General features: G+C 47.0%; 2 protein-coding genes across 2 annotated transcripts; both read right to left on the bottom strand.

Annotated features, from left to right (window-relative positions):
• Positions 1 to 39,249: 39,249 nt before the first annotated feature.
• Positions 39,250 to 64,702, bottom strand: LOC136483768 (protein transport protein SEC23 E-like). Its single transcript, XM_066480934.1, has 12 exons — positions 63,752 to 64,702; positions 63,503 to 63,676; positions 63,051 to 63,212; positions 61,684 to 61,826; positions 60,371 to 60,446; positions 60,111 to 60,283; positions 59,961 to 60,042; positions 58,946 to 59,023; positions 40,643 to 40,804; positions 40,300 to 40,563; positions 39,914 to 40,018; positions 39,250 to 39,689 (listed from the first exon to the last, which is right to left on the bottom strand). The coding sequence occupies exons 1-12, from the start codon at positions 64,565 to 64,567 to the stop codon at positions 39,543 to 39,545; spliced, it is 2,382 nt and encodes a 793-aa protein (XP_066337031.1). The 5' UTR covers positions 64,568 to 64,702; the 3' UTR covers positions 39,250 to 39,542.
• Positions 64,703 to 65,831: 1,129 nt separating this feature from the next.
• On the bottom strand, positions 65,832 to 68,607 carry LOC136483769 (adenosylhomocysteinase). Its single transcript, XM_066480935.1, has 3 exons — positions 67,801 to 68,607; positions 66,474 to 67,010; positions 65,832 to 66,381 (listed from the first exon to the last, which is right to left on the bottom strand). Exons 1-3 carry the CDS (start codon positions 68,509 to 68,511, stop codon positions 66,172 to 66,174), a joined length of 1,458 nt encoding a protein of 485 aa, XP_066337032.1. The 5' UTR covers positions 68,512 to 68,607; the 3' UTR covers positions 65,832 to 66,171.
• Positions 68,608 to 72,089: the final 3,482 nt, after the last annotated feature.

Genomic DNA, 72,089 nt, shown 5'->3' with positions numbered 1-72,089 from the left:
TGCTGGTGACCACTACGTAGGCGGTTGATGTTCCCACACGACGATTTTGATAGCCTCGACATAATCGGATCATTTGCCAATGCGCCTGGTGTTAGTGTACATCCACAGCCAGGTCATGCTCCAATGCAACTGAAGTAAGGACATAATCATGGACTGATCATAAGCCAATCAGTGGTGTTAGTGTACACCATAGTCGGTCCCAGATGCCGACGGTGAAGGCAATGACCATCACTATCGATAGCTTACTGCTGAGGCTTTAATTGGACTACAGTGTGGGTTATGACATGGCTATGAAAGGTGTGAGTGTAGTAGTGACCGACTAGGGGTGTACAGTACACCGCCATATTAGCTTATCATCCATCCGTGATAAGGTCCTTACTTCCAGTTGTATTAGAGCACGACCCACCTGGTGTGGGTATGCACTATCACCACCTACATGGCTTATGATCTGTCTATGATTAGATTCATATTTCATCGCATTGGAGCACGACCCACCTGTGTCGAGGCAAACATCACCTTCGCTTCAGCGTATGAACCGTCTGGTCATAGGGCATGGTCATTGTTGGTATATTTAACGCACACAGATAAATCTATAAGCGCACGGATACCGCTATAGCTTTCACCTAGAAGTATTTCCAAGTATCATATCCACATGGAAACATGTGAGACTAACTATGATCTAACTTAACTAGGGGTAGCAACAAGGTTAAGATAAATAGGAGCGTAGAGAGGAAAACTAAGGTTCTCTAGTTCTGACTTGTGTAAGCTATGTCTTCTACTATTCAACTAGGGACATTACTAGGGAAAGATACCAGTAGAGGATGCTTTCCTTCATAACCACATCCTACTTGTGCCTACAGATAGGAAGGTGGACTACAAAGGATCAACAAAGCTATATAGTATAGACTATATGGAACTGATGTCACATACGCGATCTACCACCATCCGAAATGCAGGGTGCATCCACGATTAACCTAAGTCTAAGCACCACACTTACACTTATGATTAATAGTTTAACCTAGAGTGTCTATAGATTAAAGCACTCAAAAGAGAGTTGTGATCCTGATGAACAATATAAACAATTACTTACTTGAATTAGAAGTTGATTACCAGAGAAATCTCGAAGGCAAGCTCAAGTAAAACTTGGACCCACCAAAGTACAAGCCATAGAGAGAGCATCGACAGACCGGCACCTCCTCCAAACACTTCCCTCACTATCTATCTCACTATTATTTACAAGACTAGATCCTATGGAGGACTAATCTTCTCTTGATAGCTGGGTCTGATCCTAACTGAGAAGAATATGAATTAGGGTTTTAGGATGGCTCCTAGGGAGGGTGGTAGGGGCTAATATATATAGGCCAGAGCGTCCAACGTGAGCCCTTGGATCAAACCGACTTAAAGGACGGCGTAGATGCAACCTAGGAGGCAGTAGAGAACCGACTATTGCGATGCCGAGGCTGATAGGTGGGCCTAGGGGCCGGTGTCACACACAATTTTAAGGATAAAATGGGATGCATAATCTTATGTGCACCCAAAGATCAGTCACACATATAAGTCGACAAATTATAAATAGTATCATCACAAGTGTTTATTACATCACGAATAATAAGACATAGGTCTTCACATAAATATAGTGGAAGAATAAAGAAAAATATCTTACAGGAATCTCCATATCACAGGGACATCAACTAGTTGACCACAAGTCTAGTAATCCTCAGGAAAGTCGTCATTAGCATAGCTATCTGTTACCCATCTAGGATTTTTATCCAAATAATGAAAATAAACAAGCGTAAGTATGTGTCATACTCAACAAGTGTAACATGGGGTACGTGAGGCTCAAAGGCTTGACACAGGTTTAACAATAATCAGCTTTTAGTTGTCACAATTATAGCATAAGAGTAGCAACAAGTTGTTTCAATCCCAAAGTAAAACACATGATCAATGTAAGCATGAATAATGAATAGCATAAACAGATAATTCTTAGTGATTATCTATTCCATAAATGTTCCAAGGCCGCTCGTGACCAGTGAGCATAGCAGATTTACCAGTTTTACACTCTATAGAGGTTGTACACTTTCACTGTTAGTCATGATAACCATATGCCCGGGTTAATTACTCTCAAAATACTTCCAAGGTGAGCGGGTAGGGTTCACTATGAAACCTTTCAAAGGTTTGTCTAACAAGTTAGGGCCATTAGATTCACTCGGCAAACAGATATAGAAACCCCCTATCGAATGGCATAATTCCATCATGGCTATACACATAAGAGTAGAGGCTATCCTATACCCGATTTGGCAAGCCATTCTTATGCCAATAAAGGTAACCTCTAACAAGCTAGAAAAGTTCATCATACTAAGCTAAAGCCAGAGCCATGTAGCCCTCCTGTAAGTCCTGGATGATCACTTACAGATAAGTCCTTAAGGAGAGGAATCTGAAGCATTTAGAAAGTAGTTAAACACTCCAACCCCCTGTTTCCAAGTTGCTAAAAAGTCATGTTTTAACGTTTATTGCATATATCATTAGTCAAGTTATAAGATCATGGTTTAGTTGAGCACTAGCAAAGCTACCCAATGCATATCCCATAGGACACAAGGTATACGTTCAATTTCTAGGGAATCCCTATCAAGGTGACACATGCAACATGAATTAAATGTATTAAAGTTGATAGGAAACAAGGATAATCCCATGCTATACTTGCATTCAATAAAATGCTCCTACTGATCCTGCTCGTCAAAGTAGTACTCTTGATCACCCACGAATTGCTCACTGTCTATACTCGATAACCACAGCAACATACAAGCATCTAGAAGCAATCATACATAGCAAACAAAAGCTATAGATTAGAATAGTACACCAATCAGCATAAAATCTAGATAAAAAGTTTGTAAAACTAATCTACAGTCTCGCTAAGATCACACAGACGTGAAGATCACAAAATTCAGAGCTAAAACGAAGAAGTTATGAATTAAACAAGGTTTCCTTTAATAAAATAATAGATTAAATCTAACCTCGAATCATATGTTTTTTTAAAAAGTTGAAAACATACCTAACAGTGGTAATGAACATGTAGATTATGGAATTACGAACCTAGCGCAAGTTGAATAGATCAAATCAGATTTAAAACGAAGATTTTATGGCCAAAACAAGATTAGTGGCAAAACTGTAAATAGATGGAACTTGATTTTAGAATTTAAATTAATAAAATTGGATTTTAAACCGAAATAGGGACTGCGGGCATGAAAATGAAGAAATACATGGGCTCTTTAATGAAATTGCAGGGACGACGGGTTCTATTTAGATAAAACTGAGGGGCTCTTTAGCAAATATGATAGGCGAAGTGGTATCTTTGAATCTGGGCCGTTGGATCTTAAACGGAGGGTGGAGATCAGATCAGGAGGGGGAGAGAGAGAGCATGGTCGACAGAACAGGGCCAGGCACGGCGGACCTCCATGGATGATGGCGAAGAGCTCACTGGGGTTTGTCGATTTTCGACATTCCAAGCTTCATCGGACACAGGGATAAACACGAGAAGAAAGAGAAGATGATGGGAAACTCACCACGACAAACTATGGCAACGAAGAGCGGATGGAGGTAGCTAGCGGCGAGCAACAGCTATGATGAAGCCTCTGTGAACAATGATGATGACGCGGTGTAGGCAAACCAGAGCGAGAAAAAGAGTAAGCAGGGGCTCAACGGGTTCGCGAACTCAATGCGAAGCTCAGGGTGGTGCTTACGGTGGCGGCAGAGTGGCTAGGCAACACGACGGCGTTGAACTCCTTGGCGAGATCCGAATGGCGATGCTAGGGCACATGATGATGCTAGTGGCTGGGTTAGGACTGAGATGAGGGCGGCACGGGCATAGGGCTACTATTTAAGAGGGCATGGAACTTGCAGATCATGCCACAATGGCGAAGCATGGCACGGCAGCAAACTCCTCTAGTGGAGTCTGAAGCAGGACACGGGAGGAAGAAAGCCCTGACAGGGCGGTCCCGACCGTCAGTGAGAGAGAAGGGAAAGGAGGGGCATGTCACGGCTTTGGCTAGGCTAGGCCACCTGCTGGGCCACTGCGGAGAAGGGGAGGCCACGTGGGTGAAGCTGGGTTGGCGGAAGCTGGGCCAACAAGCCAAAAGCAAGGGAGGGAGAAAAAAATCCTTTCTCTTTTTCTTTTCTAATTTTCCAAACCAATTTTGAAATACAAATTCCAATCAATTTGAAGTTTGATTTCAAACCACACAATTCAAAAATAATATGTAGCAGCAGTGAATGCATAGACATGTATGTAGACCTATATTTGATTTTAATTTTAACAAAGTTATTATTTTTCTAGATTTCAATGCTCACAAAATGCATAATTAAATCATTTTCCCCTATTTTAAAACCATGCAAATTTCAGGGTGTTACAATTCTACCCCCTTTAAAATGAATCTCATCCTCGAGATTCGGATGATGCTTACTCAAAAAGCTACAGGGTATGTTTTTCTCAGATCCTCTTCTCTTTCCTAAGTAGCCTCATCTTTTGTATACCGATTCCACTGAACCTTACACATCTTTATAACTCGGCTCCTTGTAACCCTTTCCAGTCGTCTCCAAAATCTTTACCAGAAATTCCTCATAGGTGAGATCTTTCTTAACTATAAGCTCCTCTAATGGTATCTGCTCCTCTAGTACACGCAAACACTTCTTTAACTAAGACACATGAAATACATCATGTACACCTGACAAGCTCTCAGGCAATTCCAACTAATAAGCTACTTCTCCATGTCTCTCCAAAATCTTGAAAGGCCCAATATACCTTGGTGCTAACTTTCCTTTCATATTAAACCTTCTCACACTCCTCATTGGTGATACTTTTAGGTAAACATAATCCCCTATTTCAAAAACCAATTCTCTTCTCCTAGTGTCAGCATAACTCTTCTGTCTAGATTGTGCCACCCTCAAGTTATCTCTAATCATCCTTACTTGTTCTTCTATGTCTCTTAAAACATCTGGCCCAAACACTTGAGTTTCTCCCATTTGATTCCAAAACAACGGGGTTCTACACTTTTGTCCATACAAAGCTTCGAAAGGTGCCATATTGAGACTCTTCTGATAATTGTTGTTGTACGAGAACTCTGCAAAAGCCAAGCTCTTGTCCCAACTTGTGCCATACTATAATGCACAAGCCCTCAACATGTCCTCTAAAATCTAATTAGTTCTCTCAGTTTGTCCATCTGTCTGAGGTTGATATGTTGTACTAAAATTCAACTATGTCCCTAATGAACTATGTACTTGTTGCCAAAAATGAGACGTAAACTGAGTATCCGATCAGACACAATTTTCTTGGGAACTCCATGTAGACACACTATTCTTTCCATATATGATGTAGCCAATTGGGGTCCAGTATAGGTAGTCTTGACCGGTAAGAAATGAGCAACTTTAGTAAACCGATCCACTATCACTCAAATTGAATCATAACCTCTCTGACTACGTGGTAACCCAACAATAAAATCCATACCAACTTCTTCCCCCTTCCACTCAGGTATCTTCATTGGTTGTAATAATCCTGCAGGTCTTTGATGTTTAGCTTTGACTCTATGATAGGTATCACATATAGCAACATACTCAGCAACATCTCTCTTCAGTCCGTACCACCAATACTTCTCTTTTAGATTCAAGTACATCTTGGTACTCCTAGGATGTATAGAGTAAGCAGACTCATGTGCCTCACGTAGAATTGCATCCCATATAGCCTTAATCTCCGGGTACACAGTCTTTTCCCAAATCATAGAGTTCTATTGTCATCCATATGAAAACCTGGTGCCTTGCCAATCACTATGTTTTCTGCTATCTCTTTCAACTTCACATCCTGTAACTAGCCCTTATGTATTTCTTGCTCTAATGTAGGCTCTATCACCAACTCTACTGCATTAGTGATGAAACCCAAGTTTAGTTGCTTAAGTTCAGCACACAACTCACTTGACATAGATGCCATTTGCACCTCATTGGCATAACTCTTTCAACTAAGAGCATCGGCAACAACGTTTGCCTTTCTAGGATGATAGTGTACTTCTAGATCATAATCCTTAATCAACTCCCACCATCGATGTTGTCTCATATTCAGATCCGTCTGAGTGAAAATATACTTTAGACTCTTGTGATCAGTATAAATATCACTCTTATGTCCGATAAGATAGTGCCTCCATATCTTCAGAGCATGAACCACCGCTGCTAATTCCAAATCATGAGTAGGATAGTTTAGCTCATGATTTCTCAACTGTCAGGGTGCATAGGCCACTACACTTCGTTCTTGCATAAGAACACATCCAAGACCTTGACGAGATGCATCACAATAGATAGAAAAATTCTTGCTCAAATTTGGCAAAACCAACACTAGGGTTGTAGTCAATCTTTTCTTCAATTCCTCAAAGTTAGCCTGGCACTTTTTTTACCACACAAACTTAGCATTCTTCTCCAATAGATGTCATAGGTTTGGCAAGTTTAGAAAACCCTTCTATGAACCTTCTATAGTATCTAGCCAATCCCAAGACACTATGAATCTCTCCCGCATCGGTTGGTGGTTTCTAATTCAACACATCTCTCACCTTGATTGGATCTACTGCTATTCCACCATTAGAGACAACATGGCCTAGGAAAGAAACTTCCTTCAACCAAAACTCACACTTGCTTCGCTTAGCATACAACTTGTGTTCTCTAAGCATCTGCAAGACCAACCTTAGATGTTCAGCATGCTCTTCTTCCGCTTTGGAGAATACCAGTATATCATCGATAAATACCACCATAAACTTATCCAAAAACTCCATGAACACCTTATTCATCAAGTACATAAAATATGTAGGTGCATTGGTCAAACCAAAGGACATAACGATGTACTCATACAAACCATACCTCATAGTAAAAGTTGTCTTAGGTATGTTAGTTGCACGAATCTTCGACTGATGATAACCCAAACAAAGATCAATCTTAGAGAAAACACAAGCACCTCTCAATTGATCAAACAAGTCATTAATTCTAGGTAGAGAGTACTTGTTCTTGATAGTAACCTCATTGAGTGACCGATAATCGACACACATCCTCTGGGTACCATCCTTCTTGTCAACAAATATAAACAGGTGCTCCCCAAGGTGACGAACTAGGACTGAATGAAACCTTTCTCCTGTAACTCCTTTATTTGTTTCTTAAGTTCCTCTAGTTCATTAACCCCCATTCTATATGGATGCTTAGTTATAGGTGCAGTTCCAGGTAATAATTTAATAATAAACTCAATGTCATGGTCATGTGGCATACCTGGCAAGTCATCGGTGAACACATCTGAAAACTCATCCACTACTGGGTCCTCCTTGTTGATGCTATCATCAAGCTGGTTCACTATGGCTATTGGCTATGCTTGTACTACAACATCAACACTAATTATATCCCCATTCAGTGTGGTCACAACAACTACCTTCTCTTGACACTGAATGATTGCTCGGTTTTGCTTCATCTAGTCCATACCTAGAATCACATCAATGCCAGATGTTCTCAACACAATGGGGCTCACTTTGAACTCTACCCCCCTTAAGGATAGACTAGTCAGAAGACAACGATAAGAAGCTTGCATACTACCTCCTGGTGAGTTTACTAATATGGGATTTTGCATGGCACATAAGGGTCTGCTATGTGTTCTAACAAATGCTTGTGATATGAAAGAATGCAAAGCTCTAGAATAAAAAAGAACAGTGGCAGGAGTAGGAATTGACATCGAACGTACCGAGAATGACTTCTAGTTCCTACAAGCGCCATCTCTATAGACACTTGGTTCACCTTTCCCATGTTGGGTGCTGGCTTCTGAGGCATTCCCTTTGGATTGCTATGCTGACCCAAGGGTGTTAGTTGATTCTACTTCTGGGGACAATGGTTAGCATAATGTCCAACTTCTCCACAACGATAGCATATGTTGGGGGTAATAGGTGCACTGGTCTTCATGGGAGTGTTGTTAGGTTCTCCCTGTCATGGTGTCTATTGGCCACTCTGCTTGCTGGGGATGTTGATTGACATTCTGCTACTGATACTGGTGGACATTGCTGATTTGGGTTGCTGCTGAGGGTACTGACCACGATTCCACTAATTGGGTGGTCCCTGGTACCTCTGTTAGAAGCCTTGTAGAGGGTTGGTGCACTGAACGAGTATTGCTTCTAGAGGCCTATCCCCTAAAGCCTCCTCTTCTTGGCCTCCATCTCTTTGCACTTATTATCAATAACAATAGCGTGTTTCACTAGTGTCTAGAAATTGGGGTGTGTATTGGACAAAAGCTAGAGTTGCATACCATCATACATACCCTTTAGAAAGCGGCACTGCTTATCAGCATCATTAGCCAGCTCATTCGGAGCGTAATGGGACAACTGAGTGAATTTGTCATGATACTCAGCTACAGTTATGGATCCCTGTTTTCAGAGCTCTAAATTCCTCCTGCTTCAGCTCTATCAATCCTTCAGGTATGTGGTAGGATCTGAAATTCTCTCTAAAGTCCTACCAGGTGATAGGAAGGACCATTAGTGGGACGTCCATACTCGAATGCCTCCCAACAGTCTTGAGCTTCTCGCTGGAGTTGTCTTGACGCGTACAACACCTTCTGCTGGTCATCGCATTGCGCTATGTTGAGTTGCTTTTCCACTGCACGAAGCCAATCATCTACTTCCAGTGGATCAGTGGCATGAGAAAACACCTAGGGATGGCTCTTTAAGAATTCACCATGCTTATCACGTGATGCTCTACCAATTGGTTGATTCTGCTGAATTTTGCACCAGAGCTTGCATAAGTTGTGTCTGCACTGCTAGAAGCTTGCTCAATAGTAGGTGGCAGTGGTGGTGGTGGATGTGGGGGAACACCTCCACCACCTTCGGCCTCTTCCTCTTTCAGACATCTGATATCCAACACAAATATTCAAAATTTAGAGATTTCCAAGTTATAGACACTTATAGAGATATAGAATACATTTTAAAAATTTCTGGACGAGTTCCAACATCAGCAGCTCGGTAAAACAGTCATATCTTGAGTTCTATATATCCAAAAGAGGCATTCTTTACATGGTTCGAAACCTTAAGAAATTATCTACACCTTTTATTCAGAACACATGCCCATATTCTGTCGTTAGTTTACTCAAAAACAGGATATAACCGAACTATCTCAGATTCTAGACTGCGCAGAAACTTCAACTTGGAACAGCTATATCTTACAAACCAGATCAGGTATAGGGGTGATTCTAGAGTCATTAGAAAGATACTTAAGTCTAGTTGCTCCCATAAAATTTTCATAATTTTTGGTCGAAGTAGATCTAGATTGTCATTGAGATTGAGGGCAGACTGCTCCAAAAAACAGATCCGTGAGAACAAGATGTACCGAACCCAACTATTTATTTATTGACTCAAAACTTAATATTCTTAACTATGGAACTTGCAGGACATGCCCACAAAGTTCTAGCACTCATTACAAAAATCCAACTCACACATAAACATAATAATAATCCTAACTAGGCACACCAAAGTTGACACCGCACTACTAGACTCGACTTGACTCAACTTGACCCGTGCTACTAACTGTCTTATGACATAAAAAGGAACTCCAACACCTATGAGAGAAATTCATGGGGAAGCTCCTCATAGACCCTTGGCAGGTTGAGGCACACCATTTGCTCGTCTATCACTTGTCAGGTATCTCTTAAGGGTCGCCTCCTGTGCCTTCAACTGATCTTCCAGCCATCGATTCTTGTCTACAAATTCATAGGCATAGTGCACCATCACTTGAATAGTGGGATCCGTGCCTTCAGGGTCCATTATTGCCCATTCTAAGTCAGGGTGTTGGCGAGGGAGGAAGCGATATTGATCTTCCTTCATATCATCAAAGCGATGACCACGGAGACCCATGTAGGCTACAGCGGCTGCATCTTCTATGCTATCTTCCATGGTGGCACAGTGAGCGTGATGCGCATAGTTCGAGTCTAGCTGTATGCTTCCTTCTCTCCATCCTAGATGGAGATGCACACCCTAGGTCTTCCAATAAGTGTCCTCTAGAGGGTGCGTATGCTCATTGTAGATGTACTCCACAGCTGCGTCTCAATCCACATAGTAGGTCTGAAGAATCCCCATAAGTCAGTGATGCGAGACAGAGGGATTCACACCTCGGCTTGTACTAGATCTTTGTAGTCCATCCCATGGTAGGGGTAGGCTAATCTTCTTGAATGGTGTCCTCATCATCATCATCATCCAACAATACAATAACCTCCACTTCTTCGGATTCTTCTTCTTCAGGGCTCTTCCTAGAATGGCTCAGGCGTAGGCAGTAGGTGCAGGTGAGTCAACTTCTTGCTCCTGGGGTTCCTCCTCCTCATGTGTCTCCATGGACTCATACAAGCCATGAGGCGTGTAGTAGCCTCCGGTGCTGATGCGAGCGGTCTTATTGGCATGAGGCATCTACAGAATTAGATTTTGTTAGAATAGAAGCAAAAAATTCATAATAGAGTGAGGCAAAAGAAGCATAAAATTTAGCAAATAAGAAGGGTGAGATGGGAAGCATAAAATGAGTGAAGCAAAAGAAGCTAAAATGACCATTGCTAACTAGGCTTGTGACCTACAGTCAACATGGCCCTAATACCAATTTGTCACACCCGATTTTAAGGATTCAATGGGATGCATAATCTTATATGCACCCAGAGACCAGTCACACACATAAGTAGACAAATTATAAGTAGTATCATCACAAGTGTTTATTACATCACGAATAATAAGACATAGTCTTCACATAAATGTAGTGGAAGAATTAAGAAACTATCTCTCGCAGAAGCTCCATATCACAGGGACATCAACTGGTTGACCACAAGTCTAGTAATCCTTAGGAAAGTCGTCATTACCATAGCCATCTGTTACCCATCTAGGATTTTTATCCAAATAATGAAAATAAACAAGCGTAAGTACATGCCATACTCAACAAGTGTAACATGGGGTTCATGAGGCTCAAAGGCTTGACATAGGTTTAACAGCATTTAGCTTTTAGTTGTCACAATTATAGCATAAAAGTAGCAACAAGTTGTTTCAATCCCAAAGTAAAACACATGATCAATGTAAGCAAGAATAATGAATAGCATAAACAGATAATTCTTAGTGATGATCTATTCCGTAAATGTTCCAAGGCCGCTCGTGACCATGAGCATGGCTAATATACTAGTTTTACACTCTACAGAGGTTGTACACTTTCACTATGAGTCATGATAACCAAATGCCTCGGGTTAATTACAACCAAAACACTTCTAAGGTGAGGGGGTAGGGTTCACTTTGAAGCCTTTCAAAGGTTCATCTAACAAGTTAGGGCCATTAGATTCACTCGGCAAATAGATATAGGAACCTCCCTGTCGAATGGCGGAATTCCATGATGGCTATACACATAAGAGTAGAGGTTGTCCTATACCCAATTTAGCAAGCCATTCTTACACCAATAAAGGTAACCTCTAACAAGCTAGAAAAGGTCCTCATACTGAGCTAAAGCTAGAGCCATGTAGCTATCACAGTTGTACTGTAAGTCCCGGATGATCACTTACAGATAAGTCCATAAGAGAGGAATCTGAAGCATTTAGAAAGTAGCTAAACACTCTAGCCCCCTGTTTCCAAGTTGCTAAAAAGTCATGTTTTAACATTTATTGCATATATCATTAGTCAAGTTACAAGATCATGGTTTAGTTGAGCACTAGCAAAGCTACCCAATGCATATCCCATAGGAGACAAGGTATAAGTTCAATTTCTTGGGAATCCCTATCAAGGTGACACATGCAACATGAATTAAATGTATTAAAGTTGATAGGAAACAAATATAATCCCATGCTATACTTGCCTTGAACAAAATGCTCCTACTGATCCTGCTCATCAAAGTAGTACCCTTGATCACCCACGAATTGCTCACCGTCTATACTCGATAACCACAGCAATATACAAGCATCTAGAAGCAATCATGCATAGCAAACAAACAGCTATAGATTAGAATAGTACACCAATCAGCATAAAATCTAGATGAAAAGTTTGTAAAACTAATCTATGTCTCGCTAAGATCACACAGACGCAAAGATCACAAAATTCAGAGCTAAAACGAAGAAGTTATGAATTAAACAAGGTTTCCTTTAATAAAATAATAGATTAAAACTAACCTTGAATTTTAAAAGTTGAAAACATACCTAACAGTAGTATGAACATGTAGATTATGGAATTACAAACCTAGCGCAAGTTGAACGGATCAAATCGGAGTCAAAACGAAGATTTTATGGCCAAAACAAGATTAGTGGCAAAACTGTAAATAGATGGAACTTGATTTTAGAATTTAAATTAATAAAATCGGATTTTAAACCAAAACAGGGACTGGGGGCATCAAAACGAAGAAATACAGGGGCTCTTTAACAAAATAATAGGGACAACGGGTTCTATTTAGATAAAACTGAGGTGTTCTTTAGCAAATATGATAAGCAAAGGGGTATCTTTGAATCTAGGGCCGTTAGATCTTAAACGGAGGGTGGAGATCAGATCGGGATGGGGAGAGAGAGAACGGTCACCGAAATAGGGCCAGGCACGGCGGACCTTCATGGATGATGGTGAGGAGCTCGCCGACGTTTGTCCATTTCGACATTCCGAGCATCATCGGACATGGGATAAACACGAGAAGAAAGAGAAGATGACGGCGAACTACTGGCGGCGAAGAGCGGACAGAGGCAGCTGGTGGCGAGCAACAGCTATGGCAAAGCCTCTGTGAATGATGGCGATGCAGGTTTAGGCAAACTAGAGCGAGAAAAGAGTAAGAAGGGGCTCAACGGGTTCGTGAACTCAATGCGAAGCTCAGGGTGGTGCTTACGGTGACGGCAGGAGCGGCTAGGCAACACGACGGTGTCAAACTCCTTCTCAGCGAGATTCCGAATGGCGGTGTTAGGGCACAGGATGAACATTGTGGCTAGATTAGGGCTAGATGAGGGTGGCATGGGCGCAGGGCTGCTATTGAAGAGGGCATGGAACTTGCGGGTCATGCCACAATGGCAGAGCATGGTGCGGTAGCGGACTCCTCCGATGGAGTCCGGAGCAGACATAGGAGGAAGAAAGCCCTAACTGGGCTATCCCTAGCCATCAGCTAGAGAGAAGGGAAAGGAGGGGCGTGCATGGCTTGCGCTAGGCTAGGCCTCCTACTAGGGCTGCTACGGAGAAGGGGAGGCCACGCGGGTGAAGCTAGGCCTGGTAGAAGCTGGGCCCACAGGCCGAAAGCAAGGGAGGGAGAAAAAAATCCTTTCTCTTTTTCTTTTCTAATTTTCTAAACAAATTCCAATCAATTTGAAGTTTGATTTCAAGCCACACTAATTCAAAAATAATATGCAGCAGCATGAATGCATAGACATGTATGTAGACCTATATTTGATTTTAATTTTAAAAAAGTTATTATTTTCTAGATTTCAATGCTCACAAAATGCATAATTAAATCATTTTCTCCTATTTTAAAACCATTCAAATTTTAGGGTGTTACAAGCTAGGCAGCCTACAAGTGGGGCCACTTGGTAGCCCCTCAGGGTCAGCTTCGATGGAGAGCCTCCTGTAGTCTTCTAGAATCCTCCCACACTGTTTACGCGGCGGAACTCCGTAATTTCCTTTGATGAATAGGTCCCCCTTGATGGTTTTCTGGATAAACCTTGCTGAAAACATAAATTCACCAAGACTCATGGAATTTATTAGTTTAAACCCCTATACCTATGTTTGGTGATGAAATTATGTATAAATACTGGTTATGTTGATGGTTTATAATTGATGTTAGTGATCGTCAACATGTTCCCCCAAGCTTAATCTTTGCCAGTCCCTGAGCAAAGCTAAACCCAGCAATGGATCAGGAGTTGCTACAATGTTTTCACGCCTCAAAAGTACACAGGTGTTTAATCAAAAATTCTCCTCCAGATTAGAATAAACGGATCTAACATTCAAACTTACCCATATTACCTTCAACCATGGGCCTTCTTAACCTTCACTTGGGTCTTGAGCAATTGAAAGACAGAACGATCATGTCAAGCACTATGTCTCAAGTTCTTTGTTCCACCATTATTCTAGAGTTTTTATAAGTTTTCAAACTAAAACTCAAAGATTCCATTGTATGACACTCTCAAGTTTCTCAATCTATGTGGTATTTGTGGTTCCTCACCGAAGACAGTAAAGATGTTATGCCTTTTTTTCTCTTCCTACTACTAAGGCTATGTGGAGTTCTTAGGTAGGGAGAAAGCTAGAGCATACTTGCAGTGCATATATTGTAAAGTCAAACAATGGACCCAAAGAGAGTTGAGTCATACAATCAAATCAAGATGTGCATGTGTGTGGATATATGGTGGCTAACCTAATTCTACTATGCTTCTTGAAAACATATCTCTCCTTTGAAACTTGGAAACATTTGCTAGAGAGCAGGGGCTATCTTATTCATCTCTCTTTCTCTTCTCTTTTTTCCAGGTGGGCATCTAAGTACCCATTGTTTCCAATATCTCGGACACTTGTCCATTTTTTCATCTCTTCTTTTTTCTTCTTTTTTTATGAATAACTTTTGCATAGCCCCATGTCTCTTTTTTAAAACAAAACTTTGAGAGATAGCAACAAGAACTTGGAGCATTTATTTGGTGGATGAAAAATCTATCAAACATGTTTTTGTATTCACTTCTAGTGTAGGAGTAAAACATTTTTGGGTGAATCTAGATGGAAGGTATGTTTTGCGCCTACCCCCAGTGTAGGAGTAGTGCATATGTGGGTGGTGTGTACGTGATCTTGATTTTAGGAGCATGACAAACCTCTAATAAGGGTCAACAAAGCTTGACAAAACTCAATGGAAAAGCAAGGAACATATATGTGGAGGTTTTCCTAGCCTAAATAACATGTATGGCTCTGGTGGGAATTCAAGCTTTGTCATACAGGAACTCATCATGTAGCATTTTTATGTTTTTCAAAAGATAAATCTCCAAAACTTTAATGTCACTTGGAAGAAGATAAATAGCTGCTCAAACCTTCTCATATCATATCCATCAATTACCTAGACTTAGATCAAGCATTCGCTACCCACGAGTTTCAAGTTAGGAGTAAATCTTTATATCAAATCAGTAGTATCCAAAACTTGGGAGAATTCGAGGCTAAAAACTAGGTAATTGAAAGGAATTACAACAGAGCAACTATTCATCATTTCTATTTAAAAGATTATTCTGAGTCCTCTTTATTTTATTTAGCTCTTAAAAATAAATTAAAGCAAACTAGACACACCTTTTATTTTATTTTTAATTCACCATTTTCTTAACTATTTAAAAGAAACTAAAACTAGAATAAAGGGAAAGCATACTTACCTGGATACATGGGAGTGCTTCTCCTCCAAGCTACCTCTTTTGGTGAGGGTTTAGTGTTTTAAGTCCTACGAACTAGACTTCTCCTTGTGAAGTTCATTGATCAAGTACCTTAGTTCGCTTTGAATACGAGGATTCTTGTGGTGGTGCCTCTAATGGTGATGTCACCTTTTTCCACCAAACCTGTCTTGGTTTTGAGTTTTCATTTTGGTTTAGCAGGTTTAGAACCTTTACTTTTAGAAATTGGGGAGTCGACTATCTTCCCCCACACTTTGCTTGAAGTGTGTCATGCCCATAAGACAAGGTAGAGATCAAGTGCATGGGCTCTGTTGGTGGGAAAACACCAACAGAACTAAAATTTTATTTATTCTTCTCTAACCTTAGACACATTGAACAAGATGAAGTTAATGTTTATGTGCTTTGTTTAATTACAACATGGGTGATAAGATCAGAAGATTGAGTATGAATGTAGCATTTAAGTACATTTGGCTAAAAGGGTTGAATTGCTTTACTCATGGAAGGATCATCTATCTTTACATAATGTATCGAACTTTCTATGGTTATGACTATCATCTTCTAGAGATAGGATGTGCAATATTTTAGCTCATTTGGTTAAAACTATGAGATCAAGAAAGTGGTGCTAGGAACAAGCTTAAAGAACGAAGACATGTTGAGCTAATCAGGTTTGATCAGGTAAATTGTAACTCAAACATATTTTATTTCTTATTTATGTGTCTACCAGAATCAAGGAAAAACTTTTTAAATAATGACCATTTACCTTAGGATGTTACCTTCGTCATTGGAGCATAATGTTACCATATGATGAAGGGTAGATGACTCATGATGGTCCTTCCCTTTTGCTTGAAGTTTTCCTTGTTCGGCTAGTCTTGCAGCTTGAGCTGTTCATGAGCTTCTTGTTTCCTAGTTCACACCTTTTCTTTCTAAACCTTTTATCATGCCATCTTTCTTCTCTTTGATCTTTTGACACCATGTTGACCTTTTGCTTCACTCATTGTTGTATGCCTGTAAAGGATTAGTGGACAACACATACCCGAAGGAATATACAATTTTGAAACACGAGTTGTTTGTCTAGAATTTTGTAATTTCCCTCTATGCTAATGAAAAGATGGTTTTGGGATTACTTTAGTATAGAGATCATATTTTATACAAGCATGGCTCAAGGCAAAGGTAACTTGTAGCAAAAGACAAAGTGAATGAACTTTGGTACTTATAGTTCTTTCATCCATGTTGAATGAGGTATGTAGTTCTTACATCTATAACGAATGAGTTGTGTCTTGCTTCATCTCCAATTTGAATTTATCTTGTGACTTACCAATATTGAATTAAAAGTTTCCTGCATAGGGTTAGTCCAACAAAATGACTAGTATCTACTATAGCATATTCTTGGTTCAAAAATCAACCTAGACACCACATCTAATTTGATTCAGGAAGACATTTTAACCTCAGCACCATGCTTAATTTAAAAGCCTTTGGAAGTACGATCAGCACCCCTAAACTAAGCTCCATGCTTAATTCAAAAGATGTATGAACATATTCCAAACCTCGAATATACTATAGTAAACAAAGGTAGCATGAAAGTATTACAGAAATTTATTCAATTGGAGATGAAAGAGCATGATTGCTATTAAGAATGATTTAAAGGTAGAGACAAACAAGATGAATTAGCAACATAGCATAAGATTTTCAAAGAAGCCCATCCCCTAGGCTTGAATTTTGCAAGGAAAGTCAAGTTTGGATGGATGTGATTCAGTGTTGCATGATGATTGGTTAGACATACCTTTAGTCATCATCCTTCATTCTTTTTTTTTTGCTTCAAACCTAGAATGGTTAGTGACAAAAATACCCGAAGGAATATTTTCACAATTATGTTTCTATGCTCACTTCACAAGGGCATTATAGCAAAAAGTGAAAGCTCATGTTATCTCCTGAAAGTGCTTGCTTTATGACAAAAGCTTGTCCTTGGGAAACCTTCTAATTGTACTCAAGTTGGTGAAGTGATTTTTCCTCCAACATCAACCTTTGTGTACCTATCTCAAGATTCACACAACGAGATCTGCAATATTTATGATAAACAAATACATCTACAACCACCCTTTCAAAGTCTTTATGAACAAGGAGAATGAGGGGGTTGAAGATCTCATGTGTGGCAATGTTGGAGAGACCAATTAATTCAGGAGATTTCTCATACGAGCATGGATTTGATGAGGTGTTCGTGAAATAACTTCCATGCTCGTTGATGTTATCTTCCTTTTCAAGCTCTAAGGGTGTTTCTTCATGAATGTCTATAGGTGGAAATATTGTCTCCATCATTCCATGCCTATGGCATTCATTGGACGTTTCATTATCCAAGATTTCCCATGGATTGGTGGCTTTTGGGTTGATCTCATCTAAGGCCTCCTCCAAACTTGGATGAGTCATGTTTATTAAAGAGATTGATTTAAGCTCACCATTTGGATCTAAGCCAAGTTTCGATTCTACCCATATGGCTTCGTCCTTGTCCATCCATTCTTTAGCAACGGCATACAAGATCTTAATACATTCTGCCATTATCATTGCTCTTTTTGGTCATCCTTGTGGCCTTCATAATTCATATGCTTTGGTTGTCTTAGTGGATTTCTAGGGTCATCATGAGACTTAGGAGAGAGAGCATAAGAGGGATCATCGCGGTCAAGGATGGGTTGAAAGATGGGTTCAGATGAGACATCTAATGTGGACATAGAAGGGGAGATGACAGGAATGGCTTCTAGATGGCTCAACTCTCCTTCTATGGCATTACTTGAAATGCCATCCTTGAATTCTTCCCAATGTCCTATATGGGAATAAGGACACTTTCTAAGAGATCCCTTTTTGAGATGATTTGAATTATATTCGCTCGAAGGTCTCTTATGAAGATGAAAATTTAATGTTCTCCCAAAATCAGCACCAAATGGGTCATCCTTAATTTCAACAGGGATTTCCAAAGGTAGAATTCCTTCTTCTCTTGGGGGATTTTAGGGTATTGGTGGTTCAGGATTGATAGCTAAATCTTGGGATTGAAGTGGTTGTGATTTGGCTATCAGAACTTCCTCTTCTTGATCGGGAGATGATTTCTTGTCTTTCTCAGGGAGTTCATTATGAATGCTAGTGTAGGGAGTCTTTCCACTAATTCTATCAAGCATAGCCCTTACTTCACCAGTAGACAAATGAAGGAAAGCTCCTCTATAGGCTACATCAAGGGATTCAATGGAATCCATGCTAAGACCCATGTAAAAATATTGAAGAGGTATAGGGTCTTGAATGGCAAGGTCTAGGCTAGTGATGATGAGTTCATTAAAATGATCCCACGATGTACCAAGAGATTCTTCTTCTAGTTGTCTAAAATTTAGAACCACTTTAGAGATGGGAAAGAAACATAAACAAAATTTAGAGCATAATGTTTCCTAATTTCCTTGCATACTTCCTACAGTTTGACTATACCATTGTTTAGCTCTTCCCATCAAAGAGAATGAAAACAACTTCCATCTTAAGGTCTCGTCAGACATACCAGCGATATGCAAGCATGCACAGGTTTGTGCAAACTCCCATAGGTGTGAGTATGGGTTTTCATCGCCTTCTCCCGAGAAGGATTTATCCCGAATCAATTTAATAAAACACGAGCGCAGCTCATAGCCAGGTGTTAGGATGGGCTCTGAAGATTTTGGTGGCTCTAGGCTTGTGCTCGTGGGTTTAGCATATTAATACATAGGAGTGTAATTCATGCTAAAAGGCAAAGTAAAGAAAGAATAAAAGATAAAATGTTAAGCTAGGCTCGAAGATAATTCAGCAACCGTTTCCCTAGCAATGGTGCCAGAAAGCTTGTTAGTATATTTATTGCACATAGATAAATCCGTAAGCGCACGGATACCGCTGTAGCTTTCACCCAGAAGTATTTCAAGTATCGTATCCACAAGGAAACGTGTGAGACTAACTATGATCTAACTTAACTAGGGGTAGCAACAAGATTGAGATAAATAGGAGCGTAGAGAGAAAAACTAAGGTTCTCTAGTCTGACATGGGTAAGCTATGCCTTCTACTATTCAACTAGGGACATTACTAGGGAAAGACACCATCAGAGGATGCTTTCCTTCGCAACCACGTCCTACTTGCGCCTACAGACAGGACGTGGACTACAAAGGATCAATGAAGCTATATAGTATAGGCTATATAGAACTGATGTCACACCCACGATCTACCACCATCTGGAATGCAGGGTGCATCTATGATTAACCTAAGTCTAAGCACCATGCTTACACTTATGATTAATACTTTAACCTAGAGCATCTATAGATTAAAGCACTCAAAAGAGAGTCGTGATCCTGATGAACAATATAAGCAATTACTTACTTGAATCAGAAATTGATTACCAAAGAAATCTTGAAGGCAAGCTCAAGTAGAACTTGGATCCGCTAAAGTACAAGCCATAGAGAGAGCACCGACAAACTGGTAGCTCCTCCAAACTCTTCCCTCACTCTCTATCTCACTATTATTTACAAGTCTAGATCCTATGGAGGACTAATCTTCTCTTGATAGCTGGCTCTGATCCTGACAAGGAGAATATGAATTAGGGTTTCAGGATGGCTTCAAGGAGGGTGGTAGGGGCTAATATATATAGGCCGGAACGTCCAACATGAGCCCTTGGATCAAACCGACTTAAAGGAAGGTGTAGATGCAACCTGGAGGTGGTGGAGAACCGACATTGTGACGCGGAGGCTAACAGGTGGGCCCAGGGGCCGGGTGGCCTATAAGTGGGGCTGGCTGGCCCAACATGGCAGCCCCTCGGGGTCTGCTTCTGTAGAGAGCCTCCTAGAGTCTTCTAGAATCTTCCCATGCTATTTACGTGGCGGAATTCTATAATTTCCTTTGATGAATAGGTCCCCCTTGATGGTTTTCTGGATAAACTCTGCTGAAAACATAGATTCACCAAAACTCATGAAATTTATTAGTTTAAACCCCTATACCTATGTTTGGTGATAGAATTAAGTATAAATGTAGGTTATGTTGATAGTTTATAATTGATGTTAGTGACCGTCAATAGTCACCGTTGTGTTGAAATAAGATCCACCCGTGATGATCCTTTAGTCAGTGTCGGCTTACTAAACGATGCGGCGGTGATACACTATTGACTCTGCTGCATCAGACGGATAGCGGTGGTGATGGCCATCTGCTTCACCAATGGCGAGTGGTACGGCGGTGATGACAAAACAACCAATGGCCCTTACATCCAACTGTGATAGAATTGCATCCAGTTTTCACAATGTATTTACTAATTCAGCTGGGCCTTAATAACTTACTGAACACACACCATATAGATATAATCATTACACATCATTCATCATGTCCACAACAAAGAGTACTTGTTATAATAACAATGCTCAACACTAACATAACAATTATGTCAACTAATGAATTAACACAAGCGGTACATGGATAGCATAATAAAGGTTCTGCTCCCTACAGACTTATGTAACTAAAACAAGGTAGATGTGCTCTACTCCTTAGATTGGCACTCTTTGATCAGCTTGGCAGCCAATGCACTATGAAACCCCTCTTCTTCCTCCAATAACCATTGCAGGAAAATCATTCAAAAGCACTGACACTCCAAAACTTACATAATGCAAAGCTTTACTTCTCTGAACAAAATTGGATTATATATATAGACTCACTCAAAACAACTCCCTACCTAAACAAAGACATGTCCTAATAATAAAATACAGCATATGCACCTTTCATGCTCTGCTAATGACTCCTTGGACAAGGGAACATAAGACAGATAGTGAGGTCTGTTCAAATAAATACTCCATGTACTTCTAGGATAGCGAACGACCTAGGAGGGAGGACATGAACTTTTATGTGGCTCATGTCATATGCCATCAGTGTTTTGTCCTCCCCAATAAGGAAAATCAAATTCCACTCAAGGTGAACTGCAATCACTCTATAGTCCACATTGGCAGCCTCGGAACCGAGTCGAATATTGTTTAGTCCAAATAGCTACAGCATGTTCACCGTCTGCTTCAATGTCCATTTACTAGTACCATAGTCTTTAAAGATCCTAATTGAAAGGTCGGACCTATTGAAAATATCAGCAATACATAGACACAGCTGACCCTGATCTCTATGGATGGACATTGCAAGACCTTGTGGCCTAAGAATTTTCCACCATGTCTTTCCCTCCATATAAACAGTAACTAGGACACCTCCAGCATGTGCATAAAACCATTAAGAAACACAGTTCCTAAAAATTTGCATACTAGAATATCCTCTCTCTATTTAGATTCTTTACATATCCATGCTCCAATTTTGTATGAGTAGATGTTGACAGCTAACACCCTAGGTGACCTTACCCATAGTTCTACCACATGGAAGTGCGAGGAGATTGTGGGATCGAACCCCAAGCGGAGTGGAACCATAACAAAGATTGCTATGCAGTAGTACCACTGATTTGCTAGTCACCAGAATGTAGATAACATAGTGAAGCCTAATGCACCAGCAGAGGAAGAGGCCTCTACAGCAATCTAAGATGACTAAATCCTGAATGGGAAAGGGCAAGAAGAAAAAGGAGGGGTATTCACCGGTGAAGTTGGTAAATCAGTGTTTTCCTTTCCAGTTGCCATACATGAATCCGGTGACAAACTAGGGTAGCTCCTTACAGTACTTAGATTTAGAGATGAGGTGGTACTAGGAGCGACACACACACTTGCAGCTACACAAGGTGCGGGCAGTGAGTTGGCAGAGGATAAGGACCAACACTTCAACTGTGAGGATGTCTACTTTGTTCCTCTTATTGGTGGCCTCCTCCTCCATCTTGACTAGGATGTGGTGGAGCGGGGCCAGTGATGGAAGCGACGGCGTTGTCACCAGAATTAGAGTAGGAGTGCCTGTAGGAATGTTCTCATGAGCTCCTTAATGATTAGATGGAAGCTTGATTCATACTCAGATGAGATAAGAGGGGAATAAAAAGCCAGGAAACATGGATAAGGGAAGTGCGAGAAAGCATTACCCTTGTCTTTGGATCTTGTGACAGCGAGCTTGAGCGGTCACGGTGGTGATGAGTACTAGCCTGGTCACCGATGGATCTGTGCGGGCATGCCGGTAAGACGTACCGGTGCGGAGCACTAGCTTGTCAGCGGTGAGTGGCAGCTTGCACACCGAAGAGTAGGTGAGGAATAGCAGCACTTAAGGAGGAGACGGAAAGGGTGGCTGAGTGGGTAGCGGTCTTTGTAAGCTAACTACAAAGTAGGACTTGCGGGAACAGAAATGCCTGCCAAAATTTCTACAACGTGTGGGAGTCTCGCGCTAGCTTGCAAATTTTGACGATATCGACGGTGAAGGTTACCGGTGGTGGTGATTGGATCTTAAAGAAGATGGGACATAGCACCTAGCAGCGATGATACTTTATATCTGACGGTGATAGAATTGTACAATGTTGATACTAAATCAGCTGGGCCTCAATGGCTTACTGAACACACAACGTACATTTTACAATAACAATGGACGCTAACATGACAAAGTTTGTCAGCTAATGTTGCATAATAAAGGTACTAATCTCTACAATAACAATGGACGTGATAACAAAGTCATACCATATGGCAGTTTGCACATACAAAGCAACACTCCACCAGCATCTTAGTAAAGTAACAGCATTCAAAATCAATAAAAGACATTCTTTTTTGATTAACTCTGTTACACTTTTCACTCACCAGGCATACAATAACAAGGATCTATTAGCAACTATAGTTATGATGACAAAAACCTTGGTATTGTTCTTCAGCACTACTTCAGCAGTACTTTTTAGCGAACAAACAGTGTTTTTCTAACATAATAAATCAGCATAAGCCAAATTTTAGTGATGAGCGTAGGTTTATCCCTACACTCAGCGATGGACATCTCGTGAAGCGTAGAAGCTGGACGAAGGTGTCACTAAACCTTCACCATGCCTCTAGATCTTCACCACGAGTAGAGATGACGCCTGGAAGAACCACCACATGAAACTCCCTCTAACATTCGAGAGGATGAGGAGCCCCACGAGGAGTCTTGCTCGTGCCATCTTTTTCATCGTCAGGGAGGAATGCATGGCATGGCATCAAGAGATCCTAGGTTGAGATCTGTGGGCTCAAAAGGTTCCCCGACAATAGCAAGGCACCCTCCGTCCTCTAGGATTTCCCACAGATATTCTAACCTACAAGTCTCCCGTACGCCGACCATCAACGAGCCAAGCCGCCGTGTCACTGATGACCCGGACCACCGAAGATGGTATTGTTCCTCCCCGTCTCTTTGCAAAACTTCCTCTAACACCCAGGACAAATGGCCACCAGCAGGCCATTGTAGAACCTGATCTTAAAAGCCTTCTCCTAGCAATAGTGGAGGCGCCAAAGTATGCCATGAACCATGGTGGACGAAAGGAGTTGCCACTCTCTCACTCAGTCTAATACTAAGGGATTTGGAGGGAGGGGAGGGGAGGGATGAGAGACTCCGTGCACCTAGACCCAACTTAAATAGGCCAACCTCGAAGATGCACCTAGACTCAATACCGTTAAGATGCGTGATCTAGGGAGCACGCATCAGGGAAGATGAGGTATACGATGGTTCCCGGCATAACAAGTGGTGGGGACAGTGTTGGAAGTTGGGACATTCAACACTCACCTTGAAGATGCACCTAGACTCAGTGCAGTTAAGATGCGTGATCTAGGGAGCATGATGAGGTATACGACGGTTCTAGGTATAACAAGTGGTGGGGATGGTGTTGAAAGTTGGAGGACTCCCTAAGGATATCCCCAATGGTTCCCAAATAGCTAGTCTAGAAAGAATTCTATTAGCTATCAAGGAGAGAGATCAAATAGCTATCGACTTCCAAATAGCTAGTCTCGCATGATCTCCCATAAACAACTATCCCACAGCTCAATAACTCTCCGCTACAATATTCTTTGTTTATTATTTTTTAGCCTCATCTAGCTAGCTATTTGCAATTTGCCACTGAGGACGCCCTAAATGCTGACGTGGAGAGAAGGAAGGAGACAGAGGAGAAGCAGGCTGTACATATACATCCGGCTTGGGCACAAAAACTAAGAAACTCTGTGAGAGAGACAAGTGGGCCATATATTAACTATGAAGAGCTAACTTCTACTATTAGAATGCAATTCTAGAACAGTATCATGTTTTAGTATACCAAGTTTGACAAATTAGAGATAAAAAAGCATAAATAATATCAAATAAATACCATTAGATTAATTATGAAATTTATCTTCATAATAAATTGATTTGGAGCCATAAATGTGAATATTATTTACTAAAAACTTGGTCAAACGTGAAACACTTAAACTAGCACGTATACCATAGTTACATTTTTTTAGGGACAGAGGTATATGGGTGGGTTGAGAGAAGGCTGCAAGGAACCATGCAGCCAGCAAGCTGACTGTATTATTAGCCTTGCTCTATGACGGTTCCCGGCGTAATAAGTGGTGGGGATGGTGTTGGAAGTTGGGACGACATTCAACACTCATGCACTCTTTCCTGAGTTTTGGGCTTCCTATGCATCTTAACAAATTTTGGTGTGAACACATGGCCCCAATCTCACGTGTAACTCGATGAACCCACTATAGAGGTCCCCTAGGGCTATAAATTTGGAGGCAAGGCGGAGTAGTAGGAATACTGCTTGCATTCATTTGTTGTGGTGTGACACATATCTTTTTTTCTTTATTTTTCTCCTTTAAGTCTTCTTTTGAACAATGGCTCACGGCAAGCGTCAAGGGAGGAAACTCCAAAAGCCATAGATCCATCTCTGCGCCTTCGTGTCCCTCTTCATCGCCAAGGGTGAGAGGGAATGATTTCTGATCTCTATGCCTGCCTTGCATTAATCCTTTGAATATGCAGGGCTACCTCTCATGCTATAGTACATCGGCCAACTCCGGTGGAGGTTGGACAACAATTGATTGTGCATGGTATCAAAGCACATCTTGCCTAGGACCATGGTATCTTCATCTTCATCCTCTGACTCTGAGTCATATGATGGTCAGGATGTCCAGAATCTTATCTGTGAAAGGAGGGAGGCCGGAAACCTGTATTCTAAAGCAACACGTGAGGTAGGTCGGCTTAAGCTATGTCTCGATGCCGTTAAAACAGCCCTCTCTGCATTTGAAGAAGAGACCAATGTTGCTCAGATGAGGGCTGATGAAGCTCATACTAGGGTAGTAGGTAAAATTTCTTTGAAGAGTCTTTCCTTTCATATTCGCAAATTTATCCGATAACCCTTCATTTTCATTAGATCTTGAGGAATAACTAGCTGCTTCTCGTCGTGAGATCGAGGAGGCTCATCGTCGGGAGATTGACTTGGAGAGTCGCCATGAGATCCTCCAACGGGCAGCACATGGCGTAGTTGCAGCAGTCAACGCTAGGGGAGTTTCTCTTGAAGATCGCCTGCAGGACATCCCCATTCATGCCAGAGAAGTGGCAACTCATGGGGTTTGCTATGGTACCAGTGTCGCTCTGGCTATAGCACAGCTGCGTTTAGGAAATGAGCTCCATCATCTGGAACCTAGTTTTCTAGACACTGATCGGCTAAAAGATCAAGAGGACCTGATTGGAGACTTCACTGATGCTGCTGAGGCTATCGCAGTGATCATCCATGTAGAAGATGTTGTAAACAATGTTTTCTCAGGACCATATATTATATCTAGGGTCTTATAAGTAAAGAATCTACTGTTTGAATGTCACTTTTAGTCCTATGTCTTTTATTGTTATTTTTTGTTCTAAAGGCAATACTCTAGGTGTCAGCTATATTTTGAGCCGATGAGACTCGGCTATCAAGCATGGACCCAAATACTTGGGTACAGTACTTCTTTACATATTTTCCATTGAGGTCTATGAGATAATAGATCCATATCATATGGCGGTTTGCATATACAAACCAACATATCTGCATCTTGATCCTCCGAGGTACAAAGATCATGGAATCTAAAGAACGACGCAGCTCATCGCAAAACTTCACCCTCAGTGAGGTGCTCTACCTTCCATCTTGCAACCCTCATGGTCAAGGGATGTGATTTGCTTCTTGACTGTGAGAGTTGTAAGATGTACCTCATGGTCAAGGGATGTGACCTACTTCTTGACCGAGAGAGCTGCAAGATGGAATATAAGCACCCAATCTTGAAGAACGAGCACCTCGCAAACTTGAAGCACACCCAATCGAGTATGGATCCCCTGAATAGGAGAGAACCAGATGATTACAGATCTTCTGTTAACACAAGATCTACAATCATCAAGGTCAAGCTCCTGTTCAATGGCAACACCTCGCAAAACTTGCACCGACATCTCAGTGAGGTTCTTTATATTCCATAATCTTACTACCTCTGAGCATCGAGGGATGCAGATCTGCATCTCGATACTAACGGGTAGCAAGGTTATGGAATCTAAAGCACCTAATCTTGAAGGCTGTAAGGGACGTGACACCAAAGAGGGGGGTGAATTAGGCAACTTCGAACTCTAACTCTAAACTATGGCCTCTTTTTCTATCCTTAGCAAAAACCTATGCAAAAGATACACTATCTAAATGTGCAACTACAGTTTTGCTAGTGTGTTGCTATCTCTACCGCAAAAAGGAGTTATGCAACCTAGGTTCCAAACCTATCAACTAGCCTATCACTAAGCTAGGAAAGTAAAGCACAAACCAAGATTGCAATGTAAATGCGGAAGCTCAAGAGTAAGGTAGAGATATGCAAACTCCTGTCGACGACTCTGGTATTTTTACCAAGGTATCGAGAAGCGCGCAAACTTCCCCTAGTCCTCGTTAGAGCCCCTCGAAAGGAATCCCTCACAAGGGCCAAGCTCCCAGTTGGGTAACTCTGTGGATAGCTCTAGGCCTTCCCCACACGCAAGTGGGTCTTCAGTGTGCCTTCTGGCAAGCCTCTCCTAGACCGCTCCCTGCTGTCTTCACTATCAAGCTTCCGACCGAACCATCGCGTGTCTTGTTCCCTTCAGTACACGGTGGCGGCCACACCACAAATGCGGTTGGTGTGATCTCATAAGACTACAAGCCCCTCCGATGTACAATATTGGTGCGTGCAAGCACCGAGTGATAAGAGGTGTGCAAACCTCACTAAACATTAGGCCTAAACCTAGAGCAAGCGCATAAGTGGCGGTCTAATCAACCTAAGCACTTCGTAAAGCACCTATGCTAATCACCTAATGAATCACTAAGCACTATGCAAGTGGATATCACTAAAATGGTGTATCAACACCCTTGGTATATTTCCTCAGCTCTCCTCATCTTAAATGGCCGATTGGGGAGGCTATTTATAAGCCCCATGGAGAAAGTAGTCATTGCGGATGAAATCTAGCTTTCTGCTACTGACCGGACGTTGTTGTCGTCCTGATCGGACGCGTCTGGTTGTCCCGACCGTTGAGCGCGCGCGTAGAGATTGAACGCACTGTCGAGTCCAGTCATCATCGACCGGATGCGTCCGGTCGCATTTGCGCCGCTCTGGAACTTCTCTAGACATGATCGGATGTTGCACTTTGCGCGTCCGATCATTCAGTGCCGCTACGTCCGGTCCTCACTAAGTTGTTGCTGCGATGATGAACAGTGAAGTACGTGCGTCCGGTCACTGCTTCGCTCAGTGTTTGGTCACTACTGCTAATGCCTACTGTTGCCGAGCAACTGATCGGACGCGTCCGGTCCTCATAGGGCCACGTCTAGTCACCTCTGTGGAGCTCGTTCTTCGCGATCTTGTGTCTAGCTTGGTTCCTATCTTCGTGCTTGGACTTTGCTTGATATCTTGGGTCTTCTCTTGTGCTTCTAGGGTCTTGCTTATGGTGTTGATCGTGGGATCATCATGTCACCTTTGTCCAAGTCATGTCTTGCACTCTATTGAACTACAAAACAATTACTTGTAAATTCATTAGTCCAATTTGGTTGTGTTGGTCATCAAACACCAAAATCCAAAGTAAATGGGCCTAGGGTCCATTTTTCTTACAATCTGCCCCTTTCTGTTGATTGATGACAACACGACCAAAGCAAGCAAATAATAAAATTTTTGGAATTTAAAAACTATTTACTTGCTAGGATGCAATGCAAAGGCCAAGGCTATATGATGCTAAAAGATACCACATGTAAACATCTTTGGAAACTTATCTTGCCCTTGCAAATGTCCCCTTGTGGCATTATGGACTTAAGCCTCCCCCTAATTCCATAATCCACTATCCTCCCTTTCTCGGACCATTATCACATGTAAATTATTATGATCGGGCTTGCTTTTGGTCCTACAAATTCTCTCCCTTTGGAATCAAACACCGAAAAGGAAGATATTAGTAGCACAAGGGAGGGTCAAACTTTGTGATCCTTTGTATGTGGAGTGGAATAGGTCACAAAATTTGACTCTCACATTACATAGGCTAAGCTCCCCCTAAATATATGCATACATATGATGAAGAATGTAGTTTATGCATAATTGGCAAATTAATGCTCAAGGGAGTTTAATCTATATAATGCATGGAGAAAGCATATAAATACCAAAGTGAAATCAACATGATGATATCGGTTTAGAAATACCACATGTGGAAACTAATTTAATTTATACCACTTGCAATAGGTGGTGGATATTAGAAGTATGATCCTTAACTCTGAGGACTCCATTTTCCTTGCAATGAGACTAACACGCATGATAAGCTTGAAAAGGTGTTAGTCTTAAAGCATCCAACTTGTAGAGTAACCTCTCCCTAAATTTGTGCACACAAGTATGGAATACTTGTAGGAGACATGCACATTCATTTTAGAATAAAAAATACCACTTGAAAGATGACATCACATGAATGTGAGAATTATTTTTGAAAGTGATATTCAGGAGAAATTATCTACAATTTGGACTTTGGCACATATTAGATGACCAATTGTAAAATAAGCTATGTGTCGTGCTCCTAAACAATTTAAACCATGTAGGTTTGCCCCAAGGGTTAAGAGTGAAACCGAGCAAGCCTACCATAAGATATACCTAGTGTATGCAAGACAAAAGATTAAACATGCAAATGCAAACCTAGGCATGAAAAGGAACTAGATGCTAATTGAAATTGTAAGAAATTAAATCTAGTTACATAACATGGGAAGGGGAATTTGGGTCCATAGTATTCACTAACCACTTGGCAATTACCTTGTCCATAATAATGCACCCCATGAAATGCACCCATACTTTGCCAAGTCTCCAAATTCCTCAAAGTCCATCGGACTTCTCACTTCCCTTTTGGGATCCAAACCTTCTTGGTGTTATTCATGTTGGAAATGATCTCCTTTGGCACCCAAATGCGTTTGGCCCCCCAGGTGTTTGTCACCAGTTAAGCAATGGGTTTAAGCTCAACCTTGACATGTTAAGTGGTGATGGAGATGTTAGGTCAAACATATGAAAATGAGCCACCACTTAAACTTGGACCATGCACCATTGCTTACATGTTGCCTTTTCTAAAAAGTATCCTTGAGTAATGCTGGATGTACTTGTTTCATGTGTCTCGCATCAATATCCATCTATATTGATCCATGGAAAAGTTTCATGAAGTTTGGAATCAAAAAGTCACATGAAATGATAAGTCATATCTTTGCATGAATTGCTTTATCAAGTGGATGGAAACCTATGAAGTCAACCAAACCTTGGTACCTTGCTCAAACAACTCTACTTGCACTCATGAACAAAAGTTATGAAGGGTTCATGTTGAGTAGGTGGCCAGAAAATGCTCCAATAGATCAAAAAGGGTGATTTAAGCTTTATAGTGATGCTACTTTCACTTGGTTTGAACTGCAGCTTAGAGTGTTTGCATGGCAGTGGAACCTAAATAAAAGTTGGAGTCCATATTATGTACAACAAACTTTATGTTTGGACCAAGAGCTAGATCAGCTTGTAAGTAAGTCAAACCGAGGCTCAAACTTTGAATCAGCAGCTGTTTTCAGCACTTGAAATTGGCTAAGTCATGGATGACTGAATGCATGATTTTAGTTTTCGTGTACCCCACTTTGGAACCTTGTATCTCCCAAACCAGGCCTAATTAGACTTTGAAGCTTTAATAAAAGTTGGAGCTGGTATGTAGATCTACAACTTTTATTAATAGAGTTTTTGCTAACTCGTCGTGGTTTAGGAGTTATAGAGGCACGAAGTATGGGTTTCAGTGGTATGTTTGAGGTAGAATTGGAAATTTGATTTTGATGAACAGCAATGTCCGACCATGCAGGCTGCTCACGCCGCATGGCTCGTCTGTGCTGCCCGCGCTGCCACCTTGCCGTGCTTAAGTCCAGGACCGACACCCTGTCCTCTCCACTCACTCCCTCTCCATTCTCCCTCTCCCTCTCTTCTCTGCCTCTCCCTGCAAGCGCCATGGCTGAGCTGGGCAAGACGCCGCTGCTGCTGGCATTTCTCTCCCTCTCCTCCTCCTTCCTCCAACTGCTCTGCCCGCCGCTGCTGGCCACAGCAGGACCGTAGCCAGCCACCGCGGCCTCGCCTCGTCGCGCCTCGCCGTCCTCTACACCGAGCCCGGTCGGCCGCAGCTGGGAGTTGCCGAGCCCAGCCAGCCGTGGCCTGGCCACGGCATCATCAGGCCGGCTGTCAACACACCTTGTCGACCAGAGCACCTCGACCTTGGCCTGCTCCTCCCCGGCGAATAGCTCGGCCACCTCCCCGGTGACCTCCCCGATCGCAGCCGTCGTTTCCCTGCATCCAGCGTCCAGAGGAAGAAGAAGAGGGAGTAAATCAGAAATAGAAGCTTTTTCATGTGTTCACTTTGCATAAATACCAGACACAAATATTTACAGATATGGGCTTAGTTCGTTTCTGAGATATCCAGGGTTCCGAATGCAAAAGTATTTTTCCTTTTTCGTTTTAATCTTTTCTTTTGCAGATTTCTATGCTGAACTTCAGAAAATCATAATAAATCATAGAAAATTCATAAAATAGTAAATGAGAACTTTTTGGAATCCTTGTAAAATTTTCTATACAGTAGATCTATAATATTTCATGTTTTAGTTTAAAGTTTTAGCTGTGAAAATAAATTTATGCATCTAGGTTTTCAATTCTAGTTGTATTTGTCTTTTTCATAACTGCAGTTGGAGGGCTCCAAATGAAGTGAAATTTTTGTGGCATGCTACTCATATGATGTTTGATGTGTGGTAAAAATTTCATGGTCATTGGTTGCCGCATGAGTGAGTTATTGGTTTATCTTGCTCTCACATGATTTCTTGCTTTAGTACCTTGTATTTTTCATAGAGGTTGCTATACATATTCAAATAGAGTGAAATTTGTACAGTAGACTATTGAGAGGATATGTGAGCCACTGTAATTTTTGTAGAATTTATTGTATACTTTTGGTATATGTTCATTAAGTCACCTTGTTATCTAAAATAAATTAAGAAATACATTAAAAGAATTTATTTGGTCATGGACACTAGGTTTTCTGGTGTTCTTTAGTCATGTGTGACATGTTGGTAAAGTTGGTTTTGCCTAATTATGTGTTTGCAACATAAGTTAATATTTATTTTCTTGCAAATGTGGTTTATGGACAGATCTGGGAATCTAGCGAAGTTCTTCATGATAATGTGCTTTGTTGTGAAACTTGTTTATACAAAAGTTGTAGATAATTTATGTATCTAGCTGTTGTTAAAATGTGGTATCATTTGGCTGAGTAGTGTTTGAGTTACAACTGTTTAAAGTTAGAATACAGGATTTGTTGCTCTCTGTTTTGTATGAACCAGTTTCTGTAAAGGTATAATTTCGACCTACTAAACTTGGGAATCATGCTGTGATGGTTATAGATGAAATGTAGATAATTTCATAAGCTTTCCAAAATGTCTTCTTGCAAGTCATTTGGATTTGTGTAACTCCAGTTATAGCTAAATCTTGTAGCTGCTGTTTGCATGTCCAGAAATTGGCAGATTCCAATTATAGTGTTTGCTTGTATATTGTTAAGTGTGACTTATGCCTTGAATGATGACTGAGTTAGAGCACCTGAGATCTTGGGAAACTTGTGTCATGCTTGGTGTTGTCGTCTTCTTTGCCATCTTAGCATGATAGATTGTGTGATGTTTAAGTTAAGCATCGCAAAGTACTTAAGTGTGTTAGTGTAAACTATGCTTGTCTTGCTTGCTATTTTGTGATGTGTCTCATGATACTATTCTTCATATTTATGCACTTGTATATTGCATCTCATCTAGGTACGCTAGATACACCATGTGAAGGATGCGATGTTGGAGCCAAACCTGAAGATTGGGTTTGGTGGATATATCCTGAAGATGGAAGGACTAAGCAAGTGCCAGGACCGAAGGTGTCACCAAGACGGTGCAAGCTAACTGAACTGACTTGTGTCAGATCCCAGGCAAGCCCCGGAGCATTCTAAGCCTCCCATGTTTTTACAAATATCTTGAGTATCTTTTATTGTTGATGATGCATTAAGTATAGGAATTGGTTGGAACCAATTGTTGCATTATATCCTTACCTTGTCCAGATAAAATCCTATGAATCCTAATTAAGTGTAGGATCAAATGATGCTTAGCTATGCATAGACCGATAGAAGTCGGGTGATTTCATGTCCCCTGTGAGATGTAGGATGAGCTCTGGTCACGGTTGGCTATAATTGCTATCATGAAAAAGAACCATGTGTTAATAATGAAAGGAGACCGGACGGGATGACGGTAGTGCAGCAACAAGGCATGGAGGTCTTGGGTGTGAATCTATCCCCGTCTATGTCGTTTAAGGACCGATACGTTGTATGTCCTCATGTCATGTTGAACGCAGCCTAACACTTAGCTGGCCGGATAAGTCATTCCGACCGTGAAGCCTAGTAGCTCAATTCAGGCCAGGGACATGAGCAGGGGTCCGCAATCTGGATGGAAGTAAGGATGTACAGGGAGTCATTAGCGTAAGCCCAAGGGCGGGTTAAGTCACCGAGCACTCATGGCAGAGTGGTTCTCTGATTTTGCGGCACTATTCGGACTCACGACTTCTGAATTGTACCAACGGTGACTTGTTCGCGACCCTGACGGGGGAAGCAAGGTTTGTGTTAGGAATACCCCTCCAGCTGGATAGGAATCGAATCGAATCGCCGTCTCTCCCGGATAGTGAGAACTTGACTGAGCAGCGGCAACGTAGATTCACTAAATTTAAAGATATGGTTAAATGATGATGATGACAATGAGCCATGAAATACCTGATATGGTTATTATTGTTTGCAACTTAATCAAGTGATTGATTAGTATAGGTGCTAATATAGATGGTAGGTAATGGCTAAAAGTCACTGCTAGTACAGGTGAATAATGCTAATGGTTACTTAAGCTTTTATGCAAAAAGGTTGTCCAGCCAGATCCACTAAATTAAGCTATGCATGATTCTTGGTGTCATTTGTTTTGGTTTTCGACGGGTAAGTCTAGCTGAGTACATTCGAGTACTCAGGGTTTATCCCACCATGTTGCAGGTGGAGTTCTCGGCCTGTGAAGATGGTGGCTAACCGTCGGTGGCTCGGTGATTCTATAGTTACTCTCGTCTATATGCTTTTGTTGGATGATGTCACTTATGCTAGCAATGTATTTAGAACTTATATTAAGGTAATCATTTGAAAGCTATGTTGTTTTCACTAAGCGGCTTTGAAACCCAAACTTGTACTATTATTTGTGAACTCATTTGTAATATTATTTCTACTGTAACCCTGCGTATGTGATGTGTATTTGCTTAATCACGCGGTCTTGGTTGTGATGTTGATTTACCGAGGTCTTTTGGGACACTCGGCGGACTACCGGGTTTATATAAGTGAAAGTATGCGCGTGTCAACGTGTTAGCGGAGACAGCCGTACTTGATCTTGTATAAATTGGACTGTTCTGTCACAGCTGGCTTACTTGTTCACCTTGATGGCCACCACCTTATTATTTTTCTTCTTCTTCAAGAGATAGGGTGTGGAGGCCTTTTTGTCCACCTTGTTGGTGTAGGTGTTAGAGAGCTTGCTTGTTTCCTTTTTGTTTTTCTCTTTCTTCTTAGCTCCTCCCCCATTCTTCACCTTGCACTCATAGGACTTGTGGCCTTCCTTGTGGCATACATAGTAAATCATAGTTTGTCCATCAAGCTTCTTCACTCCCTTAACGGTGTTATCTTGATGATGTTGGGCTTGCTCCATTTTGCCTTTTACTTGAGTCAAGTCCTTGGTAAGGCGAGCTACTTCTTGCTTGAGTTGCTCATTCTCCATTGCGACCTCTTGTGTGCATGTATCTAAAACAACTTTCTCAACACAAACTTGGTTGCACAAGGGTTAGTCTAAACATAAATCATTGCAAGAAGTAGAAGCATCCTTTTTAGGCATGTCAAAGATAAAACTTTTCTTTTTAGGTGCCTTGATGAGGGTTGTACTAACGGCTTCAAGATTAGCAACTTTATTAGATAGCTCATCACAATGTTTGCACATGGTTTCCATTTTAGCAAGCAAACTTTTATAAGCATCTTGTGAGCTAGCTAACTTTTCTTTTAATTTTTCATTTTTCTTTACAAGTTGTTCATCATTGATTGTGCATGCATTTGTTGTTGCACTAGCCTCAAGTTGCTCAATTTTAGTAGATAGTTCAATATTGAGATTAGGAAATGTCTCATATTGTTCAAGCAAGATTTTATATGCTTCTTGTGAACTATCTATCTTTTCTTGCAACATTTTTAGCTTTTTTTGTTGGCTAGTGCAAGCCTTAGCATATTTAAGATTTTCTTGCATAAGTTCATTAAGAGAAGGCATTTCATCATTACTATCACTCTCACTAGAGGATGAGCTTCTATTACCTCATGCCATAAGGCACACACAAGAAGAGCTTGATGATGAGTGCTTGTGGCCTCACCTCTTGTGATGGTCTTCTTCACTTGAAGAATCATCCCATGACCTTATTGATGTGAGAGCTTTGTCCTTGCACACCTTTTTCTTTGTCTTGGGTGTGAGCTTGTTTGGACAAACTTCCACAAAGTGCCCCAACTCACCACATCCATAGCATCCTTTCTTTCTTTGCTCATTTCTTTGATTGATGAAGATGAAATCTTGAATTTGGATGGACACACCCTTGACATTGAGCCTTTGGATCATCTTCTCCACCTTGTTGATAAGTTTGATTGATTCTTCATCAAGGTCAGAGGTGGAGGAGGAAGATTGATCATCATCACTTGAATCTACATCATCATCATCATAATCATCATCCTCATCTTCTTCTTCATCTTCCCTTGAGGAGCTTGAGCTTGAGATTGTCTTAACTTGCTTGCCCATCATCTTCTTCTTTTTCTCACTACATGTGAGAGCTTTGCCTTTGCTTGATGACGAGGCTTCTTCTTGACCCATCTTTCATGACATTTCAAATGCTACTATCTTGCCAGTGACTATGGCCGGGGTCATGGTGCTCAAGTCCTCCAAGTTATGAAGGATGGTGATGATGCTTGCATATTTCTTTTGTGGTAGCACAGAGATGATCTTCCTCATGATGTCTGCATCATCTAGCTTCGTTAATCCTATTGAATGGAGCTCATTGATAATTAGATTCAAACGAGAATACATATCACGAACAAGCTCATCATCATTCATTTTAAAGGAATCATAATTTTGTTTAGTTAGACAATGTTTTTGCTCACAGACATTAGTTGTGCCGCCATGGAGCTCTTGGAGTTTTAACCAAATTTCATGTGTCGTATTTAAAGTGAACACTTGGTTAAACACATCTATGCTAAAAGATTCAAACAAATAATTTTTAGCTCTAGCATTGAAATAAATTTCTTTTTCTTCACTTTTTGTGGGTTTATCGGGATTCTTAATGGATTTCATCCCATCACGAGTGACTCTCCAAACACCCAAATCTGCCGCCTCAAGGTGACAAGTCATTCTAGCTTTATAGTAGGGGAGTTAGTGCCATCAAAGTGTGGAGGCCTAGTGGTATCCATCCCAACCACTCTAAATAGCGTCGGCTCAACGGCGGTGAAGCCAAAGGTCCAAATTGAGCCAATTGGCTCTGATACCACTTGTAAGGGACGTGACGCCTAAGAGGGGGGTGAATTATGCAACTTAAAACTCTAACTCTAAACAATGGTCTCTTTTTCTATCCTTAGCAAAAACCTATGCAAAAGATACATTATCTAAATGTGCAACTACGGTTTTGCTAGTGTGTTGCTATCTCTACCGCAAAAAGGAGTTATACAACCTAGGTTCCAAACCTATCAACTAGCCTATCACTAAGCTAGGAAAGTAAAGCACAAACCAAGATTACAATGTAAATGCGGAAGCTAAAGAGTAAGGTAGAGATATGCAAACTCCCATCGACGACTCTAGTATTTTTATCGAGGTATCGAGAAGCGCGTAAGCTTCCCCTTAGTCCTCGTTGGAGCCCCTCGCAAGGGCCAAGCTCCCAGTCAGGTAACTCCATGGATAACTCCGGGCCTTCCCCACATGCAAGTGGGTCTCCGGTGTGCCTTCCAACAAGCCTCTTCCGGACCGCTCCCGCCGTCTTCACTATCAAGCTTGCGGCCAAACCGCCGCGGGCCTTGTTCCCTTCGGTACACGGTGGCGGTCACACCACAAACGCGGTTGGTGTGATCTCGCAAGACTACAAACCCCTCCGATGTACAACAATGGTGCGCGCAAGCACCGAGTGATAAGAGGTGTGCAAACCTCACTAAACACTAGACCTAAACCTAGAGCAAGCGCATAAGCGGTGGTCTAATCAACCTAAGCACTTTGTAAAGCACCTACGCTAATCACCTAATGAATCACTAAGCACTATGCAAGTAGAGATCACTAAAATGGTGTATCAACACCCTTGATATGTTTCCTCAGCTCTCCTCATCTCAAATGGCCAGTTGGGGGTCTATTTATAAGCCCCATGGAGAAAGTAGTCGTTGGGGACGAAACCTAGCTTTCTGCTACTGACAGGACGCTGCTGTCGTCCTAACCGTTGAGCACACGCGTAGAGATCGGACGCACCACTGAGTCCAGTCATCATTGACCGGACTCGTACGGTCGCATTTGCACCAATCTGGAACCTCTCTGGACATGATCGAACGCTGCACTTTGTGTGTCCGATCATCCAGTGCCGCTGCGTCCGGTCCTCACTGAGTTGTTGCCACGACGATGAACAGTGAAGTCCGTGCGTCCGGTCACTGCTACTGATGCCTGTTGTCGCCGAGCAACTAATCGGACGCGTTCGGTCCTCATACGGCCGCGTCTGGTCAGCTCTGTGGAGCTCGTTCTTTACGATCTTGCGTCCAGCTTGGTTCCTATCTTCGTGCTTGGACTTTACTTGATATCTTGGATCTTCTCTTGTGTTTCTAGGGTCTTGCTTATGGTGTTGATCGTGGGATCATCATGTCGCATTCGTCCAAGTCACGTCTTGCACCCTATTGAACTATAAAACAATTACTTGCAAATTCATTAGTCCAATTTAGTTGTGTTGATCATCAAACACCAAAATCCAAAGTAAATGGCCCTAGGGTCTATTTTCATTACAAATGCCTTCTACAAACACCCTATGAGGTGCTTTATCTCCATCTTGCACCTCTCACGGCTAGAAAGAGGCCGTGGGAAGTGCAAGGATGAAGACAAAGCATTTCTTGGCGATGAGGAACGATACAGTAGCTCACGAGTGTGTGGACTGAGCCCAAGAGGTGAATTCAAACCCTGATTAAATAGGCCAACCTTGAAGATGGAGAAGTGCAAGTAATGGTGATGCAACTGTGCTATGGGTAGTTGGGAAATAACTCACGCTGACTTTATCGCCGAAAGACCAAACAGTCGTGGAGGACCGGCAGCCATAACACGTATCCCAGCTGGCTCGGCTTTTCATATGACTGAGGAAATACCACTGCCGCATCTATTGTTAATCCGTCGGTGATAGAAGTTTCAACTGTCGGTTTCCTTCCTCAGGAGACCTTGCTATCGGTCCAACCGGCGGTGGAAATATAACACAATCACTTCTATCGCTACGACAGTGAAAGTGTAGATAGCGATATATCAATCTGTACTAGTGTACAGGATCAACTTTCCAGCGTTGCTACCAGGTCCCATATGCTTCACGGATGCCTCAATAGCCCCAAATCAAGGTACATCACAACAAAGAGCCGCAAGTCTTAGTTCTAATCACCAATACACAACCAAATGAAACACAAACTATCACCATTCAAGGCAACATTGGCAAAATGTCAATGGCCCTGGCTGCAAGAATTACCCGAGCTCTAAATCTTCAGTAGGCAAAGTTTTTGACAGACAATCAACTCAGTGAATTTCTTCAACAACAATAGTCACTCCTGGAGAATAAGGCCTCTCACCCAAGACTTCATCCAATCTCTTAGCGAATCCAATCAAGGTGTACAAGATTGAAGAGAAATGAATATTACGTCGCACTCTAGAAAAACAGGTTCATAGACTTATGTCTCAGCCTCTTGCACAAGCTGCTTTCTGCTTTCTCTTGTACAAATCCTGCTCATGCAAACCAGTGCCCAATCAAGAACGCACTGGCTTCTGTAAATATGCTGCCTTTCTGTCTGCACACAGCTCGTTGTGCTTAATGGAATGTGGTTTGTTATCAAAAAAAAGATTGTCTAGAGTATAAAAGCTATATATCTTAAAAACAAGAACAATTTACAATTTGAAATGGAGGCAGTAGCAATTAAAATCTCAATTTTTTGTACAATTTTATTTTTCACGAAAAAAATTACTAATGGTGTCTAGGCATAATACATAAATTTTGCAAATGTGACATTTTTTATTGATATAAGTTAGCTGTAAAATCAAATGTTGAAGAGCATGTCAAGTGTCCAGAATGTCACATTTACAAACTCATGTGCTTCAAGGGACAATTGCATAAGCTGCTCAATTGTGTATGCACACTGCACTATAATGCCTTCCGAATAGCATCTTACATTTCTGTAAACTGAACTTGACAAACCTCAATTCATGCAACCACCTTACAGAAGCTGGGTGATGTCAACAAGTATAGACTATATGTGGATAATAGAACTCTGGGGCAACTTACACATTCCTTTAGGATTATTTCCCAAAAAATTGTCTGATATCAGAAAATTGTGGCCAAAGAGAAACAGAAAAGGAAAATTTTCTCTCAACTCCAACCTAAGAACCCAGTGAATTATCAGCAACTATCAAATAGGGTGTACAACTTTTGCATACATTTCCTTAAGACTGAACAGCCAGCCTTTGTAGGTGCTCACAGAAGACCTGGAAGCTAACATCGTCGGTGAAAATGATGTCAGAACCTGGAGCAACATCATGAGCTGAATTATATGTGGCCGATGGATTCAGCTTAGCCAACAAAAACCTTGCCTGCAAAGATTTGTATAATATGCAATGTTAATAAGTTGAAGGCACTTTCTTCACAATGTGGTATGATGTCAAGGAATTTTGCACAAAATACTATCACGTGGGAAGAATCCAAGTAATTTACAGCTAAGAAGGAAAAGGTATTAATTTTCAAAGCATTTGTTGAATGTTGCAACATGAAGGTGGCAGAAAGAGAATTCAATATAAAACATGTAAAGATCACAAACCTGCGAGCCATGTTGGTCACAGACAACTAGTCTTGGAACTGGAAATCGACCTTTTATTATCATCTGTGCATCCTCATGTGGTGCTTGTAATAGTTGTGCAAATTGCTGAAAAAATGAACAGAAAGCATCAGAATGTGGGAACACTTAGATTGTGCGCATATCGGCCCTCAGAAAGAATGTAAAACAATACATGCAACCACAATGTTTTCTCATAAAAGACACCACGTAAGGCCATTAGTGTGAAACCAGCACGACAGTGGCTACCAACTTCTAGCAAAAATGTACTCCATAAAGAAAAAGAGGAACAACATAGCTCTCTGCATCAAAAGAAGATGGGCTAGGGCTAGTAATGAAGGGAAGAAATTGTTGTGGATTATTCTAGTTACCTCATGCTCAGGTTGGTTCTGATAACCCATGTTTCTCCACTGAGCAATTGTCATACCGTGGAAAATAACAACACTAAAGTACGCATCAAGTAGCAGTATACGATCTGCTGCTATTGATGCCACATCTAGAAATACCGGAGATGGAGGTGAATCAAAAGAAAATGATATCAAGGAAGGCTGGATCATGGCAACCGAGTTAGTGATACTCTCACGATTGAGTAACATCCTGAAATAAGCTGTCTCATCTGGACTGTTATTGAAAACCTGTAACATAAAATCTGATAGTATTAATGAGGCAAAAACATTTTCCAGTAAATAAGGGTGAAAATGCATGTCAGCTCACCTGAACAAATTGTGAACGCCTCAGATTAAACATAAACTGAGGGAACAATGAGAAATTTGAATGCAGGCTAAATGAAGAGGGATCATCCTTCCGATAATCCCCAAATCTTGAACAAAGACGTATGAGAGATCTATCAAGCCACCGTGTTGCATCGAACTCTTCCTACAAATATAAAAATAAAAGGTTAATGCCATGTCTCATTTTTTAAACATACATTTTTTTATCAATCACACAAGGAAAAGGGCAGACCCAGTGCTGGAGGCTCCCACATGAGTGGAGTCTGGGGAAGGAAAAAACCGAGGCAAGCCATCCCCCACAAAATCTACGGAGTGTTAGTCGCTGAATTCTTACTCTTGGGAGTAGCAGAATTCTTACTCTCATCGAGAGAGGATGACACTAGAAGTTGGGGCAATTTTCTGGTTTATTTCCAAATGCCATGCCAACCTGAGGGGTTGGGGATACATATTTATAGGCTGCTAGCCATCCAAGCATATGCCAACATGCTAGTCTAAGATATTGTCCTAGATGCTAGTCCTAGATGTTGTCCTAGATGCTGTCCTAGATGCTAGTCCTAGATGCTAATATGTTGTCCTCCAGTCAAGGATGCTGTCCTTGAAGGGCAGAAGACATATGATGCTGTTGCAGCCTCACCAAGACTGCAGCCCCACAAAGGCCCCACAAAGACCAGCAAGAGACTTATCCATCATTCTCCCCCTAAAGTCTTGTGCGTCGTCTTGTGGGAAAGTTGAACCATCCCGGTCCTCGAGCAGAGCTCAAGGAACTTGATCCTCCCAAGGGGCTTGGTGATCAGGTCTGCAAGCTGGTCCTTGGTGTTGATGTAGCTCGCCTTGATGCTCCCTTCCTCCAAACAGCCTCGGATGAAGTGGTACCTCACCTGGATGTGCTTGCTGCGTTCATGGAAAACGGGGTTCTTTGCCAGGGCCAGAGCGGACTTGTTATCCACCCTGAGCTCCACCGCTCTAGTGTCTCTGCCGAGGAGATCACCAAGCAGTCGAGCGAGCCAGAGCGCCTGAGTCGAAGCGGTGGAGGCCGCTATGTACTCGGCCTCGCAGCTAGACAGGGCCACCATCTGTTGCTTGACCGACTGCCAGCTAACGAGGCACTTGCCGAGGAAGAAGAGGATCCCGCTCATGCTCTTGCTGGTGTCGATGTCACCGGCGTGGTCGCTGTCGCTGTACCCGACGAAGTGTGCTGCCCCAGGGCACCTGGGGTAGTAGAGGCCGTGGTCGAGAGTCCCCGCAACGTAGCGGATGATCCTCTTCACAGCCTGCTGGTGCTCCGTCGTCGGTCGCTGCATGAACCGACTAACGTAGCCGACGGAGAATGCCAAGTCCGCCCGTGTGTGGGCGAGGTAGCGAAGGCTCCCCACAAGACGCCGGTACTGCGTAGCGTCCACCTCCTCCGTCGTGCTATCGCGGCTCAGCTTCAGCCTCTCCTCCATCGGAGTGAGAGCTGGGTTGCAGTCGGTGAGCCCAGCTAGCTCAACGACGCGCTTAGCGTAGGCGGTCTGTCGAAGCGTGATCCCGAAGTCATCCTGGTGCACCTCGATTCCCAGGTAGAAGGAGAGAGGCCCCAGGTCAATCATCTGGAAGGTGTCCTTCATCTCTTCCTTGAATGCCACCACCTCCGCATCCTTGGTGCCGGTGATCACCAAGTCGTCGACGTAGACACCCACCAGCAGAGCATTTCCTCCACTGCCCCGTCGGTAGATGGCCGCCTCGTGCGGGCTTTGCTCGAAGTCCATCCCCTTTAGCGTGGAATCCAACTTGGCATTCCACACCCTCGGTACCTGCCGCAAGCCATAGAAGGCCTTGCGCAGGCGGAGCACCTTGCCCTCCTTGTCGGGGGTCGCAAATCCCGGCGGCTGGTGCACGTAGACCTCCTCCTTCAAGTCGTCGTTAAGGAATGCCGACTTAATATCCATGTGATGAACACGCCAGCCCTCCTAGGCAGCTAGCGCAAGGAGTCGTCGCACAGACTCCATCCGTGCCACGGGAGCAAAGGCGTCGTCGAAGTCTGATGGATAAGTCTCATGTGTGGCTGGTCTTTGTGGGGCTGTGATGCTCACATGGTCCTTGTGGCTGTTTTTCTATTTTTAGGACAGCATCTTAGACTAGAGGACAGCATCTTAGAGGACAGCATCTTAGACTAGAATACAGCATCTTAGCTAGGACAGCACATTAGCATCTTACACTAGCATCTTGGCATATCCTTGGCTGGCTAGCAGCCTATAAATATGTAACCCCAACCCCTCAGGTTGGTATGGCATTTGTGTGAGCTTGTGTGAGAAATAGACAAGAAAATTGCCCCAACTCCTAGTGTCATCCTCTCTCGATGAGAGTAAGAATTCTCCTACTACCAAGAGTGAGAATTCAGCGACTAACAACTGGTATCAGAGCCATATTATCCTGTAGCCTGAGCATCTCTTGCTCATCTTCTCTCCCAGCCCCACAACAGCCCCAGCTGTTGGCAGCAGCAGCTCCTCCGGCCGCTCCTATTCACTCCTCTCCCAGCTCGTCTGAAGCAGCCCTCTCCCCACGCAGCAGCCCCCCGGTAGCGCGTCATGTCCGCAGGGCAGTCTCAGCGCTCGGTCGCCTCGAGCATGCGGCGTCGGCAGGAGGCCGAACTTGCCGCGGCAGAGGAATGCGAGCGAGCGGCGGCAGAGACCGCTGCGACGGCGGCAAGGGCGTCGAGGCTGGCAGCGGCGGAGCTGGCAGCAGCCAGAGCGGAGGCGGAAGCAACGGCGGCGGTGAATGCATCGCGTGCGGCGGCGGCGGAGGTCGAGGCTCTGCGCGGCAGCATCGGCAGCTCCATTTCCGCTGACGACACCGCCGACGCGGACCTCGAGCTGCTAGAGAGGGAGGCAGCGCGAGCGCGGGCGGCGCAGTGGGCAGCCGCGCACGTCCACGAGCGTGGCGGCAGCCCAAACAGGCGCGGACGCGCTGGCGGCGCTCCTGGAGGAGGCGCGCACGGCGGTGGCGCTCCTGGGGCAAGCCGCGCACGCCCACGAGCGCGGCGGCAGCCCAGACAGGCGCGGACGCGCCGGTGGCGCTCCTGGAGGAGGCGCGCACGGCAACGGTGGCGGACAGGTCGATGGAGAGCGCGGCCTTCACAGGCAGCGTGGCTCTCTCTCCCCGAATCGGTACCGACGGGTCGATGGAGAGCGCGGCCTTCACAGGCAGCATGGCTCTCTCCCCGGATCGGTACCGTGGTTACCACGGGCTCTAGGCTGTTGTCAGGGACGTCGGTCCCGGCGGTGGGTGGCCTACCCTCACCAAGACCAACTACGTCGAGTAGGCTGCGGTGATGAGGGTAAAGCTCTAGGTGCGACACATGTGGGAGGCAGTCCGGTATGGCGACGTCGACTACGACCTAGATCGACGGGCGCTGGATGCTCTCATCGCTGCAGTCCCGCCCGAGATGCAGTTCTCGCTTACCAGCAAGCGGACTGCCAAGGAGGCTTGGGACGCCATCGCTGCGGCACGCATCGGCAGCGACCACGCCCGCAAGTCCACACTGCAGGCACTTCGCAAGGAGTGGGAGAACCTGGCCTTCAAGCCAGGTGAGGACGTTGATGACTTTGCTCTCCGTCTCAACACTCTGTTGCAGAAGATGGTGCAGTTCGGCGACGACACTTACGGCGAGGAGAGAGCTGTCAAAAAGCTCTTCCGCTGCGTCCCCGAGAAGTACAAGCAGATGGCTCGCTCGATCGAGTCTCTGCTGGATCTCTCCACGATGTCGATCGAGGAGGCGATAGGTCGCCTCAAGGTCGTCGACAGCGATGAGCCACAGTCCCTCTCGGGGCCCATCACCACTGGCGGGAAGCTCCTCCTCACTCGGGAGCAGTGGCTTGCCAGCCAAGGTGACCGGAGGAAGGGGGAGCCTTCTTCCGCGACAAGCGGCCGCAAGCGTGGCAAGCCACGCAAGGCGCGCAGAGACGCCCAGGCCGGGGCGCGAGGACGTGCCGAGGGTGATGCCCGCGGAGGCGCCCAGGGCGGCGCCGCCGGCAGGCACAAGCCGGCACGAGACGACGCCTGCCGCAACTGCGGCCAGCTTGGCCATTGGGCCAAGGACTGTCGACAGCCACGACGCGGCCAGGCCCACGTCGCACAGGCGGAGGAGCCGGCTCTGTTCATGGCACATGCCAGCATCGAGCTACCTCCAGCGGCACCGGCCGCAGCGGCTCTCCTCCACCTTGACGAGCCAAAAGCACACGCCCTCCTCGGCGACAGCTTCGGCAACGACAAGACTGACGGGTGGTGCCTCGACACCGGCGCCACCCATCACATGACCGGTCGACGGGAGTTCTTCACCGAGCTTGACTCTAGCGTCCGAGGCTCCGTCAAGTTTGGGGATGCCTCCGGCGTGGAGATCAAGGGCGTCAGCTCCATCATCTTCACCGCCGTGTCTGGTGAGCACAGGCTGCTCACCGGAGTCTACTACATCCCCGCGTTGAGGAACTCCATCATCAGCTTGGGACAGCTGGATGAGAACGGTTCGCGCGTGGTGGTTGAGGACGGAGTCATGAGGATTTGGGATCGTCATCGTCGCCTTCTTGCCAAGGTATCCAGAAGCGCAAATCGACTCTACGTCCTTAACGTGCAGGTGGCACAACCCCTCTGTCTCGCTGCTCGTCGGGACGACGAGGCGTGGCAGTGGCACGAGCGTTTCGGGCACCTTCACTTTGAGGCCCTGAAGCGGCTCAGTGCCACGGAGATGGTGCGAGGCCTGTCGTGCCTCGACCATGTGGAGCAGCTCTGCGACGTCTACGTGTTGACGAAGCAGAGGCGACTCCCCTTTCCCCAGCGGGCGAGCTTTCGAGCCAAGGAGAGGCTCGAGCTCGTGCACGGGGACTTGTGTGGCCCGGTGACACCGGCCACACCGGGAGGACGACGCTACTTCCTGCTGCTCGTCGACGACCTCTCCCGCTACATGTGGGTGATGGTCCTCGGCAGCAAGGGAGAGGCTGCGAACGCCATCAGACGCGCGCAGGCTGCTGCGGAGGCGGAGTGCGGCCGCAAGCTGCGCGTGCTGCGCACCGACAACGGCGGCGAATTCACGGCGGCTGAATTCGCGTCGTACTGCGCTGACGAGGGCATTCAGTGCCACTACTCCGCGCCGTACAGCCCGCAGCAGAACGGCGTCGTCGAGCGGCGCAACCAGACGGTTGTGGGGATGGCTCGGGCCCTCCTCAAGCAGAGGGGGATGCCGGCTGTCTTCTGGGGAGAGGCGGTGGTGACGACCGTCTACATCCTCAATCGCTCGCCTACCAAGGCGCTCGACGGCAGGACGCCATACGAGGCTTGGCATGGGCGCAAGCCGACGGTCTCCCACTTGCGGGTCTTCGGCTGCCTCGCGTTCGCCAAGGAGCTTGGCCACATCAGCAAGCTCGACGACAGGAGCACTTCGGGAGTGTTCATTGGCTACGCGGAGGGCTCGAAGGCCTATCGCATCCTCGACCCGAAGACACAGCATGTGCGCACGGCGCGCGACGTTGTGTTCGACGAAGGGCGAGGATGGGCGTGGGACAAGGCGGTGGACGATGGCTCGGCTCCGACGTACGACGATTTCACTGTCGAGTACGTCCACTTCGAGGGAGCTGGGGGAGTAGGCAGCTCTTCTTCGGCGAGCGCGTCTACCCCAGTCCCCGAGCCTCCACCGACCCCGGCGCCTGCTACTCCGACAGCTCCACGCTCTCCAGCCAGGACCTCGGCTGCGATGAGTTCTTCGCCGGCTTCACCACAGCCGGCAACGCCACGCACTCCAGCACCGACAGGCACCTCTCCGGGCACGTCTACTCCAACACCAGCTCGTGTCGAGCACAGCCCGGTTGAGCTCGCTACTCCGCTCTCTCACGACGAGGAGCGCATCGACGCGTACCACGACGGCGAGCCGTTGCGGTACCGTACGATGGAGAACCTTCTCGGCGACCAGTTGGTGCCGGGACTGGTGCCTCACGACCTGGAGGACCTGGAGGCGCAGTTGCACCTTGCATGTGACGACGGCGAGCCTCGGTCGTTCGCAGAGGGCGAGAGACACGCGGCATGGCGCGCCGCGATACAGTTGGAGATGGATGCGGTTGAGAAGAACCGCACCTGGGAGCTTGCTGACCTTCCTCGTGGCCACCACGCGATCACCCTTAAGTGGGTGCAGCACCGACAGGCACCTCTCCGGGCACGTCTACTCCAACACCAGCTCGTGTCGAGCACAACCCGGTTGAGCTCGCTACTCCGCTCTCTCACGACGAGGAGCGCATCGACGCGTACCACGACGGCGAGCCGTTGCGGTACCGTACGATGGAGAACCTTCTCGGCGACCAGTTGGTGCCGGGACTGGTGCCTCACGACCTGGAGGACCTGGAGGCGCAGTTGCACCTTGCATGTGACGACGGCGAGCCTCGGTCGTTCGCAGAGGCCGAGAGACACGCGGCATGGCGCGCCGCGATGCAGTTGGAGATGGATGCGGTTGAGAAGAACCGCACCTGGGAGCTTGCTGACCTTCCTCGTGGCCACCGCGCGATCACCCTTAAGTGGGTGCAGCACCGACAGGCACCTCTCCGGGCACGTCTACTCCAACACCAGCTCGTGTCGAGCACAGCCCGGTTGAGCTCGCTACTCCGCTCTCTCATGACGAGGAGCGCATCGACGCGTACCACGACGGCGAGCCGTTGCGGTACCGTACGATGGAGAACCTTCTCGGCGACCAGTTGGTGCCGGGACTGGTGCCTCACGACCTGGAGGACCTGGAGGCGCAGTTGCACCTTGCATGTGACGACGGCGAGCCTCGGTCGTTCGCAAAGGCCGAGAGACGCGGCATGGCGCGCCGCGATGCAGTTGGAGATGGATGCGGTTGAGAAGAACCGCACCTGGGAGCTTGCTGACCTTCCTCGTGGCCACCGCGCGATCACCCACTAAGTGGGTGTACAAGCTGAAGAGGGATGAAGCCGGCGCCATCGTCAAGCACAAGGCTCGCTTGGTGGCACGAGGTTTCGTGCAGCAGGAGGGGGTCGACTTCGACGACGCCTTTGCTCCCGTGGCACGGATGGAGTCCGTGCGACTCCTCCTTGCGCTAGTCTCATGTGTGGCTGGTCTTTGTGGGGCTATGATGCTCACATGGTCATGGTTCTTGTGGCTGTTTTTCTGTTTTTAGGACAGCATCTTAGACTAGAGGACAGCATCTTAGAGGACAGCATCTTAGACTAGAGGACAGCATCTTAGCTAGGACAGCATATTAGCATCTTAGACTAGCATCTTGGCATATGCTTGGCTGGCTAGCAACCTATAAATATGTAACCCCAACCCCTCAGGTTGGTATGGCATTTGTGTGAGCTTGTGTGAGAAATAGACAAGAAAATTGCCCCAACTCCTAGTGTCATCCTCTCTCGATGAGAGTAAGAATTCTCCTACTATCAAGAGTAAGAATTCAGCGACTAACAACTGGTATCGGAGCCGTATTATCCTGTAGCCTGAGCATCTCTTGCTCATCTTCTCTCCCAGCCCCACAACAGCCCCAGCTGTTGGCAGCAGCAGCTCCTCCGGCCGCTCCTGTTCACTCCTCTCCTAGCTCGTCTGAAGCAGCCCTCTCCCCACGCAGCAGCCCCCCGGTAGCGCGTCATGTCCGCAGGGCAGTCTCAGCGCTCGGTCGTCTCGAGCACGCGGCGTCGGCAGGAGGCCGAACTTGCCGCGGCAGAGGAACGCGAGCGAGCGGCGGCAGAGACCGCTGCGGCGACGGCAAGGGCGTCGAGGCTGGCAGCGGCGGAGCTGGCAGCAGCCAGAGCGGAGGCGGAGGCAGCGGCGACGGCGAATGCAGCGCGTGCGGCGGCAGCGGAGGTCGAGGCTCTGCGCGGCAGCATCGGCAGCTCCATTTCCGCTGACGACACCGCCGACGCGGACCTCGAGCTGCTAGGGAGGGAGGCAGCGCGAGCGCGGGCGGCGCAGTGGGCAGCCGCGCACGTCCACGAGCGTGGCGGTAGCCCAGACAGGCGCGGACGCGCCGGCGGCGCTCCTGGAGGAGGCGCGCACGGCGGTCGCGCTCCTGGGGCAGCCGCGCACGCCCACGAGCGCGGCGGCAGCCTAGACAGGCGCGGACGCGCCGGTGGCGCTCCTGGAGGAGGCGCGCACGGCGGCGGCGCTCCTGGAGGAGGCGCGCACGGCAACGGTGGCGGACGGGTCGATGGAGAGCGCGGCCTTCACAGGCAGCGTGGCTCTCTCTCCCCGGATCGGTACCGACGGGTCGATGGAGAGCGCGGCCTTCACAGGCAGCGTGGCTCTCTCTCCCCGGATCGGTACCGTGGTTACCACGGGCTCCAGGCTGTTGTCAGGGACGTCGGTCCCGGCGGTGGGTGGCCTACCCTCACCAAGACCAACTACGTCGAGTGGGCTGCGGTGATGAGGGTAAAGCTCCAGGTGCGGCACATGTGGGAGGCAGTCCGATATGGCGACATCGACTACGACCTAGATCGACGAGCGTTGGATGCTCTCATCGCTGCAGTCCCGCCCGAGATGCAGTTCTCGCTTACCAGCAAGCGAACTGCCAAGGAGGCTTGGGACGCCATCGCTGCGGCACGCATCGGCAGCGACCGCGCCCGCAAGTCCACACTGCAGGCACTTCGCAAGGAGTGGGAGAACCTGGCCTTCAAGCCAGGTGAGGACGTTGATGACTTTGCTCTCCGTCTCAACACTCTGTTGCAGAAGATGGTGCAGTTCGGCGACGACACTTACGACGAGGAGAGAGCTGTCGAAAAGCTCTTCCGCTGCGTCCCCGAGAAGTACAAGCAGATGGCTCGCTCGATCGAGTCTCTGCTGGATCTCTCCACGATGTCGATCGAGGAGGCGATAGGTCGCCTCAAGGTCGTCGACAGCGATGAGCCACAGTCCCTCTCGGGGCCCATCACCACTGGCGGGAAGCTCCTCCTCACTCGGGAGCAGTGGCTTGCCAGCCAAGGTGACCGGAGGAAGGGGGAGCCTTCTTCCGCGACAGGCGGCCGCAAGCGTGGCAAGCCACGCAAGGCGCGCAGAGACGCCCAGGCCGGGGCGCGAGGACGTGCCGAGGGTGATGCCCGCGGAGGCGCCCAGGGCGGCGCCGCCGGCAGGCACAAGCCGGCACGAGACGACGCCTGCCGCAACTGCGGCCAGCTTGGCCATTGGGCCAAGGACTGTCGACAGCCACGACGCGGCCAGGCCCACGTCGCACAGGCGGAGGAGGAGGAGCCGGCTCTGTTCATGGCACATGCCAGCATCGAGCTACCTCCAGCGGCACCGGCCGCAGCGGCTCTCCTCCACCTTGACGAGCCAAAAGCACACGCCCTCCTCGGCGACAGCTCCGGCAATGACAAGACTGACGGGTGGTGCCTCGACACCGGCGCCACCCATCACATGACCGGTCGACGGGAGTTCTTCACCGAGCTTGACTCTAGCGTCCGAGGCTCCGTCAAGTTTGGGGATGCCTCCGGCGTGGAGATCAAGGGCGTCGGCTCCATCATCTTCACCGCCGTGTCTGGTGAGCACAGGCTGCTCACCGGAGTCTACTACATCCCCGCGTTGAGGAACTCCATCATCAGCTTGGGACAGCTGGATGAGAACGGTTCACGCGTGGTGGTTGAGGACGGAGTCATGAGGATTTGGGATCGTCGTCGTCGCCTTCTTGCCAAGGTATCCAGAAGCGCAAATCGACTCTACGTCCTTAACGTGCAGGTGGCACAACCCCTCTGTCTCGCTGCTCGTCGGGACGACGAGGCGTGGCAGTGGCACGAGCGTTTCGGGCACCTTCACTTTGAGGCCCTGAAGCGGCTCAGTGCCACGGAGATGGTGCGAGGCCTGCCGTGCCTCGACCATGTGGAGCAGCTCTGCGACGTCTGCGTGTTGACGAAGCAGAGGCGACTCCCTTTTCCCCAGCGGGCGAGCTTTCGAGCCAAGGAGAGGCTCGAGCTCGTGCACGGGGACTTGTGTGGCCCGGTGACACCGGCCACACCGGGAGGACGACGCTACTTCCTGCTGCTCGTCGACGACCTCTCCCGCTACATGTGGGTGATGGTCCTCGGCAGCAAGGGAGAGGCTGCGGACGCCATCAGACGCGCGCAGGCTGCTGCGGAGGCGGAGTGCGGCCGCAAGCTGCGCGTGCTGCGCACCGACAACGGCGGCGAATTCACGGCGGCTGAATTCGCGTCGTACTGCGCTGACGAGGGCATTCAGCGCCACTACTCCGCGCCGTACAGCCCGCAGCAGAACGGCGTCGTCGAGCGGCGCAACCAGACGGTTGTGGGGATGGCTCGGGCCCTCCTCAAGCAGAGGGGGATGCCGGCTGTCTTCTGGGGAGAGGCGGTGGTGACGGCCGTCTACATCCTCAACCGCTCGCCTACCAAGGCGCTCGACGGTAGGACGCCGTACGAGGCTTAGCATGGGCGCAAGCCGGCGGTCTCCCACTTGCGGGTCTTCGGCTGCCTCGCGTTGGCCAAGGAGCTTGGCCACATCAGCAAGCTCGACGACAGGAGCACTCCGGGAGTGTTCATCGGCTACGCGGAGGGCTCGAAGGCCTACCGCATCCTCGACCCGAAGACACAGCGTGTGCGCACGGCTCGCGACGTTGTGTTCGACGAAGGGCGAGGATGGGCGTGGGACAAGGCAGTGGACGACGGCTCGGCTCCGACGTATGACGGCTTCACTGTCGAGTACGTCCACTTCGAGGGAGCTGGGGGAGTAGGCAGTTCTTCTTCGGCAAGCGCGTCTACCCCAGTCTCCGAGCCTCCACCGACCCCAGCACCTGCTACTCCGACAGCACCACGCTCTCCAGCCAGGACCTCGGCTGCGATGAGCTCTTCGCCGGCTCCACCACAGCCGGCAACGCCACGCACTCCAGCACCGACAGGCACCACTCCGGGCACGTCTACTCCACCACCAGCTCGTGTCGAGCACGGCCCGGTTGAGCTCGCTACTCCGCTCTCTCACGACGAGGAGCGCGTTGACGCGTACCACGACGGCGAGCTGTTGCGGTACCGTACAGTGGAGAACCTTCTCGGCGACCAGCCGGTGCCGGGACCGATGCCTCACGACCTGGAGGCGCAATTGCACCTTGCGTGTGACGACGGCGAGCCTCGGTCGTTTGCAGAGGCCGAGAGACACGCGGCATGGCGCGCCGCGATGCAGTTGGAGATGGATGCGGTTGAGAAGAACCGCACCTGGGAGCTTGCTGACCTTCCTCGTGGTCACCGTGCGATCACCCTTAAGTGGGTGTACAAGTTGAAGAGGGATGAAGCCGGCGCCATCGTCAAGCACAAGGCTCGCTTGGTGGCACGAGGTTTCGTGCAGCAGGAGGGGGTCGACTTCGACGACGCCTTTGCTCCCGTGGCACGGATGGAGTCCGTGCGACTCCTCCTTGCGCTAGCTGCCCAGGAGGGCTGGCGTGTTCATCACATGGACGTCAAGTCGGCGTTCCTTAACGGCGACTTGAAGGAGGAGGTCTACATGCACCAACCGCCGGGATTTGCAATCCCCGGCAAGGAGGGCAAGGTGCTCCGCCTGCGCAAGGCCCTCTATGGCTTGCGGCAGGCACCGAGGGCGTGGAATGCCAAGCTGGATTCCACGCTAAAGGGGATGGGCTTCGAGCAAAGCCCGCACGAGGCGGCCATCTACCGACAGGGCAATGGAGGTAATGCCCTGCTGGTGGGTGTCTACGTCGACGACTTGGTTATCACCGGCACCAAGGTTGCGGAGATGGCGGCATTCAAGGAAGAGATGAAGGCCACCTTCCAGATGAGTGACCTGGGGCCTCTCTCCTTCTACCTCGGAATCGAGGTACACCAGGATGACTCTGGGATCACGCTTCGACAGACCGCCTACGCCAAGCGCGTCGTTGAGCTAGCTGGGCTCACCGACTGCAACCCAGCTCTCACTCCGATGGAGGAGAGGCTGAAGCTGAGCCGCGACAGCACGACGGAGGAGGTGGACGCTACGCAGTACCGGCGTCTTGTGGGGAGCCTTCGCTACCTCGCCCACACACGACCGGACTTGGCATTCTCCGTCGGCTACGTTAGTCGGTTCATGCAGCGACCGACGACGAAGCACCAGCAGGCTGTGAAGAGGATCATCCGCTACGTTGCGGGGACTCTCGACCACGGCCTCTACTACCCGAGGTGCCCTAGGGCGGCACACTTCGTCGGGTACAGCGATAGCGACCACGCCGGCGACATCGACACCAGCAAGAGCACGAGCGGGATCCTCTTCTTCCTCGGCAAGTGCCTCGTTAGCTGGCAGTCGGTCAAGCAACAGGTGGTGGCCCTGTCCAGCTGCGAGGCCGAGTACATAGCGGCCTCCACCGCTTCGACTCAGGCGCTCTGGCTCGCTCGAATGCTTGGTGATCTCCTCGGCAGAGACACTAGAGCGGTGGAGCTCAGGGTGGACAGCAAGTCCGCTCTGGCCCTGGCAAAGAACCCCATGTTCCACGAACGCAGCAAGCACATCCGGGTGAGGTACCACTTCATCCGAGGCTGTTTGGAGGAAGGGAGCATCAAGGCGAGCTACATCAACACCAAGGACCAGCTTGCGGACCTGCTCACCAAGCCCCTTGGGAGGATCAAGTTCCTTGAGCTCTGCTTCAGGACCAGGATGGTTCAACTCTCCCACAAGACGACGCACAAGACTTAAGGGGAGAATGATGGATAAGTCTCATGTGTGGCTGGTCTTTGTGGGGCTATGATGCTCACATGGTCATGGTTCTTGTGGCTGTTTTTCTGTTTTTAGGACAGCATCTTAGACTAGAGGACAGCATCTTAGAGGACAGCATCTTAGACTAGAGGACAGCATCTTAGCTAGGACAGCATATTAGCATCTTAGACTAGCATCTTGGCATATGCTTGGCTGGCTAGCAGCCTATAAATATGTAACCCCAACCCCTCAGGTTGGTATGGCATTTATGTGAGCTTGTGTGAGAAATAGACAAGAAAATTGCCCCAACTCCTAGTGTCATCCTCTCTCGATGAGAGTAAGAATTCTCCTACTACCAAGAGTGAGAATTCAGCGACTAACAGGTGGCACGAGGTTTCGTGCAGCAGGAGGGGGTCGACTTCGACGACGCCTTTGCTCCCGTGGCACGGATGGAGTCCGTGCGACTCCTCCTTGCGCTAGCTGCCCAGGAGGGCTGGCGCGTTCATCACATGGACGTCAAGTCGGCGTTCCTTAACAGCGATTTGAAGGAGGAGGTCTACGTGCACCAGCCGCCGGGATTTGCGATCCCCGGCAAGGAGGGCAAGGTGCTCCGCCTGCGCAAGGCCCTCTATGGCTTGCGGCAGGCACCGAGGGCGTGGAATGCCAAGTTGGATTCCACGCTAAAGGGTATGGGCTTCGAGCAAAGCCCGCACGAGGCGGCCATCTACCGACGGGGCAATGGAGGAAATGCCCTGCTGGTGGGTGTCTACGTCGACGACTTGGTGATCACCGGCACCAAGGATGCGGAGGTGGCGGCATTCAAGGAAGAGATGAAGGCCACCTTCCAGATGAGTGACCTGGGGCCTCTCTCCTTCTACCTGGGAATCGAGGTACACCAGGATGACTTTGGGATCACGCTTCGACAGACCGCCTAAGCCAAGCGCGTCGTTGAGCTAGCTGGGCTCACCGACTGCAACCCAGCTCTCACTCCGATGGAGGGGCTGAAGCTGAGCCGCGACAGCACGACGGAGGAGGTGGACGCTACGCAGTACCGGCGTCTTGTGGGGAGCCTTCGCTACCTCGCCCACACACGGCCGGACTTGGCATTCTCCGTCGGCTACGTTAGTCGGTTCATGCAGCGACCGACGACGGAGCACCAGCAAGCTGTGAAGAGGATCATCCGCTACGTTGCGGGGACTCTCGACCACGGCCTCTACTACCCGAGGTGCCCTGGGGCGGCACACTTCGTCGGGTACAGCGACAGCGACCACGCCGGCGACATCGACACCAGCAAGAGCACGAGCGGGATCCTCTTCTTCCTCGGCAAGTGCCTCGTTAGCTGGCAGTCGGTCAAGCAGCAGGTGGTGGCCCTGTCCAGCTGCGAGGCCGAGTACATAGCGGCCTCCACCGCTTCGACTCAGGCGCTCTGGCTCGCTCGACTGCTTGGTGATCTCGGCAGAGACACTAGAGCGGTGGAGCTCAGGGTGGACAGCAAGTCCGCTCTGGCCCTGACAAAGAACCCCGTGTTCCACGAACACAGCAAGCACATCCGGGTGAGGTACCACTTCATCCGAGGCTGTTTGGAGGAAGGGAGCATCAAGGTGAGCTACATCAACACCAAGGACCAGCTTGCGGACCTGCTCACCAAGCCCCTTGGGAGGATCAAGTTCCTTGAGCTCTGCTCCAGGACCGGGATGGTTCAACTCTCCCACAAGACGACGCACAAGACTTAGGGGGAGAATGATGGATAAGTCTCATGTGTGGCTGGTCTTTGTGGTGCTGTGATGCTCACATGGTCCTTGTGGCTGTTTTTCTGTTTTTAGGACAGCATCTTAGACTAGAGGACAGCATCTTAGAGGACAGCATCTTAGACTAGATGACAGCATCTTAGCTAGGACAGCATATTAGCATCTTAGACTAGCATCTTGGCATATCCTTGGCTGGCTAGCAGCCTATAAATATGTAACCCCAACCCCTCAGGTTGGTATGGCATTTGTGTGAGCTTGTGTGAGAAATAGACAAGAAAATTGCCCCAACTCCTAGTGTCATCCTCTCTCGATGAGAGTAAAAATTCTCCTACTACCAAGAGTGAGAATTCTCCTACTACCGAGGCTCGCCGTCGTCACACGCAAGGTGCAACTGCGCCTCCAGGTCGTGAGGCACCGGTCCCGGCACCGACTGGTCGCCGAGAAGGTTCTCCATCGTACGGTACCGCAACGGCTCGCCGTCGTGGTACGCGTCGATGCGCTCCTAGTCGTGAGAGAGCGGAGTAGCGAGCTCAACCGGGTTGTGCTCGACACAAGCTGGTGTTGAAGTAGACGTGCCCGGAGAGGTGCCTGTCTGTGCTGGTGCCGACTGTGGTGGAGCCGGCGAAGAACTCATCGCAGCCGAGGTGCCCGAAACGCTCGTGCCACTGCCACGCCTCGTCGTCCCGACGAGCAGCGAGACAGAGAGGTTGTGCCAACTGCACGTTAAGGACGTAGAGTCGATTTGCGCTTCTGGATACCTTGGCAAGAAGGCGGCGACGGCGATCCCAAATCCTCATGACTCCATCCTCAACCACCACGCGCGAACCGTTCTCATCCAGCTGTCCCAAGCTGATGATGGAGTTCCTCAACGCGGGGATGTAGTAGACTCCGGTGAGCAGCCTGTGCTCACCAGACACGGCGGTGAAGATGACAGAGCCGACGCCCTTGATCTCCACGCCGGAGGCATCCCCAAACTTGACGGAGCCTCGAACGCTAGAGTCAAGCTCGGTGAAGAACTCCCGTCGACCGGTCATGTGATGGGTGGCGCCGGTGTCGAGGCACCACCCGTCAGTCTTGTCGTTGCCGGAGCTGTCGCCGAGGAGGGCGTGTGCTTTTGGCTCGTCAAGGTGGAGGAGAGCCGCTGCGGCCGGTGCTGCTGGAGGTAGCTCGATGCTGGCATGTGCCATGAACAGAGCCGGCTCCTCCTCCGCCTGTGCGACGTGGGCCTGGCCGCGTCGTGGCTGTCGATAGTCCTTGGCCCAATGGCCAAGCTGGCCGCAGTTGCGGCAGGTGTCGTCTCGTGCCGGCTTGTGCCTGCCGGCGGCGCCGCCCTGGGCGCCTCCGCGGGCATCACCCTCGGCACGTCCTCGCGCCCCGGCCTGGGCGTCTCTGCACGCCTTGCGCGGCTTGCCACGCTTGCGGCCGCCTGTCGCGGAAGAAGGCTCCCCCTTCCTCCGGTCACCTTGGCTGGCAAGCCACTGCTCCCGAGTGAGAAGAAGCTTCCCGCCAGTGGTGATGGGCCCCGAGAGAGACTGTGGCTCATCGCTGTCGACGACCTTGAGGCGACCTATCACCTCCTCGATCGACATCGTGGAGAGATCCAGCAGAGACTCGATCGAGCGACCCATCTGCTTGTACTTCTCGGGGACGCAGCGGAAGAGCTTTTCGACAAGCTCTCTCCTCGCCGTAGGTGTCATCGCCGAAATGCACCATCTTCTGCAACAGAGTGTTGAGACGGAGAGCAAAGTCATCAACGTCCTCACCTGGCTTGAAGGCCAGGTTCTCCCACTCCTTGCGAAGTGCCTGCAGTGTGGACTTGCGGGCGCGGTCGCTGCCGATGCGTGCCGCAGCGATGGCGTCCCAAGCCTCCTTGGCAGTCCGCTTGCTGGTAAGCGAGAACTGCATCTCAGGCGGGACTGCAGCGTGAGGGCATCCAGCGCCCGTCGATCTAGGTCATAGTCGACGTTGCCGTACCGGACTACCTCCCACATGTGCCGCACCTAGAGCTTTACCCTCATCACCGCAGCCCACTCGACGTAGTTGGTCTTGGTGAGGGTAGGCCACCCACCGCCGGGGCCGACGTCCCTAACAACAGCCTGGAACCCGTGGTAAAAACGGTACCGATCCGGGGAGAGAGAGCCACGCTGCCTGTGAAGGCCGCGCTCTCCATCGACCCGTCCGCCACCGTTGCCGTGCGCGCCTCCTCCAGGAGCGCCGCCGACGCGTCCGCGCCTGTCTGGGCTGCCGCCGCACTAGCGGGCGTGCACGGCTGCCCACTGCGCCGCTCGCGCTCGCGCTGCCTCCCTCCCCAGCAGCTCGAGGTCCGCGTCGGCACTATCGTCAGCACAAATGGAGCTGCTTACGCTGCTGCGCAGAAACTCGACCTCCGCTGCCGCCGCACGCGCTGCATCCGCCGCCGCCGCCGCTTCCGCCGCCGCTCTGGCTGCTACCAGCTCCGCCGCTGCTAGCCTCGACGCCCTTGCCGCCGCCGCAGCGGTCTCTGCGGCCGCTCGCTCGTGTTCCTCTGCCGCGGCAAGTTCGGCCTCCTACCGACATCGCGTGCTCGAGGCGACCGAGCGCTGAGACTGCCCTGCGGACATGACGCGCTGCCGGGGGGCTGTTGCGTGGGGAGAGGGCTGCTTCAAACGCGCAGAGGGAGAGGAGTGAGCAGGAGCGGCCGAAGCTGCTGCTGCTCCCAGCTGGGGCTGTTGCGCGGCCGGAAAAGGAGATGAGCAGGAGATGCTCAGGCTACAGGATACTACGGCTCTTATACCACTTGTTAGTCGCTGAATTCTTACTCTTGGGAGTAGCAGAATTCTTACTCTCATCGAGAGAGGATGACACTAGGAGTTGAGGCAATTTTCTAGTTTATTTCCAAATATCATGCCAACCTGAGGGGTTGGGGATACATATTTATAGGCTGCTAGCCAACCAAGCATATGCCAAGATGCTAGTCTAAGATGCTGTCCTAGATGTCCTAGATGCTAGTCCTAGACGCTAAGATGTTGTCCTCCAGTCAAGGATGTTGTCCTTGATGGGCAGCAAGACATATCACCAAGACTACAGCCCCACAAAGGCCCCACAAAGACCAGCAAGAGACTTATCCATCAGAGAGGCTGCTTGATCCCGCGACCTGGTGACTCAGTGAGACAGCTCTCACCACTGCACTAGGCCTGCCCTTCAATCACAAAAGGAAAAGGGCCAAAAAAAATATCTTTACAACAAACAGATTTGAAATGTCTTAACCGGAGTCCCAAGTGGCAATCAGTCAGATATTGATAATAAGTGATAACCAATTTCCCAATGCACAACAGAACATTCCCCAGCCATGGAACAAGTAAATACAATTCGAATTGAAAACAATGAATAGTAGTTCCAGTTGGCACATTCATGATGATAACAAGGTTAAGAATTGGTTATGTTCAAATTTATCAAACAAATTCACCAAATCAAACCAGCTTGAGTAAGAATCATTCCCACTGGTTAAAGACTGCGAACTGGTGTCAGCCATGGTCTAACAGTGTTTGATAAATGGAAATCTGGACCTCTGGTCTTAATTCAGAGGACTCTATAGAATGCTCTAAAAGCTACCTCCTTGAATAATAAAGTAATATATAGCAAATAGAGTGGAGTGGAACCATGTGTACTGTTTAAAGAAAAGATTGTAGTCAACAATCCTAGACTGCACTAGTCTGTAACTCATAGAAACATGCCAATATACATTTAAAGCAAAAATAACATAGAACAAAAAAAGAAGATTAATATGTGCATACTAGAATGACGATTAGATAACAAAAGGATCAATACATAACTGTTACTGTTTTATAACAGCATTTAATGTTGACAGTTCAAGTGACAAGAACACATTGCTCAATTCAAGTGCACCAAAAGTTTACCTCCATCTCCATTTTCAAAGAGATGTATCTAGCCAACACAACAGCTGCAGTTTCCTGGTCAAAACCTTCAACTAATTCCTATTTGAAAAGAAAAATCTGTTAAGTCAAATGCACAATGCTGGCACTTACCACTTCCTGGCATATCATCCAAGGAAATCCATATATTCCCAAAAACTGAATCTATATTCGACATGAATAAGCAGGTACAGATTTGTTTGCATAAAATATCATAACAAAGAAAAAAAAGAAACAATGAAATCGTTGTATATTAGCATAAGTAGAAACTTCATACCCGACCTTATATCACATGCTTCCCCACCCAAAAAAAAAAGATATAAATGTAAAATGTAAAAGTAAAGTACTATCTACCCAGCATGAGCATAACACTTAATGAGTACAGACTAGGATATTATAACAAAGGAAAATTGCAAAAAAAAAAAAACACCTCGCATGGGATAATTTGGGCTGCGCAAAATGCTAGTGAGGCCTTGCATTAAAGAAATGCCAAGAGCCAAAGTCTTTTCATTTGCAGTTGTAGCGTGCGTTTCATAAAAATACTACTTCTATAGTTCATGTTCAAACAACTAAAACATTATTCACCAAGTATGTTGCATGAAATATTGAGCTGTATTTATAGAAAATAATGTACCACAAAACTAAATATTCAACGTGAACACTCCAGGTTAAAGCTGTTGATGCAAGTTTGTTCCGGCAGTTGGATTATGCTTATTCACCATGTGCTGTGAACAAATATTGACCGTGTATAAAGCTTGTCATTGGTGATTACTTTGGTGGAAGCTCTAAAATTATTGGTTTTAAACTTTTAGAATACTGAACTCTGATAAAGAGTTAAAGACTACATTATCAAGTCCTCATTGCCGAAAACAGGTGGAATCGGAACCTCAAAACCAGAGTGATATATGTGGAGGGTTTTGCAATTTTTCCCTAGAAACAATTTGATCTAGAAGAGAGTATACCATCACAAACAAAGCAGATAACAAATTTTAAAGCTAACCTCGGTATTAGTGGATCCGTCTACCCATTTCCTGCATATTGTAGTAACTCTTATCCTCATTTGACCTTCTGGGTGTTGGTAACTACAAAAGAATCAGAACATTTAGTATATTGAGCCATTCTTACACTAAAGGCAGCAAAGGGTAAATACCTTGTTACAAATTGTATGTACAAATGGGGATTTTGGTGTCCTGGCTGGCTCGATCGTTCACTCGGTGAGACATCAAAAAATACTGTCAGAGAAGTATTTCTATCGAGACCACACATTTTCCATGCTGCTGTATTTCCTTGACCAACAACTGTGTCAGCGGACACAGCTCCTTTCTGTGAGAGGTGCAAAAATCAAGCCAAATTTCAATATCGATACCTCCAATTTAAAGAACACTGAGAACACAATACAAATAGGTGTACCTTCTCCAAAGATGTGCATGGTCCAATAATACCTTGGACTTTAATATCTTTTGAACAGTTTATTTCAATTGTGCCACTGCAGAACAAGACAAGCCATGAATAATTGCATTTTAGGAGTTATTAGAATGATATCACAAACACAAAATGACAAAGGAGGTGTTCTGAATTTTGTATACAAAGTAGTATGCGAGCTTATAAGACTAGTAGAAACAACATCCAGTTTATGGGATCTTATGGTTCTCTACAATTATGGATTTGCTGGCTTTTGAGAAGCAATTCTATTGTATGTGTTTTTACTTCTAGCAGTTGAGTGTTGTTTCCTTTATGAAAGCAAAACGTATGATACAAAAGAAACATATTTGTGGCCACTTCAACTTCTCCAAGGAAATGCTTCGGGAAAAGCCCCCCAAACATTAACCAACATGCTGTAAGGGTTTATGTCAAGTGTATTGATTTCGTATGCACAGAATAGACGATTCAGTTCCACCCCGATACTCAACTACCAATGTGTAATAAGCACAACTAATTTATGTTAGGAAAACTATCAATCAATCACTTAATCCATGTACCTAATTAATTGAAGAAAATAGCAGGCTCAAATAATTTATGCAGTTCACATAACCAGCTGTTTCTCTTTGGCATGGACAAAGAACCAAAAATAGAGCAACTGAATGTTCTCTTTGGATATAATAAACCCGAAACATATGCAGTGACACTATCCAGTACTCCAGTATAATCAAGTTGGCTAGAAATCTCATTGCTGCTCTTCTTTTATATAGTTTGCATTATTTCGCACCATTTGCACTCCTAAAGACACTATTTTGTTTAGTCCCACATTAACTCAAATTAATGTAGATCTCAAACAATTTAGATCTCAAACATGGCCGGTGGGGAAAGAATTTAGATCTCAAACAACGAACACAAATTAACTCAAATTAATGAAAAAACATGGCCGGTGGGGAAAGACTGCCCCCAGAGTATTGCACTAAGAAGTTCTTAGTCAAACCAACAAACAGAACCCCCGAAGCCGGCTTCACCCTACAGGGTCACACAAAGTAACCTGGGCCGACCACAACCTTCTGGGCTAGCAACCATTGCAGCTACCCCTGGTAAGAGGGCCCAAACCAACCATGAGTGCCAAAGGCTGGTGCTTTACCACTATCTTTTCGGTTGCTAACTATGGGATCTACTGTAATTTTCCAGGGTAAACGTAAATATTGATAAATCATGGATACAGATCTATGACACCTATATTAACTTAAGAAGGATATGTAAACACGAAAGAAAAAACAAGGGACAGGCAGAAAACGTACTTGAATGAAAGGCCTAGAGACTGTTCACCTCCCTCAAAAATGCGTTTGAAAGAATCCTTGAATACAGAATGCCCAAAACTTTCAGACAAGACAACAAGGCCACCTGTTCTCTCAATAGCAACCTTCATCTCAGCTAGCCCAACCTGTTGGCATTGCAAACATTGGCAAAGATAAAAAAAAAACACCAGTTCAAGCAACATGTCTAGCAGTAGCAGGAACAAAAAATAAGAACCAGGTGTAGACCAGAGGAATCCGTAGTATAACCATCACATGGAGTTAACACTTTGTTAACATTTTATATTAGATATTATAAATTGTGCATTTATGCTGACAGAACACAGAAGCTCCCAAACAGACCAGCAAACTTATTAATATAATTTGATGACTCATATTGTCTTGCTTAGTTGGATTCACATCGAAATTAAACAAGCACTAACAGTTGGATGTCAATGAACAATTGAACATACGGACATACATGAAAATAAAACAAGAGAACCATATCTAATGTCAGTGTTATAGGCTTATGCATTGTTGCTTCGTTAAGATAACCATATATACCATAACAAAGGGAAAAAAAATCCATTTCTGTTTTTCAGATAATGTTTGTAAAATATTTCTCTCCCTAATGACATTTTTCCTTTTTAATCTCTCATAAGTCATGTTTTTAAGGTTGCCTCTCCCTGTCCAGGGGAGTTGGCACTTTCCTCGCTTTAGTACTGTCTGTTCTGCATTCCGTCAAACTTTTGTAATGTCGTTGCTTCTAGTAATGAAATTTGGTTTCAACCGTGATGGAAAGAAAGTCATGATTTAAGTCTTAAAATCTGACGATAGAAGAAATTGTACCCTATGTTATGAAATATTTCCATTTTTTACCATTTGCAAGGATTTTTCATATGTCAGGAATTAAACTAGCTTCAGTTGACTCCCAACATAAAACTTCTTTAATACTTCCTCCATGCCAATTATAAGACATTTTGGCTTTCCTAGATACATAGCCCTTGCTATCCCCTTAGATATATACTATGTCTAGATACATAGTTAAAGCAAGGTATCTAGATGTGTCTAGAAAAGCCAAAATGTCTTATAATTTGGGATGGAGGGAGTAGAAAGAGTAGAATCTTTAGGGAATTAGAAATCTGTTGAACAAGAACATATATTCATCGAGATTAACACTAAAACAAACATTGTCTAGTTATCCATCAATTCAGTGCATGACCAGAATCCAAATACCCAACATTCGATCTAATATAATAAAAAATCACTGGAAAATAAATTCAGGATTTTCTCTTCTGTTTATGAAATAATGAAAATAGAAATATTGATGCAAATGCAAGCATAAACCGTGCTAAACAATGTGCTATACAAACCTGATCGAGAGCAGATGCAAAAACATCTAACACGTGGCCTTGACTGACCAACTGCTTAGCAAGACCATCATAAAATTTAATGGCTTTCTGGAAGTGAGGAGCTGCGTCCTTGTCAAGATCCTTATGTGATCTAACTGCTTCTGACAAATCTTTTGAAATAATCTGCACTCACGAATACAGTATTAGATAGATTTTAAAGGAAATATGAACATTAAATAGAGAAGAATCTGCTATGAACGGGGGAGCATGATAAGTCCCGTATTTGCCTACAGAAGCTAGGCTAAGTGCACTTCAGGCATGACAACCCATACCGCATCAATATTTTTCAATTTTTAACACATCTTAAACACGCCAACATTCATGTACTTGAAGATTTCACAAGAATCACAAAATTGTAACACAATCATGTTAACGTAGATTAATATAAGGAGTAAAACAGGAGTGATCTTTACCATTCCAGGGCCCTCGGTACATGGACCACCTAGCAATGCAATGATCCTTGCACCTGTCCCAGGCATGCAAGCACCAAGCAACCCAGCAGCCACACTGAGCGCAACACCGGTGCACCGGATCGCACGGCTCCCGGCCTCCACTGGCCATTGGTCAGGCTGCAACTCGTCCAGCAACTGCATGGGACAAGGAACTACATCAGCTTCCAGTAAACCGAAGTCCAATGAGATCAAAACCCAAAAATCCCTCACCGTGCTGAGTGCACACTCGCACTCTGACACCGGGAGCAGGAACCTGTTGACCCCGGGCGTGGACGGCGGATGCATCCCATTCACCTGCGGCCCGCCCGGTTGCTGTGGCATCTTGGGGAAGCCCGGGCGCCCAGCACCCGACAGCCCAAGCTGATCCAAAATCTGGTCCTTGGAGATCTCCTTGGTCCCCCGGAAGACGTAGATCTTGCTGAGATCGGAGAATCCGAGCTCGTGCAGATGCACCTGCGTGCCGAAGGTGACGAGGCCCACGAGTGCTTGCTCCGGCAGAAGCGCGACGGCCTTCCGCATGGCCATCTTGACGTACTCCAGCTCGTCCTCGATGACGCAGGTGTCGATGACGAAGAGAAATACGGGCGGCGGGGGCGCCGGCGCGCAGCCTACCCCGGGGACGCCGGCTCCGCCAACGATGTACTCGACGGTGGAGCACTGCGGGAAGAGCTCGGCGGGGACGTTGGACTCAGATATAGCAGCGTAGTGCGGGGGAAAGTGGTTCCGGGAGAAGCAGAGCGGGCAGATCCAGATCTTGGCAGCGAAGTCGACGCGCGCGAAGGGGTTGAGGAGCGCGGAGCAGGGAGGCTTGCAGCGTAGCGGAGGGTAAGGGAGCGGCGGCGGGGACGCCGCCGAGGGGTCCGGGACGCGAGCGGGCGAGATGGTGGCGGCGAGCGGCACGACGCAGCGGCTGGCCTCGACCTTTGACCGTGGCCAGGTGTTCCAGGTAAGCCGCACGGCGTCAGGGCCATCCGGGTCGGCGACCGCGGCCGCAGCCGGAGCCGCGGAGGGGTCGGCGTCCGACATCGGGGTGCGGCGAGCGGCGGGGCGGGCGGATCGGGGCAGGAGGGAAGAGGTGGTGGTGCCCCCTGGACTCTGCGCGTGCGTGCGTTGGTGTGTGGCGTTGGCTTCGTCGTTCTCGTTCGCCTGTTGCCTCTTCGGTGTGCGCCTATGTGTTTTTTTAAGGTTCTTACTCGTGGGACCATTATAAAAATTAGTAATTATTCATAAATCATTAAAAAGTTGAATTCTTATATATGGCACTGCTTTGAACTCTTTTGCCCTCAACGTGGGTTAGATTTGGCTCTAACGGTGTTAAACTGCGGGTTTGAAAAAAGTCAAAAATACCCTTAGGTCTAAATATGCAATTATTTTTTTTAGCATCTTAATGATCTTAAATGAAAAAACTCAAAATTAAAAATTGTAGATCTCGTCGAGGTCTACAATATTTTTATAAAAATTATCTTCATTTGTTTCCGTACAAAAAATGTGATTTTTCTAAGACATTAATAATATCAAATCATTTTTTTTTTGTACAGAATTAAATAAAGATAATTTTTATACAAAAAAATGTAGATATTGTCGAGATCTACAATTTTCTAGTTTTGAGTTTTTTTATTTGAGGTTATTAAGATGCCCAAACAAATTAATTGCATATTCAGACCTGATGGTATTTTGGATTTTTCACAATCGTGATTTGACATCGTTAGAGCTAAATCTGACGAAAGTGACGTGAAGGGCAAACGAGTTCACAACAGTGGCCTCTGAACTTAACTTTTTTAATAGCTTGTACGTAATAATGACACAGGTAAAACCTCTTATTTTTCCTTTTGATTGAAAGGGCACTCCTATGTGGAGTGATGGCAATGGCCGTACGGTGACTCCATGGCCAACTATCAAATTTCAGCAAAATTAGTTGTTTGAAATCCAGTAGATTCTAAAAAATTATATAATTATTAGTTGTTTGCGTTCTAGTGGATTCTAAAAGTTTATATATTAAAACAATCTAGTGTATTCATTGAATTCTATGTATATATGTGTTAAAATCCAGTAGAATGTAGCCATTTTATGGGATTCTGATATTTTTTTATCCAGATTCATGAAACCCGTTAAGAACCAAACAGGGCTTTTATGTCTGCCTTCCAGCTGATTTCATAAAACACGCGTGAATTCGCTCGAGCCTAAACTCCATACCAACCATGCAATGAACTGCTAACATCTCAGCGAACTTGGTGAACGCAACTCAAACAAACTCAGGTACTCAACCAACCAAACCCAACGCAATTCAGGATACGACTAAGTATGCTCTTGAGAAAAGCAAGTTATTCATAAATGACACATAACTTGAGCAAATCGCTTACAAATGATAATCAGATAAGTAGAGTCAACAAGACAAAACTGTATCTGGCAACGCACATCGCCTCATCCCAGCCAATAACACCATTATTCTTCAGCAAAAGCAAACAGCTCCTTCCCTCCTCGCTTCCCCCAGCTCAAGCGATCATAACAAATCTTCCTACGCGACTGCGTATATGACAATGCATATGCATGCAAAAGATAACTGCCAGGCCGGTGCAGCAAACTTCATAGCACACAACCGGCCGAGTGAGCTGCAAGTCGTGCTGGGCTGCCTAGTACCGGTAGTGGGCAGGCTTGTAGGGACCCTCGATGGGCACGCTGATGTAGTCAGCCTGGGACTTGGTGAGCTTGGTCAGCTTGGCACCAAGCTTGCCCAAGTGGAGAGCAGCAACCTTCTCATCAAGGTGCTTGGGGAGCACATACACCTTCTTCTCGTACTTGCCAGAGCTCCTCTCCTTCCACAGCTCAAGCTGGGCAATGACCTGCATCAAGAATAAATAATTCAGTAATGTGACATTGCTATCCAATCAGTTTACATATGGTGATACCAAGAAAGATGGATTCACGTGCTTACCTGGTTAGTGAATGAGCAGGACATGACAAAGCTAGGATGGCCAGTAGCACACCCAAGGTTCATCAGGCGACCCTCAGCAAGGACAATGATGCCAGTGTTGGTCTCAGGGAACACCCAGCGGTCAGTCTGGGGCTTGATGGTGATGCGCTTGACACCAGGGTAGGTCTCAAGACCGAGCATATCAATTTCATTGTCAAAGTGGCCAATGTTGCAGACAATGGCATTGTTCTTCATCTTCCTCATGTGGTCAACCATGATGATATCTTTGTTGCCGGTGGTGGTCACGAAGATGTCAGCCTCAGAGACAACATCCTCCAAGGTAAGGACCTGAAGACCCTCCATCAGAGCCTGGAGGGCACAGATGGGGTCGATCTCAGTCACAATGACACGGGCACCAGCCTGCTTGAGTGCAGCAGCACAGCCCTTGCCGACATCACCATATCCACAGACCACGGCAACCTTGCCAGCAATCATAACATCTGTGGCCCTCATCAGACCATCAGGGAGAGAGTGGCGGCAACCATAAAGGTTGTCAAACTGTTCCAGAGGAGAAACATATCAATATAGTTAATCTTAATAGTTGAATTTTCATACTGGCAACATGCCAAACTGTTTACAAGAAAAAAGATATTTGAATTATGAGTTCAATATTTGTAGTTAAGAATCTAGAAAATGCACAGCAAGACACTTTCAAGTTTAGGCCAGGTAAGGTACAATGCCTTAAACATGTAAGGATCTACATACGTAGAGACTAAGTAAACAGGGTACAAGATATTTTATTCTCTATGATGACATAGTGTCATCAAATCCACCAAACATGCAACTAACACATCACATGGACGAAACATGCAACTAATATTAAAAGTAGCTAACAATAACATTTATTTTGACAACTATGCAACAACATAGACCAAGATCCAGATACAACTGCAAACAAAAATGACCAACACTAAATCCTGCATCCCTGCAATTTAGGAGCTATAACAAGTAACTAGAACCAAAAATATATTAGCAGCAGAATCAGGCTACACAAACAGGCCCAAAGTATCCCGAGATACTTCGCCGTCAACAATCAATCCCAATAAACAGATCCTGTCCAACATAGATCTGAAACATAGATCCATGTTCAATATAGAGTGCTACTCTGCAGACTCGACGTAACCATCATTCATCCACAAGATATTTTAAGCATAGCAGTGAGATATAAAGCAGCAGCAGCATCAAACAAGTAAATCTCAGACTGCTAATCATGCAGGATCTAGATCCACACAGCAAGAAGGTCAGATCTGAAAGGAAATGGATCCAAAGCAAGGCACGATTGAATCACCTTGCTCTTGGTGACGGAGTCGTTGACGTTAATGGCGGGGAAGAGGAGGGCGCCGGTCTCCTGCATCTGGTAGAGCCTCTTGACTCCGGTGGTGGTCTCCTCAGAGACGCCGACAAGCCTCTCCTTCATCTTGCGGTACTTCTTGGGGTCAGCCTTGAGCCCGTCGCGGATGATGGTGAGCACGATCTTGAACTCAGCGTTGTCGGTGGACTCCGGGTCGGGGATCTTGCCGGTCTTCTCGTACTCCTCCTCAGCCTTGACACCCTCGTGGATGAGCAGCGTGGCGTCACCTCCGTCGTCAACGATAAGGTCGGGGCCGCCGCCCTCGCCCCAGTCGAGGCAGCGCTCGGTGCACCACCAGTACTCCTCGAGGGTCTCCCCCTTCCAGGCGAAGACGGCGGCCGAGTCGCGCGCGATGGCAGCGGCGGCGTGGTCCTGCGTGGAGAAGATGTTGCAGGAGCACCAGCGGACCTCGGCGCCTAGCGCGGTGAGGGTCTCGATGAGGACGGCGGTCTGGATGGTCATGTGGAGCGACCCCGAGATCCTAGCGCCGGCAAAGGGCTTGGACGGGCCGAACTCGGCGCGGCACGCCATCAGACCGGGCATCTCGACCTCGGCCAGCTCGATCTCGAGGCGGCCGAAGTCCGCCTGCGAGAGGTCCTTGACCTTGTACTCCCGCCCAGACGAGGTCTTCTCCACAGAGAGCGCCATGGCAGCGGCGGAGGGAGAACTCGTGAGTTGGATCTGGGACTGGGAGCAGGGGGAATGGAACGGGAGGAGGGGAGGAGACGGCGGAGTTGGGAGGCTGGGGGTGAGGAGGGTTTTATGGGGCGAGACGAGGGCGCGACACCGTTAATTTGCGGATGCGGCGATTAGCGGCCGTCGGATCTGGGCGGGGAATTGGTGGGGGTGGGTGAGGTGAGGCCATGTGGGAGTGCCGTTGGGGGCAGACCGCCATCGGGGTTTATGGGGTTAGCCAGATTTTTTTTTCATCGATGAGTTGGATGATTATTAGGTTATAAGTAGTAGTGGGGCCACATCCCATTTCAACCAAAAAAAAAAAAGTTATTACTAAGGCTTGGGCACTAAAACGGGCATGGCCCTTGGAAAGACCAACGCTAAAATATACGTGCTCTACATTGTAATCGAATGTGACCTAGCACTCAATGACACAGGATTTATACTGGTTCAGACAACGTGCCCTACGTTCAGTTTGAGTCGGTCGATGACTTTATTCCTGAGGCCAGGTGCTCGAAGTTTGCTGTGGGGTTACAAACGAAAGGGAGAAAGATGGGGTACAAGGGTCCCGTTTGCCGGTCTGAATCTTGGCTGAAACTGGCTGAAAAACACTGTTCTGGCTGAATTGTTGTGAGAGAAAAACACTTTTTCGGCTGAAAAAACAAGCCGAACAAGTCGAATATGGGGTAAGCCGAACGGGGCCAAAAGGTCCGGTCGGACTTTGGTCTGAAGGGCCGAGACTGACGGGAGCTCCGCTATGTGCTAAGTGTTTGAGCGTGTGCTCGAGGTTTGAACCTGGTGGTTCTGTTGTGGTGTGTGAGTGAACTGATGGCTCTATCTGTTGAGAGAGAGCGCATCCCCTTTTATAGATGAAGGGGATAGCCTTACAAGTGAGATAGAGAGAGTGTGCGTATGCTAAGTCTTGTTGCCCACGGCGTCGGGTACAAGATGATTATAGGCGCCCATAACACTGTTAATGTTAGATGCATGTGGGAGGTGCTTCGTCTTCTTCTTGTCGGCAGACATCGGTGTCTGCTATACTGTTGATGTCCAGAGGCATGCAAGGGGTTTTACTGTGCTCATTCGGTATGACAGTTGTTGCGGCGCGGCCACAACACTATAGGGCAAATGTCGTTGCCCACAACAATATTCTGACATGCCTAGAAGGTTGTAGGGCACTTTTCTGACATGTCATATCGGTACTGTCCTGTAGATGTACAGGGTATGGTCCTCGGTCTTGCGGTTGACTTGAGTGCCCTACCTTACTTGCTCCGTACGTTTTCTGGTCCTCACCAAGCCGGTGTCCCCGATCGGTTAGTCCCAGTTGGCTCCGACTGCGTCGGTCAGAGAAGAGCTATAAGCAGGGGTTCGGTGCGTCCCCGATTGAAGACGCAGTTCAGAGTTTGGAAGCGGTGTTTGGTCAGGCCTTCCGGTCGAAGAGGTGGGCCGGAGTTGGAAGCAAGCGTTGTTCCTCTTTGGTCAGGCCTTCCGATCAGAGAGACGGGCTAGAGTCGGAAGCGAGCGATGTTCCTCATTTGCGGGGCCTTCCGGTCGGAGATTGAATCGCCCTTTTGGTCTGTCATTTTTAGGTGTTTTGGGCCGGCCCATGAGTTGCGCATCGTTCGCAACGTCGTCTGCTGGGCCAAGCCTTTATTGGGAAGTCGGTCCATGAGGGACCCTGGGTTTTATAAACCCAACAGGAGCCCTCGAGCCTCTGAACGATTTAGATAGAATTGTCTGGGGGATTTTTGTCTTGACGGTGGGTGCATGTGAGCGCACCCGCGGGTGTAGCCCCCGGGCGATTTGGGTAGAATCGTCTAGGGGGGTTTTTTATGTTGCCAGCGGGGGAAGTTTTGCTTCATCAGTGGGTGCGTGTGAGTGCACCTCGTGGGTAGTAGCCCCCGAGCCCTCCGGTGATTCGGTCAGAATTGTTAGGGGGGGTTTTGTCAGCGGTCAGTTTAGGGATCAAGCGAGACGGAGTTTCGCGGATCCTAGCGTCGAGCGTAGCCGAGGCAGTTTAGGGATCGGACGAGACGAAGTTCGTGGATCCTAGCGTCAGGGCGCAGCCGAGGCAGTTTTAGAGATTTGACGAGACGGAAGTCATGGATCCTGGCATCGGGCATGCCAAGGCTATTTAGGGATCAGGCGAGATAGAGTCACGGATCCTGACATCGGACGTGTCGAGGCAGTTTAGGGATCAGGCGAGATAGAGCTTCGCGGATCCTACCGTCGGGTACAGCCGAGGCAGTTTTTAGGTGTCTTGAGGCCCTGGGCCCTATTGGGCTTAGTAGGGGTCGGTTGAGTTTTGTGCGTTACCCCGTCCATGGTTTCTCGCAACCGGAGGGGCTGAGCTAACATCGCTTGCCTCGATGGCTCGAATGACGCGCTCGGTGAGGTCGCTAATAGGTATGATCGAGTGAAATCTGGGTTCGTCGTTCATGACGAGGTCGGCATAGCCCTCATGTGACATTCCACTGCTCCTTAACCGACAACCGGGCAGATGCCTGGATCGTTTCCAAGATCGACCCGGGTGGCCCACTAGCCTCCCCTCGATGGAGATTCTATGGGTTTAGCAGAGGTTAGGATCGAATAAGAAGGTTGAGATGACCCTGTCTACTTCGAGGAAGACTGGGTGAGAGCCGCTCGAGACTCAGCTACGTTTTCTCCCCTAGCTCTGTTTGACGTGAGACGGCCTCAAACCCTTCGTGGGCCGGCCTTCGAACCCCAAGTCGATCGTTGCTCATGTTGAATGAGGCAACAAGGAGCATTGTGATGCATTTAACTATATATGCGATGCCTCGGATGTATGGAATGAATGAATGATTATATAAAGAAATAGTGGGGTTGGTAATGTTACCTTGATGACTCGAGTGACGGGGTTTGAGGAGCTCCAATTGGAAATATCTGACCGAGATCCGCGCTCGTCGTTCATGACAGAGTCGGCATGGCCCACATGGGGCATTCCTTTGCTCCTTTCCTATCTCTCGGCATTTTCCTGAGCCGTCCGATTAACTCAGGAAGCTCGATGGTCTCTCCTGGGCGAGATCCCGTAGTTGGGCCTTTCTAAGTACTGCCTGGAAAGGCGAAGGCTGCCTGCGCGTGGTGGCGCTTTGTTTCTCACGTTCAGTCATGCGGTAGTCATGGGCCATACCTAGGCCACCTCCCATCTGACCAGGTGCCATTCTGTTGGGCAGGGTGTGTCCCATCGGTCAGGGTGCATCCCGTTGTTTCCCATCTGCATTGAATGGGGGAGAGTTTTTTGCCCCAATCCTTTGCCCTTCTTCAATTGCCGCATCTCCTCCTTAAATAGGGGAAGGGAGAGGGAAAGGAGAACTCATAGACCCATTCATGATTTCAGAGTGAAATGTCGAGCTAGAGGTCATCTAGCATAGATGAGGTGGTGCCGGCCACCTTCGCCGAGAAGGGGTTGCTTTTGTCGAAGGAGGTGGCGCACTAGAGGGTACTGTACGTCGCTAGCTTCGTCACTATCTACGAGGATTTCATTGGGATGGAGCCGCACGTGGACTCCTTCCAGTGAGTCTTCTCTGGGC

Source organism: Miscanthus floridulus, chromosome 9 (assembly GCF_019320115.1).
Source record: "Miscanthus floridulus cultivar M001 chromosome 9, ASM1932011v1, whole genome shotgun sequence".
In the NCBI taxonomy this organism is placed as follows: domain Eukaryota; kingdom Viridiplantae; phylum Streptophyta; class Magnoliopsida; order Poales; family Poaceae; genus Miscanthus; species Miscanthus floridulus.
This window is presented reverse-complemented; position numbering and strand designations above follow the sequence as displayed.

Bases quoted from the DNA above. Each gene is read 5' to 3' on its own strand.
- LOC136483769 (XM_066480935.1), bottom strand. From the start codon at position 68,511: ATGGCGCTCTCTGTGGAGAAGACCTCGTCTGGGCGGGAGTACAAGGTC. The intron at 67,011-67,800 runs GTGATTCAATCG...CCTCTGGAACAG, and splicing joins ACTCCGTCACCAAGAGCAAG to TTTGACAACCTTTATGGTTG. The intron at 66,382-66,473 runs GTAAGCACGTGA...TTCTTGATGCAG, and splicing joins CCTGCTCATTCACTAACCAG to GTCATTGCCCAGCTTGAGCT.
- LOC136483768 (XM_066480934.1), bottom strand. From the start codon at position 64,567: ATGTCGGACGCCGACCCCTCCGCGGCTCCGGCTGCGGCCGCGGTCGCC. The intron at 63,677-63,751 runs GTGAGGGATTTT...TGTCCCATGCAG, and splicing joins GCGAGTGTGCACTCAGCACG to TTGCTGGACGAGTTGCAGCC. The intron at 61,827-63,050 runs GTTTGTATAGCA...CAATGCCAACAG, and splicing joins TTGCATCTGCTCTCGATCAG to GTTGGGCTAGCTGAGATGAA.